The sequence below is a fragment of the Pteropus medius genome, unplaced genomic scaffold, assembly GCF_902729225.1.
Source record: "Pteropus medius unplaced genomic scaffold, Ma_sr-lr_union100, whole genome shotgun sequence".
NCBI classification, from domain to species: domain Eukaryota; kingdom Metazoa; phylum Chordata; class Mammalia; order Chiroptera; family Pteropodidae; genus Pteropus; species Pteropus medius.
Genome location: NW_024342473.1, coordinates 10146008 through 10218096, shown reverse-complemented (window position 1 = coordinate 10218096; position 72089 = coordinate 10146008). Strand labels below are relative to the sequence as shown.

Genomic DNA, 72089 nt, shown 5'->3' with positions numbered 1-72089 from the left:
GTGGGGAGAAGAACAATTAAAAACACTTCTGAAGTTCACAGTCCAGAAGCACATGCTCACTGAAAGACTAAGACATAATCATGGGGCTACAGAATGCTTCCCTTCCCCAACACACTTCACCACTGTATTTCTAAGGGCCAATTTACAGTAGTTCTTTTTTAACTGATACATCATGTCCAGCTACCAAGAAATAATTACAAGGTATACCAAAAGGCAAAAATTTGAAGAGACAAAGCAAGCATCAGAAATAGACATAGCAGGAATGTTGAAATTATCAGCCAGGAATTTAAAACGACTATAATTAATGTGCTCAAGTCTCTAATGGATAAAATAGATAGCATGCAAGAACAGATGGGCAATGTAAGCAGAGATGGAAATACTAAGAAAGAACAGAAAAAGAAATGCTAGAGCGAAAAAAAACCCCACAAAAACCCATGATTATAGATATAAAGAATGCCTTTGATGAGATTACTAATAGACTAAACATGGCTGAGTAAAGAATCTCTGAGCCTGAGGATATCTCAATAGAAACCCCTCAAACTGAAAAGCAAAGAGAATAAAGACTGAAAAAAGAAAAAGAAAAGAATATCCAAGGGCCGTAGGGCAACTACAAAAAGTGTGGCATACTTGTAATGGGACTACCAGAAGCAGAAGAAAGAGAAAAAGAAACAGAAGAAATATTTAAAATAATAATGACTGCAGATTTCCCCAAATTAATGTCAGACCCCAAACCACAGATCCAGGAAACTCAGAGAACACCAAGCAAGACAAATACCAACCAACCAACCAACCAACCAACCAACTACCTCTAGGCATATCATTTTCAAATTATAGAAAATCAAAGCTAAAGAAAAAATCCTGAAAGACACTAGAGGAAAAAACCATTTCACCCTTAGAGGAGCAAAATAAGAATTATATCCAGCTTTTCTTCAGAAATCATGCAAGCAAGAAGAGAGTGAAGTGAAATATTTAAAGTGTCGAGAGAAAAGTCACTCTGTGAAATTATCCTTCAAAAGTGAAGGACAAATTAAGTCTTTCTTAGATGAAAATTGAGAGAATTTGCTGCCACTAAACTTGCCTTGCAAGAAATGTTTTAAAAAAGTTCTTTAGAGAATGAAAATAATATAGGTCAGAAACTTGGAACTACATTAGGAAAGGAAGAGTATCAAAGAAGGATTAAGTTAAGGCTAAATAAAAATTTTTATTTTTCTTAATTGATCTAACAGATAATAGTTTGTTCAAAATAATAATAGCAATAATGTACCTGATTATGATGGTTAGGTATGTTACATATGCTTATATATAAGTGAAATGGTATATGAGAATTCTCTGTACCTTCCTCTTATTTTTGCTGTGAACCAAAAACTGCTCTAAAGAATGAAGTACTTAAAAAAAAGGTCTATGGTAGGAATGAACATTGGAATTGTTAAAAAACTTCACAGGTAATTCTAATGTGTAGCTATGACTGAGAATCACTGTGCTAGGAGGATTTCATTTAGAATTACCAACTGATGGTTTTCTTTAAATGATTCACTTCACAAAACATTGCTGAGCCCCTACTAGGTACTACATACCGTGATAAGAGATGATGAGGATGTGGTTCCATAGTGTAGCGGTTAGCACGTCTGCTTTACACACAGAAGGTCCTGGGTTCATGCCCCAGTGGAGCCATGGTCCATGGTCTACGACCATGCCACCCTGAACAAGCCCGATTTCTGATCTTGGAAGCTAAGCAGGGTTGGGCTTGGTTAGTACTTGGATGGGAGACCACCTAGGAAGACCAGGTACTGTAGGCATAAATAATAATAATAATAATAATAAAAGAGAGATGATGAGTAAAAAAATGAACAGTCCCTTGTCTTCATGTACATTACAGATATTAAGAAAATAAGTACACAATTCTTTAATAGTTATTAGAGCTAAAAACAGGGCAACCTGAGCTCATCTAGGGGTTAACAAAGGCTCTCCTGAGAAAATGACTTTTGAAGGGAGATCTGAAGAGTGAGCTGGAGTTAACTAGGTCAGGGTGGTGTAACGAACTTCCTTCAATTATCCCTGCCCTTGGGCAAATGACCCATGAAGTTGGAGGCAGGCCCTCCTTGATCTGACTCTAGTCTCTTCCCCAGGTAAACAAGAATACCACTGGATGAGTAAAGATGATTACCTAGTCATTTCATAGGGTTAATATGAGAAAACATTAAAAGCAGAAAATTGTTGACTCGAGGGACAAAGGTGTGTAGGTGAGGAAGGGAGAGAAGGGAGGCAAGATGTAGAATTGAAAATCAAAGAAATGCAACTTAAAACAAAAAGGGGCCATGTTTTATCAAGCCACCTGACCAAGTGGATAAAACACAGCGCTAGTGAGAATGGAAAGTCTTGTCTCTGACCCAGCAGACTCACTGCTAGGAAATGACCTTCGAAAATAATAGGCAGAGATATGTGGAAAGTCTAATAGAGAAAGGGAGCATGGCTAGGCTTAAATAATTAGCATCCTAGACCCCTTTGGAGGAGAGGTTTCTTTTTGAGACAGGAAGGGTAGGTATTATTGTCTCAGTGGCTGAATTACCATTGATCGTACCACGTAGGATTATGTAAAAGCAGATTCGTGTGGATAAATCTCAATTCAACACACTTAATGAGTACCTTCTGATGTAAGGCTTTGGCAGGGATGAAGAACTGCATTATGATGAGAATGGGTAACACCTGGCTCTCTGCCCTCCAGGAACATAGTTTAGAAGGGAAGGCTGACATGTGACAAATTCAAATACAGTAATTATAATGAAATAAATATTATATTATAGGTATAAGAATATGTGTTTAAAAGTGTTATCAGAAGAAAGGAAAAGCACAATAAATTGTAATTGTGCAAAAGGAGAGATAAGAGGTATGTTCTTACCACCTCCTTTCGTCAGGCTTTTGGATTAAAAGTATTATTATTTCTTAATGTTATATAAATCATACCTGAAAACACTTCAGCAAGAATTCAAGCATAAATAATAAGAAAAAATTAAAGCCTCCTTTTACCACTCCCAACTCCCCTCCAATCCCGTATCTCTCCCCACATATAATACCATTGCTGGTTTGGTATGGATCCTGCCAGAACTTATGTATTAATGTACAAATTTGTACATATGCAAATATGTAGTTTTTTTGGTCTCTGTGTTTTATATAAATGGTAACATTCTCAACATTTTCTTCAACTTTTATTTTTCACTCCAATATATTTAGGGAACTTTACATGTCAGTCTATTTAGATACACCTCATTATTTTTTTAACTAGTAGTCCATGGTATGGCACAGTCCCTTGTCTTCATGTACATTACAGATATTAAGAAAATAAGTACACAATTCTTTAATAGTTATTAGAGCTAAAAACAGGGCAACCTGAGTTCATCTAGGGGTTAACAAAGGCTCTCCTGAGAAAATGACTTTTGAAGGGAGATCTGAAGAGTGAGCTGGAGTTAACTAGGTCAGGGTGGTGTAACGAACTTCCTTCAATTATCACTGCCCTTGGGCAAATGACCCATGAAGTTGGGTCATTTGGGGATAGTTACTTAACTATCCCCATATGATCAAACATAAAATGGGCAAACCATTAAGATTCTACTTGATTTGATCAACAACAACAAAAGCCAGACTGGGTTTGGTAAACACAGCCCTGTCTTGAGCCACCACTCCAGAGGGTCATGGGCCCGCTGACAATTCCAAGATTTGAATCAAGTCACAGATCCAGAATGGAAGGGAAGCACTCAGCAATGGCAGTACAAGGATGAACTGAGAATCTTACTCTAAGCCTTTGCCAAAGAGACTGGTGGTCTTTGACTAAGTATATGCTAAGAAAAGAGAAAAACCATGAGCTCAACAGCCACCATGGTCTATCATTGAGGGTGGTGGATCCTAGTGGGCAGGGGTAAAAATGGTGCTTTGATTTGAACCTATCTCATAGTAGGATCATTGGGATATGGACTTTAAGAACATTCAAAGATGTTTGGGGTAGGGAAGAGAAGCCTAGATAGAGCTCTTTGAATCACTAAAAATTAAAGAAATGAAGATTAAAACAAGATATCCATTTACCAAGCTCATTGGTAAGTCAATGCATTGTTTATGGGCTGGAAATCAGTGCATTCCCTTTGACACAGCCATCCCACTTTTAGGAATTATCCCATAGAATTATGCTCACAGATATGTAGAGAGAAGAATGACAGAAGCTGATAAACTTCTATTTTACTTATATCATAGAATTAAAGAACCTGTAGTATTTTGGACCTATCTGGCAATTATTTTCCAAGTCCCTGAATATACCGTTGATATACTTAGAAACTGGCAGGATCTTTACTTTGGATCCTTAATTCATGCAGTAAGAGCCATTATAATTGGAAAACTCAACTTCCCCCTTTTTATCAAATTAAAGAGTAATACTGCATTTCTGGGAGGATTGCAGCAATTAGTGCCACCATGACAAACTTGAAAGATGCAGGAGTGATGATTTCTATCACATCTGCAGTTTACCTGATGATGTGGCTGATACATAGCTTAGAGGAATTTGGGGAATGGAATGACAATGACTTTAATTGCATCTGCTTTTACAGATATTGTTTCTTTCAAAGCTCTTGATATGTCATTATCAATTTGACAAGTGCTTCTTTCTTCATCCCAGTAAACAATGACACCAGCAGCCGTTTGCTTTCACATGGCAGGGACTTCAGAACACTTTCTTGCTTCAGACTATTTAGCTCTATGGTTTTGTGCTTCAGTTTCGTACTTAGAAATCTTGATCATCTCACTAACCCACAGGATACAGTCCTGGTCCTCTACACTCATGTCATCAGGCTAAGAGGGAACGGGTACCTGGCTGATTTGGAAATATACCTGCATACTGAAGGTGGAAGATATATCCCAAGAAAAATTGGGGAACTAACATGTCAGTAAAGTTTATAAGAGTCCAAATCTGAAATTTGATGGATACTTGCTCCAGAATAAAAGATAAGTCTCTTCATTTTGTGCCCCTCTATAATCTTGACAGAGATACAATACTTTATAGGACACCTTGGAGGAGCAAAACCTTGCCAGCTTTGAGTGAGGCCCAGAGAAACAGAACACTTCCCAAACTATACCAGGCTACAGCGAAAATAATCTGCCACCTAGCCTTTTGAGCCCAGTACATCCACTGATGTTCAAAGTCTCTGTGGAAAATTGGGCTGTATGGAGCCTGGTGCAACCCTGAACATGAAAAGCAGTATGAATGCTACTATATACATGATCTAATATTTACATTACTGTAACTTCTCTGTGATAGTACCACATGACTCTTGTTAATATTTAATTTTTTGAAAATTGTGTAAGATATAGATAACATAAAATTTACCATGTCAACCATTTTTAAGTGTATAGTTCAGTGTCAGTAAGTGCATTCACATTGTTGTATAACCATCACCACCATCCATCTCCAGAACTTTTTCATCTTGCAAAACTAGAACTCTGTACCTATTGACAATAGCTCCCCATCCCTCTCTCCCCCACAACCCCCAGCAACCACGATTTTACTTTCTGTCTCTATGAATGTGACTTCTCTAAAGTACCCCATGATTTAAACATTGACATCTTTATAGTATCTTTTGCTCTGTAGAAAGTCCATGTCTTTCCTCAATGCTCTTTAAAAAATTTCCTGGACACTCTTTACATTTCATTTTCCCATTGAGTTTCTGACTCAGCTTATCAAGTTTCATTAAAAAATTCAGATGGGATTTTTGATATTACATGAATTACCATTGCTAAGGCGTGACAATTTAAGCTTCATTAAAAATACAATTTATTAAAACAAGTCTATTATAAAAAGTCATGAGACTCTAATGACTCCAAATAGAGACTTTCTTTTCTTTTTATATGAATAGTACTATACTCAGGTTAATTTTATTCAGGTGAGAAAAATTTTGTTCATGTTTAACTGTAAGTATATTCTCAGGATGGTTTCATTATACTCATACAGAAAGATAAGACTCTTCCCATGAAATCTTAATGAATAAGTCGTGAGACTTTTTGTTAGTAGCGGAAGGACACGGCCATGGAGGGCTTTGGGATGGATTCTAAAAACTGAGGTTATAATCTCAAAATTTCAAAATAAGTTTGTATCAGATAACCTAATATTCCTAACTATGTTTTAGCCATCTTGTACCGTAAAATGATTTGACTTTTTCCAAATTGCATCCATCATATGCTGATCAGCCATAGGGTAAACTTTCGTTGACCCTCGCAAATGCCATAATTCAATATGGGGTATGGAATCTGTGTAGCATGGTAGCCCTATAGTTATTGTCTTATAATTACACTCTTTTTGATGGTAAATACACATCTTCAAGTACTTTTAAAATCACATCAAAGACCATGCAGCTTATAATGTAATGTGGGATAGTGTCCCTTCCTCAGAAAAGGAATCCAAACCCTACTATGTATGGAAAATGTCCCACTCAGCTCTTCTAAGTAGAGACAAACAGCTTATTTCAGTAGTACAAAGACTGGAGAGGGTGACTTAGGGGCCCAAACTCCCAATACAGAGAGTAACTGAGGATTAACTGAAAATATGGACAGAGTCCTTCCTTAGACTGTGTGGTAGAGTTTGGGGTCAGAAAATTCCTGAACTGATAATCAGATTAAAATCCAATGCATTACAGTTCTGTTTTTAGAAGCATTCTGGATTCACCCACTTTGATGATGGATTGTGGTGTAGAAAACTGAAAGAAGGCTTCTCTGGATGGCATTCTAATTGTATCAGATTTGAATAAACTACTGTCTACGTTAGGTATTCAAAAAGTATATATAAACAACTACATGCTTATCATTAAAAATTTTTTAACACACATTAGAAAAAATATTCCCCTTTGTATTTTACAAATAGAGCTTATGTTTGTAGTTTCTAAGGTAATTTTAATTAGATTTTGATTATTTTACATATATCAAAAAGAAACAGAGTTACATCCCAGATATAAAGGCTCAGCGGTTTACTCTGTTACTTGTCATTACTAAGGATGGGACAACTAGATTTCTTGTGCTTCCTGAGGCGATGCAAAATGAAGCACACAGCCCCACATGTCTAGTACCCGTACCTAAGGAAAAAAAAATTGAACCTGAATCTAATCAACTAGCGGGTCCAACAACTTGTTAAACACCGTCACAAGGATACAATCAGCCTAACAGTACTCTTATGTCAAATAATAATTTTTATTTTACTTTTCAGATTATTGATATACATGACTGAACTAGTTCCAAAAAAGTTAAAAATGTACACACTTACCATAGTGAACAAGAATTCGTCTTACTGCACCTTGACAAGAACCGCTCATTATTAATTTTAAATAATGTATACTATTTGAATCGGGCAAATGGTATTTGTTAATAATTTGCACACAATTGGGGTTAAATTTATTTTCTGCCTGTTGATTAGCTATTTTTCTTTTTTTCTTTTTTAGAATTATGTGTTCATGTTTTTGATTCATTGTTCTGTTTGACTCTTGATAGTTTCCTTGCTTCTACCTATGAGGCCTTTATTTGGTAAATATATTTACCATTTGTCAAATTTGTTGCAATCTTTTTTCAGCTTCTAGTTTGTCTTTTGTTTGTTGTCTCTCATAGATTTTAAACATTTTAATGTTGTTAAATCTACTGCTACTCTCCTTTGAGATTCTAATATTGCTTTTAAACTTAGAAAGTTATTTCCCCATTTAGAGAGATATTCTGTTTGACTAGAACCTCAAAGATATGTAACTCTACTTTTTTCTCTTTATGGCTTGATGTCTAAATATTTAACTCTTTGATCTACCTAGACATTTTTGATATAAGGTATAAAAATAGGGTCTAACTTATTTTTCCCCAAATAACAAAACTATAGCTTGAGCACTATACTGAATAATTCTTATTTTCATGTAATTATTAGTAAAATTATAAAATCATCAAGACCCCATGTTCCTCTATTGCTGACCTAAAAAGACCACGTCTGCCAAAATCTAAATTGCTTTGACTTTGTTTTCTTTGAGGTAAAAATGAAGGCTAGCCTTTTCTTTCCTCCCTTACATTACTGAATAACAAAAAAGGGATCGACTCATTTGCATTTTATATCAGTGAATATGTTGCCTATTTCATATTTTGTAAGCTAATATCATTTAATTTTCACTAAGAGCAATAATTTTTCATTTGTTTGCATGCACTATTCTCAAATTAGGAAAGCCAATTTCTTAAATTACTGTAAGTAAAATCCTGACTGAGTCTAGTTTTAAAATGCACTCCTAAAGGGAAGTTCAAAAAAAATTTTTTAATCACTTCACAAACAGAAAAGATAAAAACCAACATGTCTATTGAACTAAAAGATAATGAAGAAATAAAGAGAAGGTGAATTTTGTCATGGGAGGAGGTGGGCAGAGGGCTGCCCTCCAGGGGATGGTGCCAGAGTGTGTTGGCCAGACATTCCAGAGAAGCCATGAAATCCAGTGAGAACCCAGCAAGGCTGGATTCTGGTATGCTGCTGGAATATGTCTCTTAATATATTTAAAACCCAGTGTTGAAGACATTGTCTGACTCTAGGCACACCACCGAGTTTAAATACATAAAATGATGCCTAAGAAAGAATACATGCCAAGTTTATGTGAGCCTTCTAGCCATTCTTGTATGTCACAACTGAGCAAGTAGCCAGGAGGCCAAAGGGGCTAGGATTGAGTAGAAAAATAATCCAGAGTGAAGGTAGCAATATTCTGTTATCAATTGAATTATTAATACATTACTAAAGTATTTCACTTTTCACAAATCTAACATTTGAGTTCATTCTTTTACAAATTAGTGAACAAAGAAGCCAAATTATTCAAGCTAAATTGTATAATCTTTTCAAAGATAAGAGCAGAAAAAAATTAGAAACTGGCTGCTGAGGGACCACTACTAGCTAGGCTAGCATGTGTTAAATTAAAGCTAAAGTTCAACATGCACCCTAGTTTACCAAGCTTTAGTAAGAAATATAAAGTGTTTGTATTGACATTATATTTTATGTTCCATCTCCAGGAGAGAAGGGGAAAAAAAATCCATAAATATCTGTCCTTGAAAGCAGAGAGTAGTAACATATGCTTCATAATATTGGTTCATCGCTAAAGGCTAGAGCTAGCCTGGGAAGAAAATAGAAAGGTATGAAACAACTGATACCTTCATTGGACATGTAAAACATTTCCACCTGTTACTGTCATTAGCAGCATAATGGACCACTCTGTGACAATGCCTAGGGTCTATCTAAATACTAGACCAAGATGAAATTGTCCATGGAGATGGGCAATATCAATACAAAATCTTTAAGTGTCTACTATGGCTCTCTCCTCAACCACTGGAGTTAACTATTGGGATTATTCCTTGTGTGGGTCTCATCTCATCCATGAGGTTGCAGGGATAGGGAACTAACCTCTGAATATTCTACTTCTGGTCTAGCTCCCAACAAGCTCTGCTATGTACTCACTGATGAGCATTCCAGAGGGACCCACAGTTCACAGAGGAGCTGTCTCACAAATAGGAAGTTCTCACAGACATTAATTTATGCTTGGAAAAAAAAGAAATAGACAGCATTTGGAAGAACCATGGTTACTTTTGTGCAAAATAAATTTTTGCATGTGAAAGGCATTTTGTATTTTAAACAATAGATTATTTTGCAGCTGAACTTCTAGACCTAGATCTTTAAGACCTTGAATTACAGTTGAAAAATAAGCAAGAACAGATGGTGAAAGATGATCGTGCAGTTGTGGGAAGTGCTGATGTCAGAGTAGGAAAACAGAGTTTAAGTTTCTTCTGAGTTAGTTTCTAACTGTGTGATCTTGGGCAAGTCATTTGACTCATAAAGACAAAAACAAAATTTAAAAAATTTAATGTTAAAGCAGATCTATGTAAATATTGACATATTTAACATCCTCATGCTTTATATGATAAAATTATTTTCTGTTAATCAGTAAGAATAATTTTCTGGATTTGTTCTTTAGTTTTATAGCAACTATTTAAAAAAACATAATTTTAAAGATATTTCATATATGAACTAAAATTTGCACTCAGTAACAAAAATTATATCTCATGATATATTTTTGAGATGTTTATCAAAATTGGCGTGCTATTTCACTGCTTTCAATTTTAAACACAAGTAAAAACTTCCTGAGGTCACAAAGAATGACAGAATTGAAGTCATCTTTACAATAGTGTGCCATCATTGCCTATGTCAAATCTACTATCTAAATGCAGGAATATATCATATCACAAGTGCTGGAGGCACACAATATGCCAAAGAGAGCTCAGACAATTCTGAATGTTTTGAACTTAATCTCAGAACAAAAGTGCATAGCTGAGTGTGTTGCTGCCAACTGTATCACTGGGAGTTCCCCAAGTGAGCCTTCACATAGAGCATGATGCTTAAGTGATAAACAAACATGCTAATTCAAAACTTATGTTTTGAATTATATCACTGCTATTGTGTAGAATGTAGACCAACAACATATTTTTTCAGGGAGGAGTATTTTATCATTGACGTTTATTAGAACTGTCAATGAGTAGTGATAATCAAAAGCAGATCACCTTTCAGTCAGTTTTATTATTGTTTTAAAATTCTCTTCAGTGTTCCCCTGTTGCCCGTACCAAGGGCAGGCTTACCTTGCCCTTGGTAATCCACCTTCCCAGGTCTTTTGCATTTTGCTACTTTAATGGTGAGATGACCACTGACTATCTCACCCTCACCCCTCAGAACCTACTGTGGCCCAGGCCTGGCATTCACAGAGGGCCTTATATTTAGAATTTAGATCTGTTATCTATATGAGGCTAGAGTCCTGTAGTCACAGAAACAGACCACCAAGAATGAAAGAAGAATGAAGAAATTACTTTGTATATGCCCTCCAGTCCCAAGATTATGGCTAGATGGATATAAAGGTCACCAAGAATAATTTGGAGATTGCCAAAGATTTGTTTTAGTGTTCTCAAATCTGACAGAGAACTCTAACATTTAGAAATAAGAAGATATGAATATTTAAAATCATGTTTTCTTTTTTAAAAAAAAGATGTCCACCTTACAGTTTTTAACTTGTGCCGTAACTAGACTGCTTTGTGTAAATTAATATTGTCAAAAATTCTGAAATTATCATGTGACTAGCCCAAGTACAATAAATTGTACATTTGAAGTGTTTTAAATGGATTATTTTGTTATATGTAGATGTTAAAATGTGCTACCATTTTAATAACCATTTTGTCATTTCTATGAAATGACAAAGTAATAGATGTAGCTGAGCCTGTTTGCTAAAGGGCTTAGGTAGGGTGACCAATCTTTTGGGTCTTCCAGGAACTAAGGGTCTTCCAGGATGCAGGACTTTCCTTGCTAAAACTGGGACAGTCCCATCTAGGCAAACCAGGATGGTTGGCCACCCTACCTAAGCCCTTTAGAGTACAGCACACTCTGATCTTACAGGATGGCTGACTTCTCACCAGCTAAGTGTGGAAGTCTTTCTGGAGAGGAACAGAAGCTAGGCATTCCCCTTCATACGAAATAGGCATTCATACTAGAAGCATTCAGCTAGAAGCCTGGATGCCTCCCTACACTGCAGCCCACTTCTCCCCGATTGACCTCTAACTCAAATAGAGCATTTATTTGATGACGACAACAAATGCAATTATGTAATATCTTTTACATAAGTCACAAAAGAGAGTTTTATAAGCTGAAACAAGATAATGTAGAAATTTTATAAGATTTTTAGGACATGGCCTGGAGGCTGCTGCTACACCTATGTGATGTAAATTCAGAAAGTCCTAGATTTGAGATTCCAGGCTGAAATTTGAAGTATCCAAGACAGTTGAGGGATACAGGTTTTCAAATATGTAATGAAATAAAAGGTTTGGAGAGTATAGAGTCTGATAAAACTGTACCCCCCGTAAGTTAAATAACTAAAAAGCAATACTCAATGTTACTGATAACTAAGCTACTGTATTGTGGAGCTTTTGTGCTGAAACAGACAATAGTAAAAGAAAATGATGGTGTTTTTTGTGCATCATGTGTTGTCCTCCAACCAATGGCATGATCTGGGGAATCTATAAATAATGATTTACGGTAGGACTCAAGTCTTGGAATAAAGTCATTTGTGATCAAGTGTGATGAACATCCTTGTCTGTTGTTACTTAAAAAACAGTGAAAGACTTGTAGACTTGAAAGGTAATTATCATGCTAAAAGAATAAATACGTTACAGAAACGTCATTAACTGATCACAGTAAGATTTAAACTGCAATATCAGTCAAAACAAAGGCCATTGTAATTGATGAATGATTGAAAATAGATCAGCTTTACATAGAGAGCCAAAAAAGAAAGTCCCACAAGGGCGTGGTTTGAACACTCACATCTGTGTTTGTGAGAAGGTAAATTAGGACAGTAGACTCCCATTATCCAGGGGGCATAAGTTCTAAGACCCTCATGGATGCCTGAAACCACAGATAGTACCAAACCCTATATATACTATGCTTTTTCCTATATATACATACATACTTATGATAGAGTTTAACTTATAAATTAGGCAGAGTAAGAGGTTAACTACAATAGTTAATAATAAACTAGAACAATTATAACAATATACTGTAATAAAAGTTATATGGATGTGGACTCTTTCTCAAAATATTGTACTGTAGTCACACTTCTTGTGATGATGTGAGATGATACTATGCTTATGTGATGAGATGAAATGAGGTGAATAAAGTAGGCCTTATGACATAGCGTTAGACCTCTTTAAGGGTGACTTGAACACAGGTACTGTGACATCCTGACAGTTGATCTGATAACCGAGATGGCAACTAAGTAACTGATGGCTGGGTAGTGTACACAGTGTGGAAACACTGGACAAAGGGATAATTCATGTCCTGGGCACAAAGGAGCAGGACAGTGAGAGATTTCATCATCCTACTCAGAATGACGTGCAATTTAAAAGTTATGAATTGTTTATTTCTAAAATTTTCCAATAAATATTTTCAGACTTTGGTTGACCGTGGGTAAATGAAACCACATAAAGTGAAACTGTGGGTAATGAGTACTGTACTAAATTTTTAGAAGGCAATTTGGCCCTATATACAAAAATTTAAATACAATGTATTCTGATTGAATAAGATCGTTTAAAAGAATTTGGTGCACTGAAATATTGGTACATGTTTGCTAAAACACATGAATAAGAAAACTCATTACTAAATATTTATAACATTTGTGATAGTGAAAAGTTGACAACTTAGATGTCGAACAATAGAGTTAAAAACTTTTTTATAGATCCATACTGAAGAATACTATCAGAAAGAAGGAGGTAGATTTATATGCACTGACTTGGACATAAGTCTGGGGCCTATTGGGGAGAGGATAGCAAGTTGCAGAACAGCATGCATAGTATAATTTTATTTTGTAAAATAAATTTTAAAAAAGCAATCGGAGTACATATTCACATGTGTGCTCATAAATAATTCAGGAAATACTATGTTCACAGCTAACTGTTCAAGAGTAGTTAATGCTTGGGAATGAGAGTAGGAGTGTTTCATTTGAATTTTTTAGGATGTACTTATATTACTTTTTGTTTTTTAAGGCATAATTTCTTTTTTGTTTCTTTTAAGAACCAGGGAGCATGTTGTCAATTAGGTTATGACTCTGAAAATCATTGTATTGACCACATCAGAGACAAAAGACAATGGTGATTGTATGCAAAAAGATACCATGAATCCTATAAGTGAAATCAAGTCTCTCCACATAATCCCAAGTAGAGGGATGCAATTTAAAAAAAAGAGCTGATCTACCCTGCTGTATTTTTGGCAAACAGTTTCAATTAGGTAACACATTAAAGTCGCTTATCAAATATAATTTTAAAGAATTAAAGTTATATATCTATAGCTATTCATATTGCTCTATTTTAAATTTGGAGGATAAAGAATGCTTTTCCTTCTTCCCTAAGTTATTTCTCACTTCTTGGATCTTCCTAAGCCTACATCTGTCTCTCTCCAGACACCACTCAATTAAAGTAAATTTTAAGATATTTTAGAATAGGAAGCAGAAGTTGTCTGTGGTGGCTCTAAAAGAAGTGGTATTTCTGGAAGGTTCCAAATGGGCTGGGTGAATGAAGTAGGTCAGGACATACTTGTGGGATCCAACAAGTGACCCAACAATTATTAAGAAACTGAAGAGCAACTATCCAGAGACCATAGGTAACTCACCAAGATGGCACTTCTGTCCCCACTCACTAGCAATGCCTGTCAATCGCCTTAATACTCTGAAAGCAACCTAAGAACTAATAGAGAATATTAAAAATGCAGAGAATTGAGAACTTCTTGAACAACAGTTTAATTTTGGAAAGCATCATTTGAACTCATAAAGGGATTAAAAATAAACTTTTAATTGAAATATAATACACAAAAACCAAAGTACACATATAATAAATGTACAGCTTGTTGAATTTTCACAAACTCAACACTCTCATGTAATCAGCACCTAAATTAAGAAATACTACATTATCAGTATCCCAGGGACTCCCTATTCTTTTTAATGTCAGGTAACAGTATACGTATGGGTCTGTTTCTGGGTTCTCTTGGGAAGGATTGACATTGTCACAATACTGAGTTCTCCAATCTACGAACATAGTCTCTCTCTTACAAAGGGACCTTTATGATTCAAAAACCTCTCTGAGAAATGCAGGAAAATCAGGAAGAGGGTGACTAAGTTCATCAATTCCTCTGGGGCTTCTGAGGGTCCCTTCAGGGAGATAGATGTTCTGCTTCACCATATTCTTAAGGAAGGATGTGGATGTGTTTCTTGTCTTGTTGGGGTGGATAAAGTTGCCACGTAGAGCCTCCAGTTTTCTAGACACCACTCCCATTTCATCATCCTAATTGCTGCAGGTGTTTGTCATCCTCCTCCCTCCACAGGACATCCTCCATCATCTCTTGCCACTTTTTCTCCAGATCCTCTGCTAAGAAATTTTAGTATGACCCAGAGCAAAGCACTTTGGGTGGCCTTTCATCTTAAGTGGTGAACTTTCATCTCAGGTGCAGAGCTCTTAGTCCATCCTCCTTCCATGCTGGTTACTTTGGAGTGGTACTGCTGGTTGTTCCTTGTGACTTGGCCTCCCATTCTGGGACTTCCCTTGAAATTTGTTCTTCATACTGATGTGTCTTAAGGACAAACAAGGATACCTTCTTCACCTGGAATGCTTCCCCCAATTTTTATGATAAAAATTTTCAACATAAAGAAAAATAGAGGTCATATCCACATACCAATCAACTAGACTTAATAACTGTTACATTGCCATATTTGCCATGCTGACCTTGTTGTCAAGATGTTGTAAGGTAAATACAGACATCATCATATTTCACCCTAAGTATTTCAGCAGGTATCACTAAAAGTTAAGAACACTTCCTTACCTGATCACAATAACATTATCATCTCTAACAATACTAATAATAATTCCTTTATATAATCTAATATCCAGAAGTTACTAAAGACTTTCCAACTGTCCTCAAAATATCTTTACAGCTGGTTTATTCATTTGTGTTTATTGAATGTCTCTTTAATCTTAAACTATTTTACCATTCACTTGTCGAAGCCCCACCTTATGGATTTGTCTGCTTGCTTCCTCATAGAGAAGTGTGATTCTTTCTCCATCCCTTCTACTTCCTTTCAACTAGAAGTTAAATATTTTTTGGCAAAAAATACTTCATAGGTGGTGCTGCATACTTCATATATCCTCATGTTAGAAGGCACATGAATCTAGTTCTCCCAATATTTGCAGTGCTAACATTGATCCTTGGTTAAGATGATGATAGCCTGATCCTAAAATTGTAAAATTACATTTTCCTTCTCATGGTTAGCAAGTAACCCATGAAATGAACTTTGTTAACATGTATATAGTGGTTCTCCTAAGGGTTTTAATATCTTTTGTTGATCTTTGCCTGAATCAATTACTTCATTAAAGGGTTGTAAATTGATTTTCTAATTTTATTATTCCTCTACATTTATTATCTGGCATTCCTCTGTAAATAAGACTTTCACTCATCAACAAGTTTTATTTGATTATTCTGACAATAGTTCCTAATGAAAATCTGGGATAAATGCTTAATCATTTTCCTTTAATAGCCTATTTTCAAAGTAAGAAGGTTAATGTTATAGCCACCAAAACTGTTAGCAAATGAGTTTGTTATTTTGTTCTTATTTGAATAGCATTATGGATATATAATATCATAATGAATTCTAAGTACTTCAACGAATTCCATTAAGTCATTTTTGATGCTCACATTGTTCTACATTTGGCTAGTAGTACCTCTTCGAGCTGACTTATTCCCTTTGATAAGCTTGTATAAGCCTTTGAAAGTTTCCTTACTTTCTGACTTAACAAGATCACCCAGGCTCATCGGCTCATCGACTCAAAAGCTAGTGACCTTAAACAAGTTTCCTAAATTCCCAAGCTATAGCTTCCTTCCTTATAAGATGAAAAATAATGGTACCTATCTCATAGGATTAATATGAAGAATAAATGAGAGTGCTTTTCTGGCACAGTAACTTACATTCAATCAGCAGATAATAAATCATAGTTACTATAATTATTGGTTTAAGCTCTGCCTTTAACAACTCTACTGAACTTGGATAAAATATTTGGTCTCTTTGGGCCTCAGCTTCTCTATCTATACAATGAGAGATTTGGACTATAAATTTTAGGTCCTTTCCACTTCCAACATTCAGTAATTCTCTTCTGAAACCAGACCAGTGGTTCTGTATAGGCTTGACAAGAAAACAACACAACAGAAAGACCCCAAGATGGGCATTTATGAAAAACCCACAACTAACATTCAATGGTGAAAGATGGAAAGCTTTCCCCTTAAAATCTAAATCCAGACAAGAATGCTCTCTTTATCACTGCTTTTCAACATCATAATGGAAGCTCTAACCAGAGCAATTAGAAATTGAAACAAGATGAAGGAGCACTGAAGGAGTGCCCTAAGACTGAGCTAATGTACAAAGGCTAAGAGATAGACTCTCTCTCTCTCTCTTTTCCCACCCTCCCTCTGTGTATATGTGTTTCATTTACTGGCATTCAAAGAAATATGTCAAAACACTAGCTGAACACAAGTTAAAGGAATAGAGACTTCAGAGATCACATATGACAAATATTACAGACATTATGAAAGTAATTTAGAAAAGTAATTAGGCAAACAGCTGAAGCCTATAGCAAGTAACAAAAACAAACACTGAAGGAAAAAACAATCTGATTTGCAGAGTTGCCACATTATAATATTCAAAATATTCAGTTTTCAAAATAAATATGAAGTATAAAAAGAAATAAGTATGGCCCATTTATAGACAATATTAACAGAAATTGTCCCTGAGGAAGAATTGAACTTATAAGAAAAATACTTTAAATCAGTTGTCTTTAATATTCTCAAAGAACTAAAGGAAACCATGAACAAATAGCTAAAGGAAAACTAGAGAACAGATATGAAGAAATAGGGAATATTAATAGAGTTAGAAATGATAAAAAACAAAGAGCCAAACAAATTCTGAAGCTGGACAATACCATAATTAAAATGAAAAACTCATTAGAAGGTTTCAACAGCAGATTTGAGCAGGAAGAAGAAACAATTGGTGAACTTGAAGATACACCAATTGAAAATATCCAGATTGAGGGATAGAAAGAATAAAGAATGAAGAAAACAGAGCCTAAAAGATGTGCAGGACACCATCTATCACCCCAATAGATGTATAATGAGGATTCCAGAAGGAGAGAAGAGAAAGAAATGTGCACAAAGAATATCTGAAGAAATAATGGTCCCAAACTTCCCAAATTTGATATAACACATGAATATACATATTCGAGAAAGCCGACAAATTCCAAGAAGGATAAACACAAAGAAATCCACACTGAGACACATAATCAACATGTTAACAGCCAAGGTCAAAGAGAAAATTTTAAAAGCAGCAAGAGATAAATGACTCAGCATGTGAAAGGGATCCTTGATAAGAATAAGGGAAGATTTCTCATCAAACACATGGAGGTCAAAAGGGAGTGAGATCATATTTTTTAATGTTCTGAAAGAAAAAGACCTGGCAGCTAAGAATTGTGTATATGGCAAAATTATCCTTCAAAAGTAAAGGACAACTTAGGATATTCCTAGATAGACAAAAGCTAAGGAAATTTATCAGTAATAGAACTGCCATACAAGAAATGTTAAAAGGTGTTCTTTAGGTATGTGAACGAAAGAGGGGTTCTAGGGAAAGTAACTTCACAGGGTGATTTGATCAAAAATTACTAACTGGGCAGGTCATAATGGGTAGTTATGCTCCATGCATATAACTCTTTAGTAAAATGTTTATCTTTGCCACAAGTAAGCCCTTTTCATTATTTCTGTGCATATAGGTTAACACATCTTTGAAATAGCTACCCTCAAGAGAACACATAATTTTGTTAACTATCCTGTAATCTAATCCCTGCCTTGCTTTCTCCCACCTCCATGTAATCTTCCTTAGTTCCTTCCTTAATTTTAAATGCATAAAAGAAGCTGAAAAACTGTTATTCTCTGGAACATTTAAGATCTTGTTCTCCGGCATACGTCATCAGTTTGGTTCAAGTAAACTCATAAAATTTTCTACAGGTCTGGACATTTCTTACATTGACAGGTTGAAATCAAAGGACAATAAGCAGTAATTCAAAGCCATATGAAAAAAATACAGATCTCCAGTAAAAGTAACTACATGGATAAACATAAAAACTAGTATTATAGTGTTTTTGGTTTCTAACCCCTTTTTATATTCTACATGATCAAAAGACAAAGCAAAAACAATCATTATAAATCTATGCCAATGGGTGCACAATGTATAAAGATGTAATTTGTGAGAACAACAACCTAAAGGGGGAAATGAGTTGTATAGGAGTGGAGTTTTGTATGCTATTGAAATTAAGTTGGAATCAATTCAAACTAGATTGCTATAAATTTAGGATGTTAATTATAATCTCCATGGTAATGATTAAGAAAATACCTAAAAATTATACACAAAAGGAAATGAGAAGGGAATCAAATGTTATACTATGGAAAAATTAATTAATCACAAAAGAAGGCAATAATGAAGAAAATTAGGGATAAAAGGTATAAGACATACAGAAAGCAAACAGCAAAGGGCAGAAGTAAGGCCTTCCTTACTAGTAGCTACTTTAAATGTCAATGAATTAAACTGTCCAACAAAGGGCAGAGATTGGCAGAATAGATTTTTAAAAATGATCCAACTATATGTTGCCTACAAAAGTCATTTTAGACCTAAGGACATACATGAGTTAAAAGTTAAAGAATGTAAAAAGATACTCTATGTAAATAGTAACCAAAATAGAACTGAAGTGACTATACTAAAATTAGAAAAAATAGACTTTAAGTCAAAAACTATTAAAAGGGGACAAAGAAGGACATTATATATTAGTAAAAGGATCAATTCATATCAAGAAGTTATAAACACATAAGCACCAAATGACAGAGCCCCAAAATATATGAAGCAAACAGTGACAGAAGAGAAGGGAGAAATAGACAGTCTAAAATAATAGTTGGAGACTTCGATACTCCACTTTGAATAATGAGTAGAACATCTAAACAGAAGATCAATAAGAAAATATAATAATAATAATAATAATAATAATAATAGAATAACACTATAAACCAACTAGACCTAACATATATAGGAATTCTGCCCAACGACAGCAGAATATACATTTCACTTAGGTGCACATGTAACTTTCTCCATGATAGGCTATATATTAGGTCACAGAAAAGTCTCGATAAATTTAGAAAGATTGAAAGCATTCAAAGTACACTCTCCAAACACAATGGAAAAAAAAACTAGACATCAATAACAAAAGGAAAAATGGAAAATTTAAAAACGTGCGAAAACTAAACAACATACTCTTAAACAACGAATGATGGATCAAAGGAAAAAATCATAAGGGAAATTACAAAATATTTAGAGACAAATGAAAATGAAAATACAACATAACAAAACTTATAGGTTACAATGAAAGCAGTACTAGGAGGAAAAATCTATGCCTACGTTAAAAAAGAAAAAAGATCTCAAAACTACAACCTAAATTTACAACTTAAGAAACTAGAAAAATATAGAAAATTATACCCAAAGCAAGCAGCATGAAGTAAGTAATGAAGATTAAAGCAGAGATAAGCAAAATAGAGAACAGAATTATCTATTCTATTCAGAGATTATCAATGAAATCAAGTTGGTTCTTTAAAAAGAGCAACAAAATTGACAAACTTTAACTAGAATTACTAACACAAAGAGGAGACATAAACAACTAAAGTCATAAATAGAAGTAGAGCATTACTACTGACCTTTAATAAATAAAAAAGATTGTAAGAGTATACTATGAACAACTGTATGTCAACAAATAGGATAACCTAGATGAAATAGACAAACTCCTAGAAACATCCATATTACTAAAACTGACTCAAGAAAAAATAGAAAATATCAACAGACCATTAAAAAATGAAGAGATTTAATCAGTAATAAAAAATATTCTCAATAAAGAAAAGTCTAGGACAAAGTGGTTTCACTGGTGAATTCTATGAGATACTAGAGAAGAATTAATACCAGTTCTTCTCAAACTCTTTCAAAAGATATAAGAGGGATCACTTCTTAACTCTTCCTATAGAGCTAGTTATTACCTTGATACCCAATCCAGACAAAGACATCACAGTAAAGAAAACTAGACCAATATATAAGTATAGGTATAAAAATGCTTAACAAAATACTAGCAAACCAAATTTAACAGCATATTAAAAAGGACTAAACACCAGGACAAAGTGGGATTGGCTTTTTTCACTCAGCATAAGTCCTTGGAGTTTCATTCAAGTTGTTGCATGTATCAGTAGCTCATGATTTTTTGTTGCTGGGAAGTATATCATGGTACCATAGCTTGTTTAACCATTTACCCATTGAATGAAAGCTGAGTTGTTTCCAATTTTTTTGGTTATTATGAATAAAGTGGTATGAACATTTATGCCCAGATTTTGCATAAACGTATTTTCAATTCTCTTGGTTAAGTGCCCAAGATTGCAATTCCCAAATAATACAGTTGTTTCATGTTCAGTTTTATAAGAAAATGCCAAAATGTCTTCTAGCATGACTACACCATTTTACATACTACCAGCAATTTATAAGTGATTCCATTTCTCTGCATCCTTGGCAGCATTTGGTGTCACTGTTTTTATTTTGGTCGCTCAGATATGTGTGTAGTGGTATCTCATGGTGATTTTAATTACAATTCTGTAATCATTAATGACATTGAATATCTTTTCATGTGCATTATTTGCCATCTGTATATCCTCTTGACTGAAATGTCTGTGTCTTTTGCCCATTTTCTACTTGATTTTTTCTTTTACTGTTGAGTTTTGAGAACTCCTTATATAGTCTAGATACTAGTCCTTTCTCAGATTTGTGGATTGCAGATATTTTCTCTAAGTCCGTAGCTTGTCTTTTCATCCTCTTAATGAGTCCTTTTGGAGCAAATGTTATTAATTTTGATGAAGTCTAATTTGTCAATTTTTTCTTGTATAGATTACGCTTTTGGTGTCAAGTCTAAGAACTTTCTGCTTAGTCCTAGGTCCTGAAGATTTTCTACTATTTTTTCTTAAAGTTTTATAGATTTATGTCTGTGATCCATTCTGAGTTAATTTTTGTATAAGGTGTGAGGTTTAACTTGAGTTGTTGTTGTTGTTTCTTAACCTATGGATGCCCAACTGCCCTGGCACCATTTCTTCAAAGTTTATCTTTTCATCATTAAATTGCTTTTGCGTTTTGTAAAAAATCAGTTGGATATATATGTCTGTCTGTTTCTGGATTTTCTGTTCTGTTCCATTGATCTATGTATCTATCCCTCTGCAAATACCACATAGTTTTGATTACTGGTTGTTTTTAATTCTAATGCGTAGTAAGGATTGAGAACCACTGCCACCTCTGGAGCTAGAAAAAGGGTTTCAAGAGACTGACTAGTCTGATGAGCTCATAATCTAGAAAGGTTCAGTGAAAAGCGTACTGTACTTAGAGTCAAAAGACCTGGGTTTTGCGGTCTTATTGTATCAGGTTGTGGCTGCATTACCTGGCCAACCTTTTAGCCTGAGCCTCAGTTTTCTCATCTATGGAACTGGGATGCTAATACCCGTTTAGCATACCCTTCCAGTATACTTGTGAGTATAAAAAGAAATATAGAGTCTATGAGGTTGAGACTAAAGCCAGCATTCAAATATAAAGGGTTATTGTTTGAGGACTAAGAAAAAAAATGAGATCCAGAGAGATTTAAGGTCCTTCTGATCTGAGATCACCTTCTATTTGATTTGGTGGCATCAATCAGGAAGTTTAACATGGTATTCAACAAATACTTACAGAGCCCACATTCATCTAGGCACAAGTCCCTGCGACACAAACATAAAAGAACATGGTCCCTGTCCTTACTTCCTTCACAGTGGGAACATATTCAATTTTTTAAAAGTCAAGTGAATTCAAATTAAATTTGTTTTGAGGAATCCTTTAAAATTCCAGGATCTTCCTATGTGGATGAATCAACGGAGCAATAAATCATTGTTCTGACATCTCTGGAAGCTACACTCTCAGGTTTTCACAGGGCTGCACAGTGACTTTGGAAGAGCCAAAAGAACAGAGGAAGGGTTTTCCTGGACAGAACTAAAAACATTCTGAGGTTCATATGCTGGAAACCACTTCCCAGCTATTCCCATCCCCATTCCAGTACTTTCTTTGCTATCCATTTATTAACAAAACAAAAACATTCCATGAAGTCAATTCAGAGTCTTGTATAGTGAATAAAAACTGCATTTTATCTACCATAAATGGACAGAGCCTGTTGAAAGAGGGCACTCTCGACGGCCAGCTTGCCTCTTCTGTGTGCTCCCAGTTCTCATTTTATAAATTGAATTCAGCCCAGGTCTGTATGCAATGTAGCTGCATATGGAGCAGCTTTTTTTTTTTTTTTCTAAATTTTATTAGTTTCAAGTATACAGTACATTGGTTAAACATTTATATAGTTTATAAAATGATCCCCCTAATTGCTCTTTCTTTCCTCTGGCTATCCACCTAGCCATTACTGGAGTAGCTTTAACAGTTAGAGAAAGCCTAGATGTGCAACATTCCTCTAGATAGCCTGCAATAAAGAAAATCTCACTTGGAGAACAAAGGCTGTTATTATTGAATCACTTAAAATATTATTACATGCTATTTGGTGCACTTAGAATGTCAGGTATGAAAGTAAATAGCAAAACACGCCCCAGCGCAACAACGTCAGAATCCAGTTCCTAGACTCACAGCTGGAGAGATGCTCTCCAGTAATTGCCAGGTACCCTTTCAGGCATTAGTGAAGTTCTGCTGCCCCCAGGTGGCTGAAGCCTTTCTCTGACAAAGCTGCAAGTGCTCTCATGCTAAGTGCTATGGTGATTTTTAGAATGGTGCAGTGGATGAATGGCAGATGGGTGGATTCATTCATTTGTTCATTCAGTTGGTATATATAGAACTATTTTATCAGGCACTGTGACAAGTGCTGTTAGGAAATGTCATCTGAGATCTGACATCTGAAAACTGCATTGGCAATGACTAGGCAAGGGCTATGGTCAGAACCACCTATGAACTGGTCCCAGGAAAATGGTGGGGGCAGTGGCAAGTGACCTATGATGATGAAGGCAGAAATTACCAAACATACTTCTTCCCCCAAAGTCATAGCCTATTAATTCAAATCCACTGGGTTAATAGAAGAATACAAAGCAGGTAAATGTGAGCTTTAGATAGAAAAGGAATGTAGGGAAAGTTCGAGGTGGGGACAGAAAGAGAGAGTGGGTAGAACCCTTTGCCTCACTGAAAAAAAAGTGAAACAGACAAAAACAAAGAGATACCATATTTAACATGGCTTGTCCTCAAAGATGATGACACCCAGTATTAGTAAGTCACTATACTATTGATAGGTATGGAAACTGGTGCATTCCATTTGACACAGCAATTCCACTACTAGGAACTTATTGTCCAGAATTACTTGCAGAGGTGTATAGAGGAAAGAACAGATGAAGAGACAATGTGCCATTCGTTTCACCTGGGCTTAAATAATGGCGTCACGGACACTTAGAGCTGAGGTGTTCCTTCCTGAAATTGAAAATTGTGCTGGAAGTTGCCTCTGTAGCTGTCTTACTATTCTTAGCTCCTTTTAGGATTCTGTAAAGCCTATATAAAATTCCCAACCTTTAATTTCAATTGAACTAAAACATGCATTTATTGAGCACCTGGTGAATGGTGAATGCAAGACTTTGGCTGTGCCGGGGAGGGTGCAGTGCAGAGATAGCTTAGATCTGGTTCCTGGACCTCAAAGACCTGGTCTAGAGAAGATTGACTTATAAAAACATAAAATACAGTAATTCAGTGAAATGATGGCTATAACATAGCATTATGGAAATATGGGATAGGGAAGATACAATACATTCTAATTGGAGGGATAAGGGAGGGGTAGATTCCTAGCAGATGCGGTATTTGGGATTTGAAACACAACAGGATTTTGATAGGCCTGGGAGGTCTGGAGAGGGAAGGACTGTCTTCCTCTAAGTTGTAAGATTATGAGATGTTAGTTACTTAGTTAAGCCTTTATTGAATATCAGCGAGATGCTATGTGAAATAAAGTAGCATAAGAACTACTATAAAGGGGAGATAAAATACATCCCTAAGAAAAAAGTCATGAGATGTTAAATGTTGCTGTGTGATTAGGTATCACACAATCTACAGAGCCAGAGGTGAAACAGAGATGAAGGCTAAATATATATATTTTTGGTAGTGAATTAGCCACTTGAAAAATATTTCAGTAGGAGAAAGCATGAGACATAAGGTACATGTTATTTCTATTACTGCCCCCTTTCCAAACTTCCAGATTTTGTAAAAAGTTATTGTTTTTATTTTTGATTAAACAAACAATGCATAATATACAGTATAATCTTGTTTGAAAAAGTTCAAGGGATAAGGAAAATATTTAGAGTAAAAAGTGAAATTCTCCCTTCAAAATCTCCCATTCTCCCTCCAGTCTCATTTATCTTCTTAGAAGCAAGCACCGCTATCGACTTGCTATTTCCTTCCAGAATGATTTCTGGTGTATTCATGTAAATATATAACTGTGCTGTGATTTCACATAAATAGATATGTGAGTTTTTGCACTCTTTTTTTTTTTAACTTAATACCATATTTTGGAGATTTTTCTATGCTAGTACACAGATCATAGAGTACATAGAGTTAAAACATTCTTGTTAACTAGAATTCCACGGTGAGGATATATCTTGGCTGTTTCACCATGTCCATTTTGATGGTTCATAAGATGAGAGCCACTAAGGTCTCAGCTGACTTATACAAGCAAGCAAACGAACAAAAGGGACCCCAACTCTGGGCCTAACAAACAGACATCTTATTTCAACCTCTCACAGTCCTTCACCAATTCCCAGACCTGAGACCACTTACAAATCCAGTGTCTCCTAGATAAAGGGAAAGATAGAAACTCTTGAGTGATTCTGTAACAACAGAATTGTAACTCTTACTCCTAGCCTTACTTAAAGGAATCAGTGGTCACCTATAGAAAATCTGCATGGACAAAAAGAAAATTCTAGTCCTCTGAGATTGCTGAACGCTGGCTATGATTTATACTAACTCAGAATGTCACTGTAGTTCACTGGTTAGAGTGGGCTCATAGAGAGGTGAGATGATCAAAGGAATTGTAACCAGAGTCCACCTTACAGTAAGTTCAGTGGAACCCTAAACCCTTCCTGTGGTTATTTTCCCAATTCTTGAGTGTACAGTTAAAAGAGATATACTCAGACACTGGCAGAATCTTCACATTGGTTTCCTGACCTTCAGAACAAGAGCGATTATGATAGAAAAGACTAAGTGGAAACCCACAGAGCTTTATCTTTCCTTCCCCAAATCAAAAGAGTAAAACAGAAGTTATACTGATCCCTTGGTGAAGGACTATAGTAAGTGTCACCATCAAAGATTTGAAAGATGCATTTAGCCTGCCAGCTTGGTTAGGGATAAAAATGAATGATCTTGAAGAATGACTAAGGATTATAAACTCAATCAGGTAATGCATCTAAATGCCAGTGCTTTTCCAAGTGTGGTCTCTTTTGAGGAACGTATCAACACAGGCCCTGTCACAGAGCTATTGCTTGGGCAAATACTCCCTTCTCCTCATATATTTAATAGATAAAACATACCAGAAGCAATTTGCTTTCACCTGGAAGCAATTGCTGAACACCATCTTGCCTTGGTGTTAATATAACTCTAAGGGTCTGTGCCACTGTCTGTGCCACTGTCAGAGATCATGATCATTTCACTAGCCCACAGGATATCATAGTGGTTTACCAGGTTGATGAGATCTTGTTGACAGGACCCAAAGAATAAGAAGTTGTGGGTACCCTATTTATTTTGATAAGACACATGCAAGCCAAGTGGGAATTAAATCTTGAGGAAAATTTTGGTAAAGTTTCTGGAGGTCCAGTAATCTGGAAAATGTTGGGATATTCCCTCCAGTGAGAAGGAGAAGTAGCATCCTTTCACTACGAGCCACACAGAAAGTGTGCAATACTTATTTTTGGATTTTAGAGACAATGTATTCCATTTGGAGGTATACCATTCAAATGTATTTACCCGGGGCCCCAAAGGGTGCCAGATTTTAGTATATTTGAATAACTGAAGCCTTTCCAGGTAAATCACATTATAGCAAAAGCAGTTGCTTCTTATCACTCAGTAAGTTCAGCAGTGTTTGAGGAATCTGTGGTAGAGCTGTAGCAACCCCAATAGGAGAAATACAGGCCAGATGCCTAGGATTTTAGAGAAAAGCTTTGCCCTCCTTGGCAATTATTTTCCTGTTCAGAAAGTGATCTTGGCGTGCTTCTGGGACTCCAGTAGGGACTGAAATACTGAACATAAATCACCAGGTGACCCCAGCTGCCAAGGTAAACTGAATGTTTTCTTATTCTCTTAGCTATAAAATGCTACTGCCTACTAGCACTCTGTAATTAAGTGGAAGAATACATATGTGTTATTCATTTGTCTGTTCACACTCAGCTACATTTCTACCTTTCCATAGTCTTTTTGGTTATCATAGGGGGCTAAAAGTCTATCAGACTCTATTGCCAGGTAGCTTCCAGTTAGGTTTTGACAATGAAAGACAGAAGGTGAGAGAAGGCATATATTTTGTGTGAAGTTTTTTTCCCTCCTCTTCTATTTCTGACTGTACTTCTAGACAGCAGTAGCAGTGGACAAGAGTGGGTCCCTGGATTCCTGTGTGGTTCTAGAGATGGCAGTAGCAGTAGGTACTTTGGCGGTCACAGAACAAGTGATCCTGGACTCTGGCTGTGGTGGGGGCAACAAAAGAAGGTGTCTTCAGGTCTTAGAGATCCTGCAGTGTCATGGTGGTGGTAGTACCAATGGCAGCATTGTCAGCAACAGGTGCTCCAGCTGCCTTACCTGTACAACAATCATTGGCTCTGTATAACACTATTTATTAGTTATCTTTTGCTGTGTAACAAATTACCTTCAAATTAAGTGGCTTAAAACAACAAACATTTGTTATCTTACAGTTTTTGGTCAGGAACCTAAGCATGGCTTACCTGGGTACCTCTAGCTCAGGGTCTCCTTAAAGATGCAATAAAGACGTCAGCTGGGCTGTGGTCATCTTCAGGCTTGCCTGGGGAGGATTCTATTCCAGGTTCACTCAGATGGTTGTTGTCAGGCCTCAGGTCCTTGCCGGCTTTTGGCTGGAGATATCAGTTTCTCAGCATGTGGGTCCCACCACATGGAAGCTCAAAACATGGCAGCTGGCTTCCCTCACAGTGAATCAGTAAGAGAGTGAGTGAGGGTGCCCAAGATGGAAGCCACAGTTCTTCTGCGTTCCCATCTCCAAAGTGGTATCCTATTACTTTTGTTGTATTCTGCTTATTAGAATCAAGTTACTAGGTCCAGCCGCACCGAAGCTAATATTTATTGAGTACTGTGTGCCAGATCTGCCTCCTTCTGTTCTAAGCCACAGGCATGGATGAGTTCAAAGGCTCTCTCTCAATATTTCTGAGCCCCCTTAGGACATAGGAAAAATAGAATGCTCCCCCAATCTGAGCTGTCATCTGACCTGTCCGTTTAGCTGAGTCAGCCAGGCATAGCCATGAAATTGCTCTGGCCCCATGCTGGATGTGCAGCATGACTGAGAGGCTTGAAGTTTTCCCTAAATTCTACCCTGGAAAGGGAGACACAAGCTATCTCTGCAACCCTTAAAACTGTCAGGGGGCTCTGTATACAAATGGCAACCCCCACCTTTTCTGCTCCCAGAAACTTTACCCTAGATTGAGAAATAGACCTATATCATCCTGAATCTTCCCCTAACCTATAGTTTCTGTTCTCCTGTCCTCCAAGTTTCTTGGCTTTTGATATTAAAAGCCAAGCATGTCCACTAAAAACACAAACTAAAAAAAAAACAAAAAACAAACTTTTCACCTAAGCAGCAGCTCTTAAAAAATTGCTTTGACTTTTAATTGCACCATGAATTTAAAAAAAAAAAAAAAAAAATTCGGCCCCCCTTTTAATATCTCTGTTCAAGATTCTAGCTGTCTTTCCCTTAGGCAAGTGCATTAGGGTTATCATTGATCTCGGTGGTAGAATGATAGGTAAGAGACAAGGAAGTTCAGGGAGGGTGGGACCTCAGTTAATACTTTGAATATGATCCACTACAACATGTCTTAGAAAATATCCTCCCCTTACCTTAATATATATATATGCCTCATAGTATTTAAAGTATGTTAAAGTTTTTGTTACATATTCCAGGCTGCTTTCCAAATGTTATAACTGTTTGATCCTGGAAGGCTGCTATATTTGGATTAAGCACTAGTAGAGCATATTAAAGACTTGTGCATGAACCTTCAAAAAGTCGTCTGCACTGTCACCATATCCTCATCTTACTCATTCCTCAACTCATTGTAGTCTGGTTTCTGCCCAAACTACTCCACTAAAACTGTGTCTGCCAAGGATCTTGTGGCTGAATCGAAGTCCTTCTCTTGTTTGATTTCTCAGAAGTATTTGACAGTTTTGGACTCCTCTTCCATGAAGCTTCTATGCCTTCTATGCTCTCTTGGTTTTCCTCATCCCGCTTTCAGTCTCCTTTGCAGGCCCATCCTTCCCTTTCTAGCCTACTCATGTTTCCCAGGGATCTACCTAAGGCCCAGTGACCTTCTCACTCTAAAAACTGCCCTCAGACAATCTCATACATCCCCACTTCCAGATGCTGATGCCTCCCCAACTCCCATTCCCATCTTAGCTCTTTCGAAGGCCCTACCTCTCTCTGCTCCTGTACTGACCACTCCATTAGGTCACAGCTCATCTCTATAGAACAATGTTGAAAATAATCTTCCTCCATCCCTGCACCCCTGTATTCCCCATCTCACACCACAAGAAGAGGTGCCCAAGCCATAAATATGAGCATCATCTCCTTCTCCCTCATTCCTCATGTTCAATCAATTTCCCAGTCTATGGATTCTAGCTCTAAATGTCTGTCAAATCTGTCCACATGTCCCATGCCCTCTTCCACCAAGACTCCAGGCCCCTATGAATCCATGCCTGGATTACTGGAACATCCTCTTCTAATTTGGTTCCCTGCTTCTAGTCTTGCTTCCCTTCAACCCATACTTGATGCTGCAACGAGTGAACTTTCTGAAATGCAAATCTAATTACACGGTTCCCAGCTTAATACCTTGCAATATTTCCCCCATACCTCAGAAAATCCAAGCCCCTTGCATCCTGAGGCAGCGATGTGTGTCGGCGAATTTTTTTTAATTATCATAAAGTAACACTGAACAGTTCTACGAATTTTGTGCTGAACAGTTCTATGAATTTTAAGACATGTTTAGATTCTGTGGCCACAACTATCCATCACCCCCCAAAATTCCTTCATGCTCTCCCTTTATAGCCACACCCTCCCCTATCCTTAACCTCAGACAACCACGGATCTATTCTCCAAAGCTAGTTTTGTCCTTTCAAAAAAAAAATAAAAAAAGAATGTAATCTCTTGAAAAAGCGAAACAAAATCAAAGTCCTTAAAATGGCTTTAATGCCTCTGCTTACCTCTCCCTGCCTCACCTCCCACAACTGCGCCCCGCCTCTAACCCTTATCTTCAGTTCTTGGGGAGCTCTAAGCTTTCTTCCAACTAGGCAACCTCCTCCTAACATTTTTTGGATGAGGGTGGGGTGAGGATTGCTTAGTGCTCCACAGTGCCTAGCACTTCCTCCATTACAGCATTTTTCACTCTGTTGTAATGGCCAGGTTATTCGTCCATCTCTTTCAACAGACTGTTCTTTCCGCGTAGAGACGGTGTTCTAGGCTAGCTCCATGCCTATCTTCCATGGATGGGCCGAACCCCACATTCGACGGGGCGTCGGGACGTTCCGAGGCCTGCGCCGGGCATAAAGCTTCCAAGTCAGAGGGAGCATGCGCACCAGAGCGAGTCAGTCGCCCCGCCCCCTGCGCGCGGCCCCACGCCCACCCAGGCTGCGCTTGCGCTCTGGGCACAACCGTTGCAGGGCGCCCAGGGCCCTGAGATAGACCATTGGACGCCAGCCCCGCCCTCTTTCCGCCCTGAGGTACCCGGCCTTGTGGCCCTAGGACGTTCCCGTCGCATGGCGGAGTGCTGCGGTTGATGCCCATGAAGTCCTTAGTCCTTCTATTTGCGCTGTTTCTATGGCCTTCGTCCTTGCCGGCGTATCCGAGTGAGTGACTTGCCTAAGGCGGCAGCGAGTCAGGAGACATTCCTGAGGGAACCACGGGGTTTCGGGGCCCGCCTGAATTCTGGCTCTTCTTTGTTCTGGTCTTACACAACTTCCAAACCCCACTGTCCAGGGTCTTGCCCTCCTATGCTGAGGTGTGTCCCTCTCCTACTGAGGACCTCTTCCTTCCGAACCTGCACTCCTCGGAGTGACCTGGCAACGCAGTGGTCCAGACAGTGGATCCCAGACTTGACTGGGAATGCGCCAGTCTGGGCACATGGGGCTTGTGCGTGAGACATCCTCATCCCAGCAGAGACGTTCCTTGATGTTAACCCTGACCCCTTATACCGGAGAGTCGCTGGAGAGTCACTGCACGTGTGATAAAGTAGGGGTGGGCAAACTGCGTCCAGTGGGCCAAGGTGGTCTGTTTTTGTATGGCTGGCCAGCTAAGAATAGTTTTTACATTTTTAAGTGTGAATATGAAATGTGAACTTTCCGTGACGTGAAAAAGTATGAAATTCCAATTTCATTGTTCATAAATAAAGTTTTATTGGAATACAACCACACTCATTCCCTTATATATTGTCCATGGCTGCTTTCCTGCATTATAACAGCAGAGTTAAGTAGTTGCCACAGTGACGGTATGGCCCACAAAGCCTAAAATATTTACTGTCTGGCCCTTTACAGAGAAAGTTTAATCCCTGTGGTAAAACATGGAGAACATGGATTGCTGGCAATGGTCTGGGACACCTACTGCCTGTGCACTCCCACAGAGCATTCTCAGGAGCACAGCATTCAAAACCTCAGTTAAGCAAAATTATGACTTATGACTTGTTTTTCCCCAATAGCTGAAAACTAATAAGGTCAAACTCATGGGTGCTAAGACTACTATATTAGCATCATGTGGACACCTTGAGGTATTTAAGTCAGGTATCTGATCTAATATTCTAGATATGACTTGAGGCTTGTCCATCTAGTCTAACTGTAGTTCATTGTAACATTTTGTAATGTTGAGGTTTGGTTTAACCAAATAAATAAAATTTAATAGGTGTAAAAAATTACTAAAGTTATACACAGCTATATTTCAGAATCATTAAAAGGCCTTAGTTAAAAATTATATTTTGAGAGTGAAAATACAACACAACCTAAATCATGAATAGTAGTGGCAAAAGTTCTGGATAAAGTGTCCTAGACAACTACAATTAGCCCCTTAAATACTAGCACTTATGATTGTTAGCTATTTTAAACAAAAAATCTTTGTAAAAATGTTCTTCGCCATAAAGGAACAGAACATACCGAAGACGATATTATCTTTTCTTGATGCCTGATAGTCATTATTATTAATACTAGTTATTGCATTTGGCAGTTGTAGATCAGTAAGTCTACTGACATATATGGAGAGTTTAGTCAAGGTGACATTAATATTGTCACATAGTACTCTATGGGACTGCTGAATAGCAATCCCTGGATACTCACTTAAACTCAATGCACTCTCCTGCCTAACTCCATAATTTCATGGCCTGTTCTTTCCCTTTGTACCTTCGTCCCTAAGCTTTCTTAAGGCTAGTAGGAAATGAAAAGATACTTCTCAGAAAAGGAATGATTTTGTGTTGAAGATACAGGTGATATAAGACATAAGGAAAATATATACAGGTCATAGATCATAGAAGATATTTTGGAAATTGTAATTTATCTCTTATCCACAGAAGTAGATGAAGGGATATATAGGGAAATGTTAACATAGCTACTTTCTCTATCTCTCTCATTCTTTTACTCTAAGTAATTTTAATTTTGTCTCTTTATTTTTGGAATAAGTATAGCAAAAGAAACTAGTCTTATCATTGTGTTTGATTTAAATCAGTTGTGTATTCTTTATTTTATATGGCCACTATTCTAACAATTGTTGGTGAGAGTCACATAAAAAAATGCCCTCTCATGCCAAAGAAAAGGCAAGTGGGTTTTTATAATGAAGCAACTTCGACACTTTTTTTTCTGGAATACTAAGTTGTGAGGTTATCTTAAACAAACATCTTGGATATTAAGTAATTACTTTTGTTGAAAACCTCGATATTTCTTGTAACTGCCCATATCTTTCTAATGGGTCCAAGCCAAGTTTAGCTACCCACTTAATCTAAATTCACCTGGATATGAATGAGACTAGTGTGTATAGCAGTCTACACTTTTCTACATACACATACATCCTGATGGTGCTGGATAAACATCTTCTTTCTATATGCTTAAATTTATGTATATTCGATTAATTTCCCTAAATCCGATTACTTCATAGTTTTAAACATTTTCCAATTTAAAAAATCATCTTTAATGTATTTGCATTATACCATGCTTCTCTTTTTAATGAGAATTCTTTTTGCTTTTTAAAAATGTATAACTTCTAAAGTATCATTAACATGATTGTTATATATTTAAGTACTATTAACTACTATTAAAATAAATTATGTAATTTGCCTTTTATAATTTTAAGTCACTAAATATTCATGGACCTGAAGCTACAAACCAAAGTTCCTGTTTGTTTTTTGGGTTTTTTTTTTTTTTTTTGGTTTTTCATGAATAAATTGTTTTTTTCCTGGTCCTCTCTTTGGATAGCTCAGCAAAGGTAGAGTTAATGATAGAGGATTCTTTTAAGCTCGGATAACAAAACCTCTTAACTTGCTTCTCTAGGTTAGTGTCAAAAGAAGGCTCAATATGTCAGTCTTGAACATCTATCTTTGTCCTTAGGAAGGCCTTTGTCCTAATGGACCACAGAAGGCAAGGGAAGTGGTAAGACAGCAAACAACAATAATTGTTCAAATCTGTTGGCAAATAAATTAAAAGGAGAAGCAGATCCTTTTTATTTCAGGTACATTCAAAAGGTAAAATTCACTTGTTTCTGGTGCTGCAAGTTCACTTTCCACTCTTTCAAGGCTCAAGGCTATGGCACTTGTGGAGGGTCTTGCAAATCTGAGAATGGAATATCATAACACACTTAATTAAATGTTTTAGATAATGAGGAGCACGTCATCTAATATGTAAATGTCCAAAGGGTGGCTTTTAGGGGAGTAGTAGTTTCATTAACTTGTCCTTTAATGTTTTTTGGGGGAAAAAAAGTTCTGTCTTTCTATTCTTTTGAGCTGCCTTCTACATTCTTTTCTTAGGATCTCATACGTTTTTAAAGACATCTTGTTCTCGAGATTGCTTTGTATCTTCCCTGCTCTGAATGAGATCAGCCATCCTCTTTCTTAATATCCAAGACATAGTAGAACATGGGATCAGAGAATATTAATTACTTAATATCCAAGACATAGTAGAACATGGGATCAGAGACCAAAGTTCCTGGAATCCATATCAGATTTATGGGCTGCGGCAATATTGTTATTTAGGTCATGTTACTGAACAGACCTAAAAGAGATATATTTTAAAGTTATGAGTTTATTTTATTTCCATTTAAATTTAACATTATTCATGGGATAACTTCTTGGTTTTTAATTCTTCACTGAAACTCAATTTGTATTCCTTTTTGACAATATAATTTAATGAAGCTGTTTTGGTTATCTGTTTCAGGATAAAAGATCCCCCCACCTCCCCGCTTCAAATTTTATTATTTCTCCTGATTCAGTAGCTTACTGGACTCAGCTGGGCAGTTCTTCTGCTTCATATGGTGGAGCTGAGGTCACTCATACAGCTGTATTCAGCTGAAAGCTCAGCTGGGGTGAGAACATCCAACATGGCCTCTCATCTTCCAGGGTCTTTTCTCTACATGACTTCTTATCTTTCAGTAGTCTAGCTCAAGTGTTTTTATACCGTGGTAGCTTGCTTCCAGGAGAGAGTTTTACAGACCTCCAGAATGCAAGCTTTTATTAAGCCTATGCTGTGTCAGACTTGCTAATGTCCTATAGGCCAAGACAATCTCATAGAGCAAGCTCATATTCAGTGTGGGAAGACACTACCCAAGAACATAAATACAAAGAATTGCAAAGCAATAAAGTTACATTTCTTTTTTTTTTTTTCAGGTTTATTGAGATGTAATTGACAAAATTACATTTAAAGTGTACAACATGATGATTTGATATACATTGTGAAAGGATTCCCACCATTGAGTTAATGCACATCACTTCATATATTTACCTTTTGATGTGCATCGTCGACTAAAGTCACTATGTTATACATTAGCTCCCCAGGACTATGTCTTATAACTGAAAGCTCATACCCTTTTACCAGCCTCTCCCTATTTTCCCCAACCCTTAACTCTACAGTTACATTATTTTCACTGGTATATTTAATTAATATGAATATAATGACTCGTTTGTTTTAGCTGTCAGCAAAAATTAAAACTTGAATTAACAAATTATAGGAAAACTGCTGGATAAGTAACAAGATATAATGTTTCCTTTTGTGACCACTTTGAGTATACCCCACTAATGAAGCACAGTTATTTGAGTTGGAAGTAGTATTTCAGCTCAATTATTTAAGTTCATTTTAATTTGAAGGTGTTGTTGTTTTAGCTGGCAGTTCTTACATAATGATGGCTTTCAGGTATTAATTCTTACTTGCAACAGCTAACTTCTGTAGAGTAAGGACAATCTATCTTTTGTGAGCCCACTTCATAACATGGATGGAAAATACAAGCAATTTGTTCTCCAAACTTAAGGACATTCGTCCAGAGTCTGGTCTACCTATTAAGTAATTCAATGTTTGGATATATGTTAAGCTTTATATACATGAGTTTTTAATATCGGTAAGCCATGTTGTTTTTCACTTTTGTGGTAATAAAAATCATAGGCGGAGAGAAAAAAAATGACGTAGATGATAGAGGCTCTGTTCATCCCTCTGGTGACCAAATCAAAGTTGTGATGGAAAGAAGAAGCAGCAGCAAGGGAAAATCGCTTGGGATCTAGAGGAACAATTCATACAACTAGGGAGAAGTCCAAGAAAGCACCCTGCAACGACAGAAGGTAGGAAGGGGCAAGGATGCGGGGCTACCAGGTCCGAGTGGCTGAGTGAGACCGAGGCTGCGGCAGCAGCAGCTGCAGAAGCCTCTTAAAGGGGCCGCGACCGCGAGCGGATTTTCGCAGTGTTGGACCTGCTCGCTCTGAGCACCAGTGTTGATTCGGCTGCTCGCAGGGGGCACCAGGGACTTACAGGGAGACATTGTTGGAACAAAAGCCGAGGCGAGACTCACTCTGTACAGAAGTGCCGGCAGTATCCATTGTTTCCTGTTGAGCCCTGTCCCCTTCCAGTGTGCAGACACAGTGCCTCCATAGCCATGGCATCATCAAACTGGATTACAGAGGTCACTTCGCCCAGAGGATTCCCTGAAAACCTGCCTCCCCCAACTCGTAGCTCCACCCAAGCCACATCCAGGTGTATCCTCAGTGAGTCAGGTGCTCCTTGCCGAGACTCACACTGGAGGTAGCCTTGGTTTCTGGTATGGCCTTTTGAGGCAACTATAAGCACAGCATCTGTGGATTGTTTGCAGAATCTTAACAGGTGGCCCCGGAGGGGCAGAGGCTTGGGCTAAGTTTGGCCTGCAGCTGACTCCCTCTCAGGACTGTGCCACTGGACACCTACTTCACAAATCCACACTAATAAGATTGGGAGACTTAGGAGCTTTGCTTAGTACATAGAAACAGACACAGAAAGGCAGCCAAAATTGGAAGACAAAGAAGCAGAAACCATATGAGAGAAGAGAACATAGATCCAGATATAATGGAGTCAAGTAGTTTAACATGCAGAGTTCAAAACACTGGTTATAAAGATGCTCAATGAACTTTTGGGAAGTGTAGATAAATTCAGTGAGAACTTCAACAGAGATAAAAAACAAAAATGGAAGTGGATATTATAAAAGAGAATCAGTCTGAAATGAAGAACACATTATCTGAGATGAGAAGTATATTAAATGGAATAAACAAAGTGAATAAAGAAGAGGATCAAATGTCCCATCTAGAGGACAAGAAAGCCAATCAGGACACTCAATCAGAATGGTAAGAAAAAAGATGCCAAGACTATAAAAATAATTTAAGGAGGATATGGGACACTATTAAGGATCCAAATATTCATCTGATTGGTGTGACTGAAGAAAATCAAGATGTTGAACAGCTGTTTGAAAAAATAATGATGGAAAACTTCCCTAATCTGGTGAAGGAAATGGACATACAATCCCAGGAAGTTCAGCGAATCCCCAAAATCAGGAGGCCCGCACCAAGACACATCATAATTAAAATACCAAAGATCAAATACAAAGAAAATATTAAAAGCAGCAAGAGAAAAAACAAATAACTACATATAAGGAAACACCCATAAGACTGACAGCTGATTTCTCAAAAGAAACTACGCAGTACAGAAGGGCTTGGCAAAAAATATTCAACAGAATGAAGACCAAGAATAATTTATCTAGCAAAGCTATCATTTAGAGTTGAAGGACAGATAAAGAGCTTCCCAGACAAAAATAAGCTAAAAGAATTTATCACCACCAAGCCAGTATTACAGGAAATGTTGGAGGGACTTCTTTAAGAAGAAAAACATGTATCAAAACAGGAATAAAGAATAGTAACAACTACATTCCTATCAATAAGTACCTTAAATGGAAAAGAATTAAGTGCTCCAACCAAAAGATAGAGTGGCTGAAAGGATAAGAAAACAAGACCCCTACATATGAAAAGGAAGAGAATGGATAAAGGTATTGCTTTGATGGACCTAGAAGGTGTTTAAGTCAGACAGAGAAAGATAAACACTATGTGATTTCACTTATATGCGGAATCTAAGGAATAAAAAGAACAAACTAATCAAAAACCGACTCACAAATATAGTGGGGTTGGGGGCTGGGAGAATGGGGGGTGGGAGAATGGGGTGAAGGGCTAAAGAAGTACAAATTAGTAGCTGATGAATGGTCACGGGGATAGAAAGCATGGCATAGGGAATGCAGTTAGCATTAATACATTGGCTAGGTGGAGGGTTAGAGGAGGGAGGGTGCAGTTGGGGGGACCATTTTATGAACTATATAGATGTCTAACCAATGTACTGTATACTTGAAACTAAATTTAAAAATTTTTTTAAATATCATAGGTGGAGACCGGTCAAGGGGGCATATATAGAAGGTAGAGGTTGTGTACACTTCCTTTCAAGACCACACCAAAATTATCACAAAACTTCAGAGCAGCCAGCACATGGAGTTGCCTGAGGTCTGGCTGAACAGACGAAACTAGGGGCAACTAGGGACAAAATAACAGGTCACCACAAACCAGTAGGAAGGGTGGAGATGTGAAACAGCCAGGTCCCAAAACTGCATGTGGCCATTGAGAATTGGAAGGGCTATTTTGGCTGCAGAGCCCTCTCCCCTACCTGAGTAGTGAAGAGTCCCAGCACCACACTGAGCTCCCCAGCCCAGTGTTCCAGAGCTGAGAAGAGAAGTCCCCATAACCTCTGGCTGTGAAAATCGACAGAGGTTGCGGCTGAGAGGAGGGCTGCAGCAGTTGCAGATGTTCCTCTTAAAGGGCATATGCCTGGCCTTACTCGCTGATGGACTCACTCTTTCTGAGCTCCAGTGCTGGGGCAGCTGCTCAAGGGACACAAGGGACACGAGGGACAGACGGGGAGGCACTGAGTTGTCAGGCTTCAGGGTGAGGGCTGCAGGGGTGGATTTCTCCTGAACAGATGTACTGGAAGTGACCATTGTTCCTTTGTTGAGCCCTCCCCACTCCCAGCGTGCAGATGCAAGCACCACCATATCTGAGTCTTCATGAACTTGGGTAATAGGTCGCTCTGCCCAGGTGATTCCCTGAGATTCCGCCTCTCCTAACTTGTGGGCCCACCCAAGCTACTTCTAGTGGTTTATTCTCTACAAATGAGCTGTCTTGGCTTCTACTGCAGACTTTCCTAAAATCTCCTAAAGGTACACAAAACCCAAAGAAGCAGCATCTCACCCCAGCATGCCTAGTACCTCTTGCTGAGTAGTCCCAAGCCCCGCACTAGTGGCAGCTAGCCTCAGTTTCCAACTTGACCCTTTGAGGCACCTATAAGCCCAGCATGGGTGACAGCCATCTGTGGATTGCTTGGTGATCCTTGCCAGGTGGCCCCAGAGGCGCACAGGCTGTGACTGAACTTGGGCTACAGCTGGACCCCTCCCAGGACTGTGCCGCCAGATCCCACAACACGACTACTACATAAAGCCACTCTACTAAAGCTGGGAGACTTAGGAGCCCTACCTAATACATAGAATCAGACTCAGGGAGGCAGCCACATTTGGGAGACAAAGAAGCATGTGCCACTTGAAAGAACAAAACAAAGCTCCAAAAATAGAATTCACCAAAATGGAGACAAGCAATCTACCACATGCAGAGTTCAAAACACTGGTTATAAGGATGCTCAATGAACTTAGGGGAAGAATAGATAAACTCAGTGAGAACTTTAACAAAGAGATAGAAAATATAACAATGGAGGTGGAAAACAATAGAAAACCAGTCAGATGTGAAGGATACCATATCTGAGATGAATAGTACAGTAGAGGGAATCAGCAGTGTGGATGAAATGGAGGATCAAATCAGCGACATTGAGGATGGAATAGCTGAGGGCACCTAATCGGAATAGCAACAAGAAAAAAGAATCCAAAAAAAAAGAAGATAGTTTAAGGAGCCTCTGGGACAACATCAAGCATAACAACATTTGCATTATAAGGGTACCAGAAGGAGAAGAGAGAGAGCAAGGAATTGAAAATCTATTTGAAAAATAATGACAGAAAACTTTCCTAACCTGATGAAGGAAATAGACATACAACTCTAGGAAGTTCAGAGAGTCCCAAACAAGATGAACTCAAAGAGGCCAATACCAAAACATATCATAACTAAAATGCCAGAGGTTAAATACAAAGAGAGGATTTTAAAAGCAGTAAAAAAAAAAGCAATTAGTTACCTACAAGGGTGATCCTACAAGACTGTCAGCCATTTCTCAACAGAAACTTTGCAGGCCAGAAGGGCTTGGCATAAAATATTCGAAGTGAAGAAAACCCAGGACCTACAACCATGATTACTTTACCCTGCAAAGCTATTATTTAGAGTCAAAGGACAGATAAAGAGCTTCCCAGACAAGAAATAGCTAAAGGAGTTCATCACCACCAAGTCAGTATTTCAGGAAATGTTGGAGGGACTTCTTTAAGAAGAAGAAAAAAATATGTATCAAAAATATAAGTAAAGAATGACAATTACTACATATATATCAACAAGTACTTCAAATGAAAAAGAGTTAAAATGCTCCAGTCAAAAGATAGGGTGGCTAAATGGATAAGAAAGCAAAATGCTTACATATGCTGCCTAGAAAAAGACTCACTTCAGATTAAAAGACACACACAGACTAAAAGTAATGGGATGGAAAAGATATTTCATGATGGACCTAGAGGGCATTGTGCTTACTGGAGTAAGTCAGATAGAGAAAGACAAATGCCATATAATTTCACATGTATGTGGAATCTAAAGAACAAATACAAACAAACAAACAAACAAACCAAACTCATGGATACAGAGAACATTTTGAGGATTACCGGATGGGAGGGAGATGCAGGGGGTCAGTGAAAATGGGAGAAGGGATTAAAATGTATAAATTGGTAGTTACAAAGTAGTGATGGAGACATAAAGTATAGCATAAGGAATATAGCCAATAATATTGTAGTAACTATGTACAGTGTCAGAGGGGCATTAGATTTATTGGAGCGATCGCTTTGTGAGTTACATAAATCTCTAATCACTATGTTGTATACCTAAAACTAATATAATATTGTATGCCAACTATAACTGAAAAATAAAAAATATTTTTAAAAATCATAGTTATATTTGTGTCTTTTAAAAAGAGCATTCCTGATTCCAGGTTAAATTATAGATACAATCGCCAATTGCCACATCATGATTATGGGCCAAGGGCCAAGTAAAAATGTATGAGTCCTTAAAGCACAAAGACCAGATATAATTCATTGAATTTTAACTTTGTTTCTTTATGTAAAAATTTTAAAGTTTATCTTTTCCTCTTTACTAAGCTACCAGGTTTCCCCCAATTATATGGAACATTTTGCTACTACTTTAACTTACCAGGTATTTATTCTTATACCAAACTACATGTTTAAATTAGCAATGTTAATTGGCTTTAAAGCCTCAGTTTTTCAAAATGTAAATTATATTTTAAGCATGTGATCAGATTGCATTCATATTGAGAGATATTGATTTTTTTTAGAATTCCATTTTGACTTAGAGTGCTTTGGGTATATATCTTTGTATAGCCTAAGTATTACATTATGTACACATAACTTATCACAATCTATTAGTATCAGCATTTTACCAGTTTGAGTGAAATGTAGAAACCTTACTTCTCTTTATGTCCTTTTACCATCTCCTACTCATATGATTGTCCTAAATATTTCCTTTACATAAAGAACCACATCAGATGGTATTATATTTTTTGTTTCATCTGTCAAACAATTTGGAAAACTCAAGAGAAGGAAAGTCTATTGCATTTATCTATATTTTTGTTCTTTTTGGTATTTTATCTTCCTTCCCAATGTTCTAGGATTCCTTCTATTATCATTTCCTTTCTGTTTAATGAACTTCGTTTAGTCATTCTTTTAGGATAGGTCTTCTGATAAAAACTTCTCAATTTTCCTTTATCTGAGAGGTCTTGATTATCCTTTCATTTCTGAAGGATATTTTCCCTTGATAGAGAATTCTGGACTTTTTTTTCAGCACTTGTATGATGTTTCGTTTTGAACTCCATGGTTTCTCATGAGAATTAAAATTGTCATTCAGATTGTTTTTCTCCATAGATAAGGTGTCATTTCCCTTTTGCTTCTTTCAAGGTTTTTTCTTTGTCTTCAATTTTCGGAATTTAGATCCCAATATATCTTGGCACAGGTTTCTTTGGGTTTATCCCTTCCAAGACTCGGATGACATGAATATTAGATCTTTTTGTTATAGTCACACAAGTCTCTGAGACTCTGTTTTTTTGGTTGTTCATTTGTTTGTTTGTTTGTTTTGGTTTATTTTCTCTGTAGCGATCAGATCGGGTAATTGCTATTGTTTTATCTTCCAGTTCACTGATCTGTTCTCTGTCCCCTCTATTCTGCTGTTGAGCCTATCCATTGAATTTTTTTCATTTCAATTATTATTGTTTTTCCAGTTCTAAAATTTCAATTTGGTTCTTCCTTATATATTCTATTTCTTTACTGAGATTTTCTATTTCTTTGTTAAGACTTTTTATCTTTCATTTGTTTCAAGCATGTCCATGATTTCTTGTTGAAGCATTTTTATGTTGGCTACTTTTAAATCCCTGTCAGATAATTCTAATATCTGTATAATCTCAGTGTTGGCATCTGTTGACTATTCTTTCTCATTCAAATTGAGATTTTCCTTGTTCTTGTTATGACCACTAGCTTTTGAATAAAACCTAGGCATTTTGGGTATTATGTTACAGATTTAAATAGGCTTCTGACACCACTTCGGCAGTGGAAGAGGAATGTTGCCTTGTTACCACCCGGTGGAGATGAAAATCCAGGTCCTCAGCTTTATCTACCAGAAGAGAAGGTATTAATTTATACTTGGTAGTAGCACTTCTGTGAGATAAGGGCAAAGGGGTTGAAGCACCTCACTGAAGCTGGATGAGGGTGGAAGCTAGGTTTTCCACTCAGCTTTTGCTGATGGGGGTCAAGCTTCAATATTTTCTCTGGTGTTTGGCTAGAATAGAGCGCTTATTGTCTTAAAGTATTCTGTCCTGCTAGGCTACCACTTTCCTGGTTGTTTGGCTATAAAAGGAGTAGTCTTTACTTGGGGCCTTTTTTGTCTTTGTCCATTGGTGTTTCTGGGTTGCCAGTCTGGGGTGTATGTGGCAAAAAGAAAACCCAGGGAACTCACTGCTATGTCATTGCTTGGGCCCTGAAGTCCCTAGTTGGTTTGCCTTCTTCTTTCCACCTTTCAGAGTCTTCTCATGCTTGTTTTATATATAATGTCCAAGGTTTTAACTGTGCTCTGGTAGGAAGAATAGGGGGAAAAGTACATATTCTCTATCTTTTTGGAAGTAGGGGTTCAGATATATTGTTTTAAAACATTTTATAGGGCTTACGGAAGAGACAATGTGTTTTATAAGTAAACAAGAACATCTAAGTGGAGTATACATAGGTATTAAGTGACCTGTTTTTATTTTTAATTTTGGTCAAAATATGTTGGAATTAGGTTTTCAATGCTTTTGTCTATTATTTTCCAGTTTGTGTACAAAGTACTAGTTCTTAGAAAAGAGAATTGACTATTAGACATATGTCGAAATTATTTAAGTAGAATTTTATCTGAGTGGTGATTCATAATACTCTAAATAAATTAGAATGTAAATAAGTTGAACATTTTGAGAATTTGTCTAAAATTCTCCTTTAACTTTTCATTTTTATAGGCATTCTTAACTAGCAGCATTCTTTTTACTTTATAAGCAGTTTGATCCCAAACTTCAAGTCTTTTTCTTTTAAAAGTCTTTAGATAAATACACATGCTATTAATTTAAAATTGTCTTCATCTACAGGTCCATAATTAAGAATGTCAGGAAATATAATCAAGGTAATGCCAAAACCAAATACAATTCATATTAACTACAATCGGAGAATTACAACACTTAAAAACTAAACATAGAACATTTTAATTGAAAAATTCTTTTGGCCTTTATGATTCTACAATAATGTGTAGGTTTTATAATAACCAGTTTTTAAGACACCAACTATTTGGTTTGTAACATATTTCAACTTAAATCCCCTATTCACATGTTGCAGGAAGCGACACCCGACGGAGGAAATTGGACACTCAGAGAAAGGAGAATTTATTGGCTGGCAGAGCGTGTGGGGTTAACAACACCATGCACGAGCTCTCCTTGCTTAGATTTATTACACTTTATATACCTCTGCAGTGTCCATGCAGGGGGCATGTGATTCCTTTGAAGTTTTACATGCACTTCGTGACTCAGGTTGGGGAGGGGCTGCAAGCGGGGAGGAATTTCCAGACAACTGGTCTTATCTATTTACAGGACATTTTGTCTTGTAGTACCCAGAACCTTGGCATTATCAGCACTGTTATAGGATTCTTGAACAGAGAGATGGGACACTGAGGCTATAAGCAGGAAGTAGCACTTATTGATGCTGGCACCAGCTCAGCGGATTCCTATTCAAAGGCTGAGCCCCAATTGTAACATAATAAGCAGTTTTATACAGTCTTGTAATTCCTACACAACTACAGAGATAAGGAAGAACATAAGTTGGGTAGCAAGCTATGAATCAACAGATGTGAGCTGGAGAGTCCTTGAAGTGGGGGAGATAGCTATGGGAAACTATGTTAGTTGGAGAGCAGTGAGCAGAAGGCAGGGAGAGAGCAGTTAAGAATGGACTTTAACCTATAGTCGGTCATTTCTGCAGGCCTTTTCCTTTGCATTTTTCAGATGCCTCTTCTCTCTTAACATTATATTTGTATGTTTTCCAAAACAATTCTTGAAAAAGTTATCTATATTAGCTGAAGTACAAAAATCCAAATTCTATGTAGATTTGGATATGCCCTATTTACTTTCCAGTTTTATATTCTGTGATAACTACACAATCAGCACACAAACGAAATGCATAAGAAAATACTGTTCTAAAAAAGTAAAGTTTTTAAAAAGACCTAAATTTTACCAATATTCTTCTAAAATTTTAAATTATAGCATAAAATAAGGAACTCCTCAAAGAAATATTAAAATTGCCTATTTTCATTTTAACCGTATATTTTATTATCTTTTGAAGTAAAGGTATTTCATATAAAAGTTCTCAAATTTGAGATTACATACTTTTAAAAACTATATTTCCCCCACTCTTTTTTTGAGCCAAAGAAGAGGTGGGACTGGTTTAGTTTTCCTTTTTTATTCAGCTTAGAAACTGTTGGTTCTTGGAGATTAAGGTGACATGGTTTTTCTTTACTTAAAACTTCAGTCTCAAAGAAACTAGGTATATTACTGTGTAAGATTTTTAATGTTAGCATTTTACTATCATTACATTTTATTGTAACTTTTGGCATGCCATCACTTTTTAGGAGCATAGAAGCAATTTTTTTTTTTCTTTTGGAGTGTACAGTTTTTCTGGAACAAAATTGTTCATTTTAGCTTTACTGATTAGGAAATCTCTCCAGAAACAGATAAAGGTGTAGCCTTTTAGGTTTTTACCCAAAACACATTCAAATATATCCATTATTTTAAATAGACGTTGTAGAAGAAATTATTTGTTTTTTATACCTGTTACCAATTGGAGGTTTATGTATGTAATTAGATATTTAAATTAGTGCTTAATAGTGCATTTTTTAGAACTTGAGTCTTACAGATATCATTTTAAAAACTCAGTTTATAATATATTTTGCAGAGATGACAGAGCACTAAGTTTTCTTGTTTTTTTAAATTCAATGTCTTTAAAAAATAAAATAAGCCTGTTTATTTAAATATATATAACCATTATTTGTAGTTTAAAATGACTGACTAGACCTAAAAAAACACTTTTTAATTTATTAAAATTTTTCAATATCTTTGGCTACAGAAATCATAGTTTCTCAGCTGAGATAGTGAAACCAAACCACCCCTAACTCTTTGGTAGAGGGAAAAAAATCTTATGAGTTCTATTTTCAGACCAATAGTCTTAAATTTAAGAAATTTTATGTTAATTTTCTCTTCATTCAAAGTAATAAAAATTATAACATAATGAAACAGGGAAATAAAGCTCTTGGTTTATATGTCTTCAATTAGCTCTACTAACTAACATCTATTGATAAAATTAAATTATTATATACTCTAGTTCTTTATTTTTTAAATTTATTATTGTAACATTGGTTAACAAAATCCAGTAAATTTCAAGTGTACAATTCAACAGTAAGTCATGTATTGCATTGTATGTTCACCACCCATAGTTAGATTTCTGTCACCACGTATTTGTAAACTCTAGCTCTTTAAAAATGATTTTTTGTTTTATCTTTGTGTTAATGTCCAGTAACTACGAGCATGACATTTTAAATATATAATACACATACAATAAAGTGCACAAATTGCAAGTGTACAGCTTAATGAATTTTTGTAGTTAATACCACTGTGTAACCAGCACCCAAACCACGTAATAAAAAATATTACCAGCCTAGACTAGTTTACAAACATGCTATTTTAATGTATGCAACTTTTAAAATCTTGCATAGAAATTTATGTGACTAGAATTTTCTAAATTTCTAGATAAACTGGGTTTATCCAGAAAGAACTTTATATATAGTCATTCATGTAACCACATGAGTTATTAGGTTAACCAAATAAAAACTTTTAATATGACAGATCAAACTGCTTATATTTTTCATCCATCTAATAAAGGACAAGCTTCCCTTAAGTAATATTGTAATGCTGCCGCCAAGAAAGCATTGTTAATCAAGCATCAACAATCTCAAATTAGAATTAAAGAATTGAAATAGAGAATATATCAGACAGTTGTGTATTTAACAACAAAACTTTTACAAACTACCAATAACCCCAAACAAGATAATTTGACTGTTAATTAGTTGAATAAAGTCAATTTATACAAAGGCATTTGTAATTAATGTTCAACCTTGTTATTCAGTTGGTACTTTTACGTTAAGTTTTAATATTAATAAAATGTTATTGACAAACTAATAATTATGCCAGTTTTAATCAAGATTTCCAGCTAAAGTAATAGTTGTATGGCTTATCACATTACAAAAAGGAAAGCAATTATATATTTAGATGAGGGGTTTAAAATTAAGGTAGGAATGCCTTAAATTAATGTTAAAACATAATTGGATAATAGCCAAGATATGGAAGCAACTAAATGCCCATCAACAGATGATTGGATAAAGAAGTTATGGTTCATATATATAAAATGGAATATTACTCAGTCATAAAAATGAAATCTTACCATTTATAATGACATGGATAGATCTAGAGGTTATTATGCTGAGTGAAATAAGTCATACAGAGAAAGATAAATACCATATTATTTCACTTACAAGCAGAATCTAAGGAATAAAAAGAACAAAGTAATTGAAAACAGAGTCACCAATATAGAGGACAATCTGGTGACAGCCAGAGGGGATGGGGGTTGAGGGGGTTGGGAAAAAAGGGGTGAAGGGTTAAAGAAGTACAAATTAGTAGTTGATAGATGGTCATGGGGATGGGGAGCATGGCATAGGGAATTCAGTCAGCAGTAATGTAATAGCTATGTATAGAGACAGAGGGAAGATAGAGTAATCAGAGGGATCATTTCATAAACTATATAAATGTCTAACCAATGTACTGTATACTTGAAACTAATAATAAAATAAAATAAAATGCTTAAAAAACAATTGGAAAAGATCAGTAAAAATTAATGTCTAAATATATATTTTTTCTAATTTTGTTGACTAAAATGGCCTAAGAACAATGTCACTCCATAACACCAGTCTTGATATGCACATTTAGCCCTCAGATTTTTGTTTCTAATATTGTTTTCCATTAGAAGAAACCAGACTCTTTGAAAAGAGCTGATTTTAATGTTTAGGGAGATACAATATGGACTGGAGGGGTAAGGGTGGAAGTGGTTTAGGAGATGAGAGGGAGGCAGACAGTAGTAACTGCCAGAGAGCAAGCAAGGATGCTTTAAAAAATCAGAGGTTACTTCAAAAAGGGACAGCTTACAGTGGCTCCAACTGGCTAAGTTATGACCATTTGAGTATAAAAAAGAAAATGATAATACAAGTTAGGACTATAAAAAGCCCAGAGTCATAATGAAACTCAAAAGTTTAAGAACTACTTTGCAAAGAATTAAAACTTTACTCAGGTGAATTTTATTCAAGTATTTAAAAATATCGTTTACATTTAATTTTATTTGTGTTCCCAAGATAGCAAAAGTATTTCAAAACACAAAAACTAATACAAATCATTGCTTACAAAAATACTGTACTTTCTTCCTATAAAATATTTGTGGACAGGCTCATGATTTATTTGCTATTCCCCCCAGAGGCTACTCACAAACAATATTCACGTATTAGAAGATAAACTATCTTATTGTTTCAGAAGTTAATGAAATGTGTCAGGATGGTCCAATCCTACTAGGGAGCTCTTCCAACTGATCCTGATGGCTCTACCACAATGAGATAAAGAGAACTTGGTGCTCCAAAGCCAAGTGAATTTGATAATGGGTTCACCAGTTGTTGCTGGTTGCTACCTTACCTTCTCTTCTTCCCTATATGGTTCTTGAAAGGAATAGAGTGGATAAAACATCCCAAAGACATTAGAAGCCAAAGACTTACACATCAGGTCTTCTGCTTTCATGGTCCAAAATAATCTTGCTCTGTAAATCAAATTTATACCATTTAGTCCTAGAAGATGAAATGAGAAATAATGTATTTGTGTTGCTTACTCTTCAGGTAAAAGATATCTAATATTCCAGATTCTTGGATTTGTGGCTTCAAGGCCAAGAAAATTTAATGACTTAAAAATGTATAAGAGGCCTATCTCAAAAAAAGTTTAAACACTGATAAAAGCTGATTAAATAAAATAGTACATATAATATGATTCTAGTTGTACAAATATATTATTTATAATCTTGAAGACCGTTAATAAATATATAAGAAGGCAATACAACTCACATTGATCTATGGATTCAATACGATCCCTAGCAAAAGCTCAGCATGTTACAGCTTTTGTGTGTGTGTGTAAATTTTTCAGTTTGACTCTAAAGACAAACTATAAAACACAAAACGCATAATAGAATGCTCTTAATATAGTATGCAAAAGTGCTGTCACCCTGCGGTCATCAGAGAAAGTTGTAGCCATCCTCTATATAAAAGATAACAGGGAAAGTAAGGTGTGCTTGAAATGTGGTGTTATCAGTTAATTGTCCAAAAGTACCTTGATAAATTTCATCACATGGGACATACCAAGTAACTGGTACTGATCCATTCTTAAGTAGTCCTTGAAAATAATATTAACTCAATTATTTTTTATTCATTTTTCCCTATAAAAATGTTTCGCACACTTACAACATTCTAGGCACCCGCTGAACTAGGTGCTGGAATATGCATTGGCGGGAAAAAATTGATCTGATCTTTGTTAGAAAAAAAATCCCAGCTTTCTTTTTTTGCTGAAATTAACAAGATGATACTAAAATTTATATGGAATTGCAAGGAATTCAAAACAGCCCTTAATCCTGAAAATAAAGAAGAAAATCAAGGATTCATACTTTCTGATTTCGAAATTAAAATTGCAGTACAAATGCAGTACTGGCATGATAATAGATATATAGATTAATGCAATTGAATTGAGAGTCCCGAAAGAAACTCTTACATTTATGATCAATTATTTTTCAGTGAGGATGCCGAGAGTTCAGTGGGGGAAAAAATAGTCTTTGCAGCATACAGACATCAGACAAAGGAATGAAGTTGGATCCTTACCTCAAACCATATATAAAAATTAACTCAAACTGGATTATATATCTAAATGTAAGAGCTAAAACCATAAAGCTTTTAGTTAAAAATATAGGACTAAATCTTTGTGTCCTTGGATCTGGTAGCAATTTCTTAGATATGACTCCAAAAGCACAAGCAACAAAGGAAAGAAATAGATAAATTGAACTACATCAAAATTTTAAAATTTCATGCTGCAAACAATAACCTTAAGAAAGTGAAAAGACAACTCATGGAGTAGGAGAAAATATTTTCAAATCATACATATTGATAAGGGACTGGTCTCCAGAATATATAAAGAATTCTTACAACTCAACAATTAAAAAAAAAAAATTAAAACATGGGGAAAATACCAGAATAGATATTTCTCCAAAGATATACAAATAGCCAACAAATGTAAGAGAAGATGTTCAATATCAATAGCCATTAAAGAGATACAAGTCCAAATCACAATGAGATATGACTTCGTGCCCACAAAGATGGCTGTAATCTAAAGGACTGAGAATAACAAGTATTGGAGTGATACGGAGAAATTGGAACCTTCATCTACTGCTGGTGGGAATGCAGCTGCTTTGGCAGTTCCTCAAAGCATTAAACACAGTATTGTCATATGACCAAGCAATTCTACTCCTCGGCATATGCTCAAGAGAAATGAAAACGTACTTCCACGCAAACATTTGTACACAAATGTGCTCATAGCAACATTACTCATAATCACTAAAAAGTGGAAACAACCCATCAACTGATGAGAGCATAAACAAAATGTGGAATATTCATATAATGGAATATTATTTGGCCATAAAAGGGAATGAAATACTGATACATGCCATAATATAGACGGCCTTAAAAACATGCTAAGAGAAAGAAGCCAGTCACAAAAGAACATGTATGGTCTGATGTCATTTATATGAAATGTCTATAATAGGCAAACCTACAAAGATAAAGTAGGTTAGTATTTGCCTAGGAGTAAGAGAGATAGGGAAATTGGGAATGGATTTATTTTAGGGGTAATGAAACTGTTTTAAACTTAGATTGTGATAATAGTTGCACAACTGTGAATATACTAAAAAGAATTAAATTGTATACTTTAAAATATGTATTAAAACTATGGAAGTATTATAACATTGCTTAAGATTGTAATTTAGTTAAAATTATGTTAATGCTTTGTTACTTTAGATATTGATAAAATCCAATAAAATAAAATGAATAGAACTTAAACAAATTTAGTTAATGTGATCTAAATTTATACCATGCCATTTAGTAAGGGCCAGTTGCAAGAAGTGCAGGGGTTTTCTGTAAATTTGAGCTGTTTAACTACAATGTTTATGTTGTTTTAGATAAACTTCAGACTTAGAAATTTAGAAAAATATGGTTAAAGCTGTATCTTTTATTATTATTTAAAAAAAAACCCTGCCTACTTTGCCTAAAATAAGAGAACCTTTTTTTTTATTGCCTGAATTTTCTCCCTAATAATTATTGGACAGTTAGCAAAACAAAAACCAAAATCGGTCTTTCCTCTACAGCATTCTTCTATACAAATTTTTACCTGTGATTATTTCCTTAAGATAATTACTGGAGGTACATTTAATTTTATATTTGCCAGCATTTGGTTCATTCATTCAATCATTCATTTAACAAGTGCTTTTTGACTGTCTGCTTTAGTTCTAGGCATTGGTTAGATTGGGGATATAGAGAACAAAGCAGATGTTGTCACAGCTCTCAAAGAGCTTACACTATGTAGCAGTTAACAAATATTAAACAAATATATAGTTAAAATTACCCTAAGTTCTATAAATAAAAAATCAGTGTGCTAGAGAGAGACTAATGAAAGATCTGGAAGTAAGGAAGTGAGAAAGTTCTGTTACTAAGAAAGTAACATACACATGACAATCCTAGGTTTTATTGTTTAAAAAAAATTTTGCTCCATGACTGGCAGAATAAAAATTGTTTTAACTTGCATTTCTTTTATGAACAGTGAATTTTAGCAAGTTTTCATGCCAGTTGGCTTTTATGTTATTCCTTATCCCCTCTTCTTCCTCCTTTAATGGGCCATTCTATGAGAAGGAAATACATATTTTGAATATATTGATTGTTAATTGAAATTTTATATTTCACTGCTCATTTTAAATCATGATTTTATTATTTTCCTTAGGATAAACTCAAAACTAATTAATTTGTCTTTTACCTCGTGTGAGTGAATTTATTCTTTTGTAAGTCATTGACTGTCAGTTTCTACCCATACTTTATAGTAGGAAAACATAGTAAATTTGGATCAGTTGTTTTTAATACTTCCAAATACATCTTAATATATGAAAAGGGTGTATTTCGGTCCAGTTGTCAGCAGAGTAAAATTTTGTGTATTTTATTCGCTTACTTCATTTATTGATTATATGTTAATATTCACATGTATTTGAAAAGAGTTGATTATTTCCAGATAATTATATCACCATGTTCCTGCTGTTTTGCCAGCATCCTTGTATTATCTTTTTATGACAGCATTGTGTAGTTGTTATGTGTACCTGCTTTGAAATAAGGCAGCATGTGTTCGAATTCCATTCTTACCGCTTAAAGTCGAATATAATCTTAGGCAGATTACTTATCCTTTCTAAGTGTCCTCCTTTTCCTCTTTATAAAAGCACTCCTCACATTCAAAGCCCTTAATATCGTGCCTAACACATAGTAATTGCTCAGTCAGTCAGAGCTATTATGGTCCTTTCGATCACTATTTTCCAATTTTCCCTTCAGATTTCATACCACTTTTGTTCCTACATTTGTTCCTACAGTTGTTTTACCATTTTGTTTACTTTCCTGTTATTTCTGTCATGTGTTATTTCTTTGTATTACTTCTTTCTGTTGTTCTATTTCAAGAAGAGAAGTGCAGACAGCCTCACACTCAACTTTAACTTTCATATCTATGATTTCTGCTAATCTCAAGCCTGCTTAGCAGGTAGCCATTCTGCTAGAGGCCTAGAAAGCAGCACTGTGGTTTCTCAAGGTGGAAGAGCTTGGTTAGCTACGTTCTGAGACTTTACTATGCTTGGTTGGATCACTACCTGGTAAAAATAGAGGGTATATTATAAAGTATACCAGTGTGGACTACCAATATTCAAAGTATAATAATATAGCTTCTAGCTGAGAAGTCTGGTCTTCATAAGAATTTAAATGTGTTCATCCTTCTAGTACCTCCTGAAAAATGGGGAAAAGAAGGTTTTCACAGTGGCCAGAGCCAATTGTAGGGATATTTGAATTTTGACTATCTTTTACTGTGTTGGCTCCAAACATTTTTATGAAGGTCAAGTTGATTTTCAAGAGCAGTTTTGATTAGTGGAACTGAGAAAGTCAATATGAAATATGTAGATGTTTTAGAGGGACAAAAGCAAGAGGTGAGAAATCTGTTGAGGAGAGAATGATGGCTTTAATAACAGAAATATGTGGAGACAAAGGGTACATGAAAAAGGGAGGAAAAGCAAAGTTGAATGTAGAGCGCTCTGTTAGGCAGCCATGAACAGGCTTTTTAAAGTGTTACCTGAGTAACAGTATAAAGGGATAACGAGTAGTTCAGGTTTTTTTTAGGAATCAACTAGCAGTAAGCATCTCCTTTTCTTGTCCTTTGATAATCTAATTCATCTCTTAGTAACCTGGTATCCTATTTAAGTTAAATAGGATACGAGACAAGTTAAATGATTAAAAACTGAATGATTGCCAAACTATAATCTAATGGAAATGTCTTCTTAAAAGCATTTAAGCCTTTGTTGGTAGCAGATTTTAGATTTGCTTATGAATAGTTGCCCCGAATCAAAATTCTTTCAGAACAGCTTTTAAAAACCATTTTATTATGGAAAAATTTCAATATATATACAAGTAGAAAGAATGGAACAATAAATCTTCCTATATCTATAATCAACTTCAACTATTATTAACTCAAATTAATCTTGTTTTATTGCTATCTCTATTCACATTCCTTTCCCTTTAACTTCCTCGGTCCCTCTCCCCAACTTCTCAGACTTGGATTATTTAGAAGTAAATTCCAGACATCATATGATTTTATTAGTAAATAGTTCAACATGTAGCACTAAAATATAAGTACTTAAAAAAAACACACCAGTGTGAATTTCATACCTAAAAAGATAATCATTCCTTAACGTTAAAAAAAAAAAAAATCTGGTCAGTGTTCAAACTTTCCTGATTTTTCTCTTCTAATTCATTTGATTGAATTGAAATGCAAATAAGATTTGTACATGTAATTTGTTGATACATCTGTTAATTCTCTTTTAATCTATATTTCTTCCTTCATCTCTATTTTCCCCCTTGCAATGTAAATGTTGAAGAAATTGGATCTAAATGTTCTGTAGTTTCCCGCAGTCTAGATTTTGCTGGTTGCATCCCCATGGTGTAGTTTATATACATTTTTTGTTGTTCCATGTATATTATTAGTTAGACCTAGAGAGACCTTGTTAGATTCAAGTTTGACCTTTTTTGCAATACTACTTTATAGATGGTATTGTGTTCTTTCATCAGGAAGCATATAATGTCTGATTTTGTATTTTTTTGTGATATAAATGATCATTGGTATTGATAATCATTGCGAAATGATCATATTCTAATTACAAATGGCTTCTTCATTTATTAGCTGGAATACTTTATAAATTGAAACTTTTCCTCATCTTGAGCTATATTTCCATATGCAGTTGGGTCTATTTCTGTATTTTCTGTTCTTTCCATTCGCTATCTATTCATAGACAGTGCTATACTGTTTTATAATAGAGACTTTATAATATATTTTAATATCTAGTAGGGCTAACTCCTGTTTTTCTGGCTATTCTTACTCATTTGTTCTTAAAATGAACTTCATAATCCATTTTCCTATCTCCAGAGAACAATTAATGATATTTTATTAAGAGCATTTTAAACGTATACATTAACAGAAAGAATATGACGTCTAACCATCTTTATGATGTTGAATCTTCTTGTCTGAGAACGTGATGTATCTTTCTATTTGTAGGGTTTGCATTATTTCTTTCAGAAGGTTTTATCATATTCCTGTGTCAGTTTTCTGTGGCCGCTATTATAACAAATTACCATAAATTTATGGTGTCTCAACCTACCAGAAATTTATTCTCTCCCTAGACACCAGAGTCTAAAATCTTTTTCACCGAAGCAAAATCAAGGTGTAAGGCAGTGCTGTGCTCCCACTGGAAGCTCTAGGAGACAATATTTTCATTGCCTCTTCCGCTTTTCTGGTGACCATTGGCATTCCTTGTCTTGTGGCTACTTCACTCTATTCTCTGCCACCTCCTCCATGTTACCACCTCCTTGTCTATGTTTGTATCAAATCTCTGTCTCTCTCTTATAAAAACATTTGTAATTGGATTTAGAGCCCACCCAGATAACCTAGGATAATCTCTTTTGTCAAGATCCTTAACTTAATTACATTTGCAAGGACTTGATTTCATGTAAAGTAATATTTACAGGTCCATGGATTAGGACCTGATCTCTGAACATCTATATTCAGCATAGTTCCTCATATAGATTTGGGGCATGTCTTTTAAAATTTATTATCTAATAATAAATATTTTATTTTTTAATTATCAAAATAGCATCTGCTTTCTCATTTTATCTCATAATTGGTTTATATTTATATATTGATTTTTGTATGTTGATTTTCTAACTTGCTACTCTACTGAATTCTTTTACTTTTGTGGTAGCTTTTCAATGGATTCCTTTGTGTTGTCTAGATATAGAATTAAATCATCTGCATATAAAGATAATTTTACCTTTTTCTTCTGGATTCTCATGCTTCCAATTATGTCCTCTTGTCTAATTATTTTGACTAATATCTCCAATACCATGCCAAACAGTAATGGCGATATTAGCATCCTGACCTTGTTTCTGTCTTTAGCGGGAAAGCTTCTAGAGTTTTTACTATTTGGACCCAAATCACATTTTTAATGTTCTTTTTAGGGACTTAAGTTTATATTTTAAAGTAAGAAATCTAAGCAATTACCTTTATAGAGAATATTATTATCTTATATAGTGCTCTGTAGCTTTTAAAGTGTTTTCAAATGTCTAATTTATTTGGTTTTATGAGATAAAAGGGCAGATATAGTATCTTAATTTTATGGTTAAGTAAATGTTCAGAGAAATTAAGTAATTACTTAAGGTCATGATGATAGAAGGTGGTAGAGCCAGGACCAGAATCAAAGATTTTTTTTTCTCACTGCATTAGGCTTCATATTCATTTTACTTAATATTTTCCTTCAGGACAATGCAATTTATACATATGAGAATACATAAGTTATTTTTCTTTTTAAAATGTAACTTTTAATGGTTTACTATATTAAGTAATCAGGTATGTGTGCTTGTGTGTTTTTTATAGATAAGTCTAAAGTCCCCTTTAATGACCAACTTCAGTCCCATTTCCTCTCCTTAGAGGCAACTACCCATGAGTTTGTTGTTTGTTTGTCTTTTTTTTTTTTAAATCCACCAAGTATGGTACTATGTCCATGATTTAAAAATATTACTATAAGGTTAATATCAAAATCTAACTTATGTTACATAGCTTCCTTTTTTGACCGGTCATTATCATATGGATTTTGAAGTATGCAAGGTGTTTCTAAGCATGACATAAAATTCAGAATCTACTTTTAAAATCTAGATCTCTAGACAAGTGCAGTGTCTTTCCACTATCACATTGATGTTGAATTTTGTCTGAGAACATGGTGTTTCTTTCCATTTGTAGAAGTTTGCATTATGTTTTTCAGAAGATTTTATTATATTCCTGTGTCAGTTTTCTGTGGCTGCTATAACAAATTACCATAAATTTATGGTGTCTCAACATACCAGAAATTTATTTTCTCCCTAGAGGCCAGAGTCTAAAATCAGTTTCACTGAGCCAAAATCAAAGTGTAAACTGTTCGCATTAAAAATTTTTTTAAATTTAGAGATATGCTTTCCATATTGATTAAACTTCATCTGGTCTAAGTTGTAACAGAAGAGGTAAAGAAGAAAGAGGAATGTAAATATAAAACATTTTTAGACTATTTCACGCTTGTCAAACAGCTGAATAAAAGTGCCTCCTGAACAGAAAGTTTGTTACTATATTTCATTTCGCCTGCAGAGGGAGGGTTCAGGTAGGAGTTATACATTAGAGTTTGGTAAAAAGTGATTTACTTCCTTGAATTAAATCAATTTTTATCCACAATAGTGGCAAAATCAATTCAAAATTACATGCAATACAAAATTTCAGCTCTTAACATTAAAAACTACTGACTCAGGAGTAGGGGAGTTGAGCAGAATTTAGGAATATCTTATTCAATAATCTTTTCTGTTTTCCACATTGGAAATGAGAGGCTTCACCACTCAGATGCTGCAAAATACTAGCATAAATATAACGGTCACTTTTGTTGTAAGACTGAAAAGTTGATGGTTTAGACTGGAATCTGCAAACTTTTTCTGGAAAGGGCCAGACACCATTTTCAGCTCTGTAGGTCATGTGGTCTCCGTTGAACTACTCAACTCTACTGTTGCAGCCAAAAGCAGTGATGAGCAATACAGAATGAATGGGCAAGACTGGCTGGGTTCTAATAAAACTTTATTTACAAAAACTGAGGGTAGATATGACCCACAGGTTGTAGTTAGATATTTGCTGGGTTGAAGGCAGTGGTATACTGGTAAATGTTTAACAACTGACTTTATGGAGAGATAGGTAAGCCCTGATTTATAGTATTTGCCCCATCATGGTTGATTTCAAGCTACCTACTTGACATCATTGAACAAAAGATATACAGTGGTATATATAGTGTAGTATTTCTATCATACAGATATCCTAGAGGTAAGTAACCTTAAGAGCATAAAAAATAGTAATATGAAATAATAAGAAAGTGATGAGTTTTGAATATTTATTACCTTTGTTTTTAATATAATTTATTTAATTGCAAATTTAGATAATTTAATTTTTAAATGATGTCTATGTTTAAGATCTGTCCCATAAAATCCCTAAAACTTTAATAAATGGCTCTGGTGAGCCAGTATGAACCTACTCCAGCACACTACTGTGTTGGAAGACATAATCAAGAATTTTGTTTTAATAAGTTGTACTGAATGGTAAGTTGTATGGGAGAGTAAAAACAAAAAGCTACAGAGAACATGCACCTTTTAACACAATTTTGCTCATCTGTTTCAATAAGAATCTGAAAAGATAATTTCGCTCTTTTTGAGAGTCGACTGTGTCAGAGGTGCTTTATTTCTTGGTTCTTTGTCTCAACTTTTAAGTGATGGCATGTGGAGTAAATTTGGGTCAGTAGATTTTGTCAGTATGTCATATATAATAATAGATGTTACTTATTGTTTGATTTTTTTCCCTTAAGGCATAACTGTGACACCTGACGAAGAACAAAACTTGAATCATTATGTACAAGTTTTACAAAACGTACTACTAAGTGTTCCCACTAGGGAGCCAGGCCATGAGAAAAAATCAGAGTCTTCAAATAATGTTTATTCTATGAGATCGAAGGTATCAAAATTTAAGGAGATAATTACACATGATGACACTTCAACTGCGAATGATGTTTTAATCAACCCCGTCACTGATGGAACTACAACTTTCCCTACTAGAGACTTCACACTGGAAACAGGGAGGAAAAAACGGACTAAAAGTACAGCATTCTGGTCGATTAAACCAAACAATATTTCTATTGTTTTACATTCAAAAGAACCTTATATTGAAAAAGAAGAGCCAGAGCCAGAGCCAGAGCCAGACGTAAAACCAACTGGGGCGCCAAAGCCACGGTCAAATGTCACTGAATTATCCCCAGGTACCTTGAAGACTGACTTCGATACCTCCACAGAAGGAGAAGATGTTCCTCAGCTCTCAGGAGAATATCAAACACTACCATTTGAAAAATACACACTGATTTTGAGTAATGAAGACATTTTGAAAAAAATTTCAGATATTAATTCAGAGGTACAGCAGGTACCTCATGCAGAGAGTCTCAAGCCAGAGTATAGAGAGGACATTCTAGCCTCTAGAGAGCACCTGAAACGAAGCCTTGCTCTCGCGGCAGCGGCAGAACATAAGTTAGAAAAAATGTATGAATCCCAGTTTTTACCATCAGAACGAAATGGTAAAATTGATGACATTGACACTGTTATTACCATGCTGTACAATTCTAGATCTAAGTTATCTGAATATTTAGATATTAAATATGTTCCACCAGAGATGAGAGAAAAAGCTACTACAGTCTTAAATACATTGAAAAAAAATATATGTATAAGTCAAATAGAAACTCAGAACCTTATTAGGAAGTTACTAAACAACAATATGAAAATTTTAAACCTACTTGATGTTCCTTGACAAAGGTGATTTAAGCAAACTGGGCATTCATTCACAGGAGAAATGAGCATATTAATGATTCAAAAGTTGTATAAAAATATGTTCTATTGTAGTTTAATGTGCTAACATCTTTACATGTAGTGTTATGAAAATTTTTCGTATGCCCTAAAAAGCCTAATAATTTAAAATAAAATTTTGGTTCAGGAGTTTGTAGTTTTTTCTCATTAATTTAAAAAGTTATAAAGATCTAATCTTGAAAATGTTTAAGCTTTGGTTTTACTTGAATAGATTAGTTAAATTCACCCGTTTTATAAGTTAAGAGACAGTGTGCATCCTATATATGTAGCTTGTTTTAAATAATTGCATATAAATGTAAAATTATAGTGTATATGGTTTTTATTACCCTTTCAGAGAAGCCAAGTTTTCCATCTGAATAGCATAGGTGGAGCTTGTATCAGAACTACTTTTATTTGGCTATATGTGTGCCTCCTTTGAAAGGTGGATAATGTTTTAAGATACACCTCTTTTCCTTTGTTGTTAAGTACTTTTGAAATATCAGTGAGGGTCTGTAACCTGGATTTGTAGTGAAGTCATTCTCATTTATTTCCTCTTTTTGTTTGCTTATATACATATTTACTGAAGTTTTGCAAATATTTTATTTGGGAGTATGACTAACATTAAGGTTAACTGTGTAATATTGTAATTATGGTGCAGGTAATTCTGTTTCATTATTTTAACAGTATTACATTTAAATTTATTTATTTGTTTGTTTATTCACCAAGCCAGTCATTTATAGTACAATAAAGATTTATTGACCTTTTACTATGTGCAGGACGAAATGCTAGGCTTTGGGGATACAATAATAAGACCTAGTTCCTTCTTTCTTTGAGATTATATTACGGCAGGAAAGACAGACACTAAACAAATAATTTCAACAAATTTTTAATTTCAGTTGTGACAAGTTGTTATGAAGGTATGAGAAATTTGACCTCACCTAGACCAAAACAATGGGAAAGCTACCCTGAGAAAGCAGCATTTAGGTGAGACCTAAGAGATGAGGGTGTGTATAAGGGGGAGGGAGGGATTCTATGCAGAGGGAACAGCATGTGTAAATGCACTAAGTATGGCAAGTTCAAGAAGTAACTGGAGTGTAGACAGTCAAGGGAGTGCATCTCAAGATTGAGTTGGTGAGGTACGCAGGGTCAGTTGGAATAGAGTCTGCAAGGCCTTAAATTGCATATTGAAGAGTTTAGCCTTTATCCTATGATCTAGGAGAAGACAGTGGATTTTAAACCAAGGATGGGTATGACCAAATTTATTTTTTTAAAAAATAGCACCCTGGCTACACTTTGAGAGATAGGTAAAAGTAGACGTGCACTATACATAGGCCAAAGTCAGCTTGGACTAGATAAAAAGAAGTGGCAGTTAAGAGGTAAAATTGGCAGGATTTGGTCACTGAATGAATATAGGGACTGAGAATCGCAGGGATTAAAAGTAATTCCCACACAATTAGCTATATTATAAAAAGGACTACATAGATTTTATAACACTCTACTGTTTACTGTTGTTGCTTATTTTTTAAAAATAATTTTACTATAGAAAATTTCAAGCTTGCAAAAATAAACAGACTAATATAATAAACCCAGATACCCATCATCCACTAATTATCTACTAATAACCAGCCTTACTTCACCTAAACTCCTACCCCTTTCCTTTTTTCCTACTTTATGTTAAAATAAATCCTAGATACTTTTTCATTTCATATATAAATTTAACAGTGTGAAGCTCAATAAGCTTAAAAAAAGAGACTATTACAATCTCACACATAAACACTTAATTCTTTAATATCATCAAATATCTAGTCAAATTTCCAATTGTCTAATAATTTTTTAAATTTAGAATTTGTATGAATCAAGATCCAGATAAAGTTCATACATTGAGATTGGTTGATTTGACTTTTAAGTCTCTTTTAATATAAAGATTTTCTTCCACCTCTTGAAATTTATCAGAGAATTTTGTCATTTGACTTATGGTTTTACATAACATAGATTTTGCTGATTGCATCCCCATAATGCCATTTAGCATGTTTTACTGTCCTTTGTATTTTCTGTAAATCAATAGTTGGATCTAGGATCTTTATCAGACTCAAGTTTTTCTCTCTTACTTTCTTTTTCTTTCTTTCTTTTTTGTAAGATGATGTCCTATTTTACCATTTGGTTATGTCTCCTTTTGTACTTTTAGCAGGCTTTGATGATCAATACCTAGATAGATTAATCAGGTATTGCAAAATGGAGATATCATTCCTTCTTTTATTAGTTGGAATGTCTATAAAGAGAAACTATCTCACTATTATTTGGTTTCCCAGTGGTCCAGTGTGTATTGGAAATAATTAGTTTATATAATAATATAGCATAAAATATATTTTATTTATTTAATATATATTATGTGTTTTATATATTTAAAATATAATATTAATATAATAATTTCAAAATAATTAGTTTATAGAATCCTCCAATAGTGACCTTTTTTTAAGTTGATCTTTATTCTTTTAGAGCAGTCGTAGGCATACAGAAAAATTTATCAGAAAGTACAGAGCTCCAACATACTTCCCTCTTCTCCCCCATAGTTTCCCCTATTATTTACATTTATGTATTAGTGTGGTACATTTGTAACAACTGATGAACCAATGTTGGTACATTATTATTAACTGAAGTCTCTTGTCTACATTAAGTTTCACAATGTTTTACATTCTTTGGGTTTTGACAAATGTATAATGACATGTATCCACCATTGCAGCAATATACACAATAGTTTCACTATCCTAAAAATCCTCTGTGCTTCACCTATTCATCCCTTCCTCTTCTTTTCCCTCCCCTTTTAGAATTGAATGAAGTACTGATATTTTTACTGTCACTATACTTTTGCCTTTTCCAGAATGTCATACAGTATAGTTAGAAGCATAGAGTATAGACTTTTCAGATTGGCTTCTTTCACTTAGCAATACACATTTAAGATCCCTCCATGTCTTTCTGTGACTTGACATTTTTTGAGTGCTAAATAGTGTTACATTGTATGGATATACTACAGTTTATCCATTCACCCATTGAAAGACATCTTAATTGCTTCCAAGATTTGGTAATTATGAGTAAATCTGCTATAAACATCTGTGTGCAGGTTTTTGTGTAGATTTGTTTCAATTTTGACAGTTTTTTCACACCTTTGAACATGCACTATTTTAGTGAACTTTTACATTTCGGCTAATCTGATAGATGAAAATATTATCTAGTTTTAATGTATATTTCTTTAATTATGAGTGAAATTGGACTTCTTCCAAGTTTATATTTTTATTTATTTCTGGAAATGATCTGTTTGTGTTTATTTCTCTATCGGTTTGCTTTTTCTTAGTGATACATACAATCTTTTTGTATAACAAGGAATTTTGTGTTGTTTTTTTTTTATAAATATTTGGTTCAACTTATCATTCATCTTTTGCTTTTTGCATGTAGAAATTTAAAACACTTATAAATCAAATGTATACATTTTTGCCTTTGGGAAGCTTTATGTCTTGCGTCTTGCTTTTCCTACTGTGAGATTTTACAGCACTCTTCTGTTTTATTCCAGTGTTTTAATGGTTTTACCTTTTTTTAAAAAATAAACTTTTTTTTTTTTTTAGAGTAGAGCAAATTAAGCAGAAGTACAGAGATTTCCCATATACTCCCCATCTCCACACATGCATAGCCTCCCCCATTATCAACATCCCCACCAGAGTGGTACATTTGTTACAATTAATGAACCTACTTTGACACATTACAATCCGAAGTCCATAGTTTACATTAAGGTTCACTCTTGGTGTACATTCTGTGGGTTTGGACAAGTGTATAATGACATGTATCCACCATTATAGTATCATATAGAATAGTTACACTGGTCTAAAATTCTCTGTGTTCTATTTAACCCTCTGTCCCCCTCAATCCCTGACAACCACTGATCTTTTTACTGTCTTCATAGTTTTGCCTTTTTCAGAATGTCATATAGTTGAAATCATATAATACGTAGCCTTTTCACATTGGCTTCTGCCACTTAGTTATATGCATTATGTTTCCTACATGTCTTTTCATGGCTTGATAGCTCATTTAGTTTTAGCTCTGAATAATATTCCATTGCCTGAATGTACCATAGTTTATTTATCCATTTACCTATTAAAGGACATTTTGGTTGCTTCTAAGTTTGGGCAATTCTTAATAAAGCTTATATAAACATCCATATGTAGATGTTTGTGTGGACATAAGTTTTCAATTTTGGGGGGTAAATACCAAGGAGCACAATACAGTAAGAGTATGTTTAGTTTTATAGAAATTCAAACTCTTCCAAAGTTGCTGTACCATTTTGCATTCCCACAAGCAACAGATGATAGTTCTTCTTTTTCCACATCCTCATCAGCATTTGGTATTCTTAGAGGTATTCTAAGTGGTAAGTAGTCTCATTATTGTGACCTACTAGTTGTTTTTTGTTTTCCCCCCTCTTTAATTCCCGGCCCCCCCACCCCCTGCCACTTCCACCCCTGACCTATGGATGTTGCCTTTTCCCCTTAAGAACTGGATCTCTGAAGGTGGGGTGTCTCCTCCTACATGTTTGGGGCGTGTACCTGGGGGCCTGGCGCACCTGGGGCCTGGCCCGTGGCTCCACCTGGGGCGCGAACCCAGGACCTTCTGCGTGTAAAGCAGATGTGCTAACCACTACACTATGGAGCCACCCCCGTGACCTACTAGTTTTTAATTAAACTTTTATATTGTGATAATTATAAATACACATGCAATGTAAGAAATAATACAAAAAATCTACTCTTCACCCATTTCTCCCAACAGTAAATCCTTTAAAACTATAGTACAATATTACGAACAAGATATAGATATTTATGCAAGAAACAATATATCCATCTCCACAAGGATGCCTCATCTTGCCCTTTTATAGCCACGACCTCTTCCTTCTTGCCTTCACCTCTCCCTAATCACTGGTAACCACTATTCTGTTCTACATTTTCATAATTTTGTCATTTCAAGAATGTTACACAAATAGAATCATACAGTACATAATCTTTTGGGAATGGCTTTTTTCAGTCAGCCCAATTCTCTGGAGATTTATCAAGGTTGTTACATGTATCAATTCACTCATTTTTATTGCTGAGTAGTATGTTTAACCATTCACCTGTTTAAGAACCTCTAGGCTGTTTCCAGTTTGGGGCTATTAAAAAACAAAGCTTCTATAAACATTCATTTACAGGGTTTTATGTGAACATGAATCTCTGGAATAAATGCCCAGATGTCAAAATGCTTTGTTGTACTGTAGGGTAGTTGGGATGCAGGACAGGCAAGATTCTCCCAAGTTGGAGTGGGGTGGAAGGCTCACACTCCGCACTGAGAGAGAAGAGGGTTCTTGGTGGAGTGTAAGAAAGAATTCAAACACGCCAAAGTTAGAGTCCAAAGAAACGTTTATTAGAGAGGAGAAAAAGCAAAGACAAGAGAAAGCAAAGACATAAAACCAAGACAAGGACTAAAAAGGGGAATCTGGTTTATATGTCATTCTTTAGTTCCTGTGAGTTACAGTTTAAAGACTTTGTTTGCCCATGTTCCTTTGATATAGACATACAGTGAGGAAGCATAAGAGTATGTAGCATGAAAAGGTAAGAATATGTAACATGGAAGCCCTGCTGGCAATTCCCAGCCTTCAATCCGTAGGTCCCCATGGTTTTAGCTATAGGGAATGAACAATTTTTGTGGAGGGTGCCACATAAAGACGGTTTTCCTGTTTTCTCTTCACCTTGTGGGGAAATGGGTTGTTAGCAATCCCAGCAGAACTCTTCCTTTGTTCTGCAGGTTCTGCAGGGCCGATCATCATATTGCAGTCTCTGAATATAGCTTGATTTGACATTTTAGTTTTCTTGCCTCCTTCCTACATTAGTTGCACATTCAGTTTTATAAGAAACTGCCCACTCTTTCCAGAGTGGCTGGATCCTTTCATATTCACTGCCAGCAATACGTGAGTTTCTCCAAAACCTCACCAGTATTTGGTTCTACCACTATTATTCAATGTTTACTTATTTTAAAGTGTACAATTCAATGGTTTTAGTGTATTTATAAAGTTTTACAACCATCACAACTATCTAATTCCAAGGACAAAGCCACTCTTCTGTATTGACAAATCGAGGCCTTGTGAGTGCCCACCCTGGCCAGACGGCTCATACAAAGACCTATATAAAACAGAGTACAGAGTGCAGGGGTCAGACCTGGTCCAATCCTGCTCTGCTTCTTACTGATTTGTGGCCCTGGGTAAATTGCTTGAACTCTCTGAACCTCAGTTTTTTCATTCATGAAAAGGGGATGATCAAAATAACTTTGCAGAAGATAATGTCTATGGCATATGGTACATGGTCTGGCCAGTGTGATAAAAATGTATTCAGCATGTATCAATGTCTTAATCAAGTCTTTTTATTCTCTGTATTTTATGCTTTAACCTCTGAGGCCTTACTGACCCTCCCAGGATTAGCTAGTTCTTAAAGAATGCAAATAACTGTGAGTGCACTTTTCATATGCAAACCAACTAATCCAGAACCCATAGGCCCACCCCAACTTTTTTTTTTTTTTTTTTTTTTTTTTGCTCTTACTCTGTGAGATACTATTCCCCAACCCCAATTACCCCAGGGCTGGGTACCAGACACCTAGGGACAGCCACTGTGCTCCAGGACCTGCCAAAATTATTCAAACTAGTCAATCCTAAATCTGCTTATTCTGCCTCACTCATCTTGTCCATGGAAATTAAAATAAAGAATCTTACCTTTGATTTTCCCTGCTCCTCTGCCTCCTGACCGACCCTGGTGCTTCCTCCAGGCCCTGCATGGTTGCCTGGGCCTCCTGATCGAAGGATCTGTGAGTACAACAAACTTCTTCCTTCATGAGTCATTTCTGTGTCTGCATGTCTTATCCTATAATCCTGGGTACCTTTATAATAATCAGGCACAGAACTAAGCACTTATTCTCCATTGATCATCTCATTGAATCTCAGCACAATATATGAGGTTGAAGAGGAATTTTTCATTTAAATGGCTAACCTTATAATCAGCTCTTTATTCTGCTTCTGTAGATATGCTTGCTGCATAAACCGAAGGGCAGAGTGACCTCAAAATTAACTAAAGACTCATCCTCCCTTTTGCTTGTTCTGTCTAGATAACAGATGTATTGTCTGAGTTCCTGTCTGAAAATCTCACACTGCAACTGCCTGTAACCCATAGCAACTCCCGCAGTCTGTAACTGCCTGAGGACAAATTAACCAATCAGCCCATGCCAACTGTAAAGCTGTAACTGCTTGGATAAGCCCTATAAAAGCAATGTTGCATCTGAGCTTGGGGCGCAGATCTTCAGAGAGTTAGCTCTTCTAAGACTGCTGGCGTAATAAACCTGAGTTCTCCAACTCTCCAAATGCTGCTTGGTATCTTGCCAGTCTGATTATTCTGCAACAAGGTGGGTGTTTTTATATTTTGCAGATAAGGAAACTAAAGCCTGAGTATATGTAGTTAAAAGTGACAGGGCCAGGATTCAGAATTTATGCATGCCAATCTGAAAGATCACACTCCCAACCTCCACTCTGATCTGGCTGTTACCATAGAGTAGTTACCTCATTATTATTATTACATTAGCAGGCAGGATTAGGGCAATTTGGGGTTCCCATAAACTCCCATAGGGGTTCAGAACAAGTCACCCCAAATGTGCCTCTGTGGTATGCAATTGTTTTGAGCTAAAGGCAACCGAGACCCTTGGGCTCAAAAGAATGTCTGCCCCACCCCTACCCCAACTACCTAGAATAATTTGAATTAGGGGCCTTGCACATAATAAGAAATTATCAGCGATAATATTTTGACCTATCTATATGACAGAGCAAACTTCTAATTACTGAGCACCTACTCTTCTTATCGTCCTGTAATGATTTTCTTCCCATTTGAAGCCCCAAGGTGATCCTTAGCTCAGAATGTTACATGTTCAAAGTCTGTGTACCCGATGCTTCAAAGGACTGATATTCAAAATGTCAGAATTTGAAGTAAAGAAAGGTTTATTAAGAAGGCACCAGCTCTAGAAGATAGAGGCCTTCGGGTTTCCTCAAATCCATCTTAAGAGAGCCCAGAATTCAGGCTTCTTTTACATGGAGGGAAGGGAGAATGGGCGGGGCAAGAGGTGATTGACAGTCACAGACATCTAGGCACCAACAGATATCCAAGGAAGAATTCGAATTCTCTAAATCTCTTTGACCCCTGCTGATCTGAGTCTGAAATTGAGGCTTCTGCAAATCTTTGATAAACAATCATTTTGTACATATTTCCCCACTTCCCTGGGAGAGGCACCTTTCTGCAAAAACTCAAGCAGAATTCCTCTAAAATTAGCATATCTATAGCAGGAGATATTTGCCTGAAGGCCATGGGGAAAATGTAGGCTAGAATGAAGCAGAGAGACCATGCATTTCACTGTTACAAGAATGTCATGTCTATACCTCATGCTTCCTTTGGGTCTTTGAATCTCATGTATGTGGGGCTCTCATATATATATATGTATTAAATTTATTTTTTCTTGTTTATCTGGCTTGTGTCTATTTAATTATTAGACCAGCCAAAAGAACCTTGAGGGTAGAGAGAAGTTTCTTCTTCCCTCATACTCCCATGTGAAGGCAGAGGTCAGATGGGAGAGCTGAGCCATGTCTCTGGTCTTGGTCCTTGGCAACCATTGTTGAGAGCTGTAAAGGGTCCATGGAGGAGCTGGACCCTGGGTGGGAGGCACTCATGTGGAGCAGACTGTCTTGTTGGATTTGAAGGGCCGTTGGGCAGCCACTGCCTAGTACTCTCTGTTCAGTGACCTATTTTAAAACTCCACGCTTGCCCCCCTCCATCTGTCAGTATGGTGCAGGACAGAGCAAATTCCTCCAAGTGGGGGGTAGCTCAAAACCCTGTACCAAAAGAAGGTTCTTGACTGAGAGCAGGAAAGAATTCAAGTGCACACCAGAGTTAGAGTCAAAAAGAAAGTTTGTTAAAGAAGGGGTAATACTCTGTAGACTGAGCGTGGTGTAGGGTGCCACTTAAAGACTCTATTTTCTCGTATTCTCTTCACAGTATGGGCAAATGGTTTGTTCGCAATCCCAGCAGAATGGGGAAGAAGGGGAAACCAAGCTGGAGGAGCCTCAGACAAAAGGCCTTTGAGTGTGGTTTCTGCCTGATCCCAAGAAGTCCAGAGTGCAAATGACATCTCAGATGTCCCCAGCTTAGGTGGGAGCAGAGTTTTTACAGTTGTCCTTCATCCCACCCATTGGGAGAGGAGGAGGCTATCAGCCCCTAGGTGTGCTTAGCACTCTTCATTTCAGTCCGGGCTACTCCAGAAGCCTTGGGCAGGTTCCCGGAAGAGGGTGTGGCTGTGGGAGGTGGACAGTGAAACAGAAATGACTGAAGGACTTCTGGATGGAGCTGAATGAGGCACCAGTGCAGTTCACTACAAGCCAGTATCTCCTTAAATCCTAGAAGGTCCAGGACTTGGTCGAGAGGGACAATGGAAAGGCAGTCTCACTCAGAGAAAATGTGGGCCTTGGAGCCCAGAGACCCCAGACTTCATTATTAAATGGTTCTATAATTTGGCCATGTGCTTTTATGCTATAGAGTAAACCAGGCCTCCCTGGCACGTATTTGGCAAATTCTCTTCCTCATGTCAGAGGTGTGGGGGTTCAGAACGAGTCACCCTAAGATGTGCCTCTGTGGTATGTGGATTGTTTTGAGCCAAAGGCAACTTTAGCCTTAGGCTCAAGATAAACTTCTGCCTCTTCATTGACTACCTAGAAGAATTTGAGTAGGGGCCTTGCCCATAATAAGAGATTATCAGAGGTAACCACTTTGACCTACCCACAGGGCAGAACAAACTTCTATTTATTCAAGTCTATTCTTTTTTTCATCCTTTTGAAGCCCCCAAGGTGCATTACCCTACCCCTAGCTCAGGATGTCTTGTATACCCATGTTCCCTTTCTATCTCTGAACCTCTCCTACATATGGAGTCTCTGACTTTCTCTTATACATGGAGTTCCCATACATATGTATGTATTAAATTTGGTTACCTGTCTCATGTCTATTTGATTGTTAGACCAGCCAGAAGAACCTTGTGGGGAGAAGAGAGTTTCTTCTTCCCCAACAGAGGCATTTAGAAAGATCATTTTTCAAAAAGTGCTACATCTTCCATTTTAATTTGGCTACTAATTTTGTCACACTACCATTACATTCTGCTGGAAACTTATGGGGTATCAGCCTATAGAGCCTGTGGAGTGAGAGAGAGAGAAGGAAGAGTGTGTGGGGACCTCCATGCTAAGGACAATCATCTGACTGGTTTCACAGGCAGGAGTACGTGCTGCCCAAACAGGACAGAATGTGAGGACTAGACATGTGTGAGAAGTGTGGCCGAATTGTACAGATGGGGAAACTGAGGCCCAGAAAGAAGAGACTGTTCGCTTCTTTAACTTACATGTACTGAGCATCTCTCTATGCCAACGCTTGTACTAGAGGCTGGGAATAGAATACCAGGATGCAGGAGACCCCAAACTTGCTGTTGTTTTAAATTTTTATCTTGAAATAATTATAATTTTACAGGAAGTTGTCAATATGATATAGGAAAGTCCTATGTACCCTTCACCCAATTTCCCCCAATGGTAACATCTTAAATAAACTACAGCATAATATTAAAACCAAGAAATTATCTTTACAACAACTCCACAGACCTTGTTCAGATTTCACCAGTGTTTACATGTATTGCTCATTTCTGTGTGTACATGTGTGTATGTGTGTGGTTCTATGGACTCTTATCACACGTATAGATTTGTGTGCACATCATCACAGTCGAGACACATAGCTGTTCCAACACCACAAAGGAGCTCCTATGTGTCCCTGTTACAGTTGTCTCCCTACCCCCATTTCTAACCATTGGCCACTGCAAAACCTCTTTCCATTTCAGACCCTGCTTGTGGGAGGCTCACATCCTAGAAGGGAGGGAGATGCAGATATAAACTTGGTAATACATGGACTGTTATATGTAAATATGTTAATACATATGTAAATATAGAAATGAAATTAAACCTTAACACTCGAGAGCAGTTAATGTAACATTCCTGAGGGTGTCTGAGTCGAATTAAATCTATCAAAAGGGGGCCAGAAATGGGATGCTTTCAGTCATTAAAAAGAATGAGGTGGTGCTGAGTGAGCTGACACAGAATACTCTTCAAAGCAGATGGCGAAAGGCAAAGGACAGAACAGTATGCTCCGGCATGTGTGCATGCACGTGTGTGTGTGTGTGTGTGTGTGTGTGTGTGTGTGTGTGTGTGTGTGGTTAGGCTGCTCTGTAACCGTGTGTCATGCATGACACAAAACCCAACACCACCAGTGTTATCACCCACAAACGAAAGCGCCTTAAATTACCTTGCGGGGACCAGGGAGGGACATTCTCTTCTCTTTCTCTACTACGCTCTGGTGCCAGACGTTTGCACACTATGTACTTGACTTTTTTTTTTTTTTAATGAAATTAAATCCTATTTGGTCTTCCTTAAGCAAGATTGAACAGTAATTCTGTATCCTCATATTCTTGCTTTCTCCTCTCCCCTGCATTTGCAAAAGTCCTCCCCACATCCCACCCCAGAACTTAGCAGTATGAAAAAGAGGTTGTGCAGCCTCTAGTTGCCATGGCAGCCATTGCTCCCGATGATAAGACATAGGCCCGGCCTTCCCAGCCCTGTGTACAGGGGACTTGGACACCTCCCCTTCCCCCCAAGTCAACAGTATCCCTACACCAACCTGGGTCCTGAATATTTAAAAGATGTCTCTAACAGCATTAGTGTGTGAGTGAGTCAGCAGTGTTATTTCAAGAAGACATTGTGTTCAGTGCTTGTGCTGCATGCTGTATACTCTCTAAAGACAAATGTTCTTTACCTAAAAACATCTTTACACTCTGCCTTGAAGCACCAAGTGCCCATTCTCAACCCCTCTGGGGTAATCTGGCTTAACCGCCTCCACTGCTTTCTAAACACGAAGTCCCATTCAGAGGTTGTCTTCTAGACAGCCCATTCTCACACCAGGCCCCCTCCTGGCCCACTCAACTTCTCTCAGACCCAGAAACAGGAAGAATTGTTTATTGCTCCTTAAGGGGCTAGAAAACTCATATTGACTGTAAGAAGGAAATCAGGCTACTTGCCAAGGAGATGGGATCCAAAAAGCTTCTGGTCTTCCTAGGTGAGTCAATGAAAGCAATAAATGACATAAAATTAATTTCTCAATAAATTATTGCGATATACTAATTGGGACATACTTGAACTGAACAAACTTATTAAGAACAAACTTATTCTTAATAAGTTTGTTCAGTTCAAGTATGTCCCAATAGAGTAAAAGCAAAGTAGAGTGAGAACTAGAGGAGAGAACTGAATTGGGTCTTTTGAAGAAGAGTGGGCTAGGGCAGGGAACATTTGTGGTGGCCCTTGAAGGTTGTATAGGAGTTCCCTGGATGAAGAAATGAGGAGAGCTAGCATATGCTTGGTACTAAAACCAAGGGCCTGACTCTGTCTGGAGATTTTTCAAAGTATACTGTGGCCCAACCCCTCTGCATCTTCAGGATTTAAGAAGCAGGTTTAGGTGAAGTCTGAGAGAAGCAAAGGCCTCTTGTCAGTTGGCTAGGACATGTTAGGTCAAGATGGAACCTGTAAGATGCCAGTATGCACTGAATCGCCAGATGTCTCACTGCTTCTCTGATGGAACCAGTGATCTGGGAATAGGCTAGGCCACTGCCCACAGGAATCATGCTGTGATTCCTGTGGGTACAAACTATACAGAGTTAAAGGAAGAAAAGGGAATAGGGAGGAGGGAGGAGGTGGACAAGGCAAGGTAAAGAAAGGCAGGGGAAGGCAAGTCTGCTTTGGTGAACATCTCAGGCAATGACTCACAGTGACAGACATTCTCCAAAGTCTAACATTTGAGGCCATCAGTATAAGAAACATCCAAACACATAGAGAATTTTTGTAAGAGTTTGAGCCAAACTGACAACACATGCCAGGGAGCAAGATCTCAAAAGCTCCAGAGAATGACAGTTTGCAGCTTCTTTTATGCATTTGAAATTAAAGAGAGAACATAAGGAAGAGTACATGGAAGTGGAAGAAAGCAAGGAGGACTGGTTTACAGGAGAGTTAAAAGATCATGTGCTTTTTTGAGGCTGGTTACAATTTATTTCAAAGGTGGGTTAACCTGCATGCACAGAAACAATAGACAGGGCTTGCTTAAGGCAAAGACAAACTTTTCACTAAAACATTATATGCCTCGGGCATTTCTACCCACCTTGCCGTGCCTGTAAAAGCGGGAATTCTCCAGTTTCAGGGAGGTGGTATCTCCAGGTGCCAGCCCCCAGGGAGAGCAGTAACTCAGTTACAGGGAGGTGATATCTCCAG

General features: G+C 36.4%; 1 protein-coding gene and 1 pseudogene across 1 annotated transcript; both read left to right on the top strand.

The window, feature by feature from the left end:
• The first annotated feature begins 1680 nt into the window (after window positions 1–1680).
• On the top strand, window positions 1681–1796 carry LOC120604679 (uncharacterized; annotated as a pseudogene).
• Window positions 1797–31074: 29278 nt separating this feature from the next.
• On the top strand, window positions 31075–58619 carry SPESP1 (sperm equatorial segment protein 1). The gene is made up of 2 exons (XM_039865548.1): window positions 31075–31237; window positions 57634–58619. Exons 1-2 carry the CDS (start codon window positions 31075–31077, stop codon window positions 58617–58619), a joined length of 1149 nt encoding a protein of 382 aa, XP_039721482.1.
• The last annotated feature ends 13470 nt before the right edge of the window (window positions 58620–72089 follow it).

Bases quoted from the DNA above. Each gene is read 5' to 3' on its own strand.
- SPESP1 (XM_039865548.1), top strand. From the start codon at position 31,075: ATGCGCCAGTCTGGGCACATGGGGCTTGTGCGTGAGACATCCTCATCC. The intron at 31,238-57,633 runs GTCTGTTTTTGT...TTTTCCCTTAAG, and splicing joins GCGTCCAGTGGGCCAAGGTG to GCATAACTGTGACACCTGAC.